The following is a 60948-nucleotide window of genomic DNA, read 5'->3' on the forward strand; positions in this document are numbered from 1 at the left end:
TCCCCTCCCTATATAACCACCTCTTTCCTAAATTACCCCTTTCCCCTCCTCCTCCCTTACATTCGATATCTTCATCTCGAGCTCTCCTCCCCTTCTCTTTCACTTCCAATGCTCTCTCTCATATGTTTCTCTCTCCCGGCCCATATCCCCCTTGCCCTTCAACCCCCCCCCCCCCACACACACACACCCACACACCCACACACACCCCAATCTTCTCCCCTCTATCTTCTACTTTTTGCAGTAAAAATTGCTTCAGTAAAAGTCATTAGGTTATTAGAGGTCATATAATGGCCTTCCATCGATTCTGGTACATGGGATTAAGGACATGAATCGATTTTGTTTATAGCACCTATACAATTACAGTAGTGGCCCTTTTGTAATGTCGAATGCAAATATTTCGATGGTCTATATATTTTCACAGTGAAATCAGCTTAGGCTATTTCGTAGTCTCAAGCCAATGCTTTCAAACTAAATCAATGCTTTCAAATGTAGACTGTTTTGTTCGACTTCTCTGCTCGTGAATATTGCACTGCGAAATTTAAACATTTCTTTTGTATACTTAGATCAGGTAACTCGAAAATCCTGTAATTTTATTCCTCACACCACTTATAAGAAACTGAAACCAAAACCGAAACTACCTGTCACAAATGTTTAGTTTTAAACAAAAGGTAGAAACAAAGAGATCGATATCTTGTGATTCAAGTGGTTAGGCAGGACAATAGGAAACCACGTGACCAAAACCAAAACCAAAACTAAAACTATATATTTGAAATGAGGCAGTGTCATCTAGTTATGTCAAAGCACCAATGGATCTTAAAATGTTCAAGGACATTGGCTTACGTGATTTTCGGAACACGCAGACTGTGACCAATCATGTAGTTGGTTCATTTTGGTGTTGTGCAAAAAAGCATAACTGAAATGGCACTATGATGTGAAATTCTTTACATACTTTTAAAAACACCTATTCACCCCGGTAGCCAAGTACCAATATGTCTGATAGTTGCAGATTGATAGTTATTATCATGCGAATAAACAAATAAAAACACACAGACAAAGATGGCGCCATACTGGAAGGTCAGAAGTGGTATCAAATATTTCCTCTACTTCAAACATACTGCAGTTACTGTCCGTTTTCCTATACACAATACACAGTGCTCTCACCATTGACGCGTGACCCCTACAAATGATGTACGTTGTAAGAATGGGCACTTGCCTGGTTAACATCACTGTGTGAAAAATAACCAGTCAATATCTAAGGTATTCTCCAAACTTCTAGCAAATATATTTTTCTAACATGACCTAAAATTACAGCTAGGTTAGATGTTCAGAAATAGTCGCACTTTTGTAAAATATGAGTGAGGGCAAGGCATAGCTAGCCAACTCCCCGTGTTAATTGAATGGAGATTTGACCGAAAATATTGGTATCGGACCGCTCACTTCTGAAGGATGCCACAAAAAACGGTACAAGCTACATTTTAGGTATTCTCTGGCAATCATCATGATGAGTTTCTTTATATAGTATGCCGAAATTGGGTACTGTAGGTGATTGACAAAGGGTCGCACTTTTCTGATAAATAAGTGACAGTGAACATGAAATATCAGCGCCCATAAACCCAAGTTAGTAGCTAGTTAGTGGAGGCCGTCACGGGACTGATTATTGATTATTGAAGTGCCTTATTAATAGATACGCACGATTTAGGGCAAGAAAAACAAACCGGGACACTTTTGGAGACATCATCATCATCATCATCATCATCATCATCATCATCATCATCATCATCATCATCATTGACATCATCATCATCATCACTTTCTACATTTTTTCTAAACAACATAGGGCCTACCGTTTTAATAAGATTTTTTTCTTGAAATGCATGTAACTATAATTATTGTTTAGAGCGTGATGAAATAAAACATCACGATTTTCATCACAAAACAAATATAATGCATAAGAAATCGTTTGTTTTAGAGCGTGATGATGAAATAAAACATCACGATTTTCATCCCGAAACAAAGTAATACATAAGAAATCAATTTTTCGAAATAAAACATCAACATTGTCATCACGAAACAAAGTAATACATGAGAAATCGTTTGTTTTAAAGCGTGATGAAATAAAACATCACGATTTTCATCACAAAACAAAGTAATAGGCCTACAAAAGAAATATATTTTTCAAGAGTGATTGAATAAAACATCACGATTTTCATCACGGAACAAAGTAATACATAAGACATCGTTTGTTTGATTGCAATCAACCGCGACAGTTCGTCTCACACACATAACAATGCCCTGCGATCAAATAGGTTGATGACAACATTTGATTGAATGGACTGCACTGCGCCATGATTACGTGCACCGGTTCAAATCCTTTGTTTGGAGCCAATCAATAATTTCACGTACAGCCTCTATGCAAATTAGAGTTTACACACGCTGCAGCTGGGGTAATCGACCGAAGCTTGTTGCCGTTAGTGATCGAATGCATGAGCTTATTTGCTTTACTGAATCGATTTACTGGATTAATTTCCTGTTAACTGGGTTTAATGCCACAAAGGTCGAATCGCCTTTGCCATGGACCATGACTGCATCATGACACTACTTGCATTTCATACATCTGTCACGAATTTCTTTCGTATTTTTGACAGCAAGTCCCAATTTCGACATTACTATAGCAAAAAGATATTCGCAAAGTAACTTAGTAGACTTTCTTTGAAAAACATATTACTGGTGCCAGATGGGAAATACCCGTCCGTCATTTCATAAACCGAATCGTTTGTGCCCTGATATATTGGGGGCGCGCTATACTCTCATTGAACAGACACAGTTCGCAAAACTACGCGTCGTTATTCGCCAACTTGATCATGGGGTCGAATATTGTATTCCAAACTTTAAATTGTGATTATTAACTCATTCATGTCATTTCAAAATTCAGATTAATGTCATTCTGTCGAGCAAAACATGCAGGTTATAAGATTTTAATAATAATAATTCAGTTTTCCAGACCATAGACCCTATGTCTTTGTCCAAACTTTGTCACGATTACAAATGTCTACATTTGTGCATCAATCACAGCTGTAACTATAATATTCTTGGTTTGGGTTGTACTACTAAATAGCAGTGACGTAGCCAGGTCAGAGAGGGGCGGGGCAACGGGGTAAGAGAGGTAATTGGAAATTGCAAGACAAATTTGTGACGTCTTTGGTACAAAAATGACGAAAATTGTCAATAAGGGGCTAAAAAGTACAACAAATGCTTACAAAAACATTTTAAAATCAATAATGCGACAGCATCCCTGGGGTAACCCATTTTAATCTAGCTGCACTAGCAACATTCGATGAACAGTGATAAATTAATAATTAATACTATCATTTCAAGTCAAAGTCGCCGGATTCCTTCATGTTGTTATAGTTTAATTGGAATTATTTTATCAGCACACTGTATATGATTCAAGTTTGTTGCAATCAAATTCATATAGTTTATGGAATTCAGCACAAGTCGCGTTCACACGGTCGGACATAAATCACGTATTACCGAACCTAAATGTCGTCGGCAATAGTATCGGATATAAGTGGCACTGGGAACAATTAGCGTCGGAAATAACTTTATCGGACATAACCTGCCTTATATCTGACGATTTATTGCCGAAGCCGTGCAGGGTTAAATCCGATCATAACGTTGTGTCCGTTAATAGTTGTTACTTGTAGACAGCACTCTTGGGCTATCGGAGATGTGACCTGTCACCTTGGTGCGTGAAGAACACTTCCGGGTTACATTAAATCATACGCGCAAAAAAAAGCAAGTGTAAATTTTCAGTTAAGCTTACTGCGTGATACTTCTCTTCGATCGTGATCGTTCATCATCATAATGGCTGTAAATGTAATTAAACGCAATATTTGGGTCACAGGTTACGACACGATTCTAGCTTGTCACGGACCACTTCCGGTTAGCTGTGCCGTTAATAAGCTTAACGGACATCAAGACGTCGGACATAGCGCTATTGCCGACTAATGTGGACGCGCTGAGGGATTTATAGCAGAAATTGTTTTAATTGCGTCGGCCATGAGCCTAAACAAAATATTACCGGTAATAACTGCATGTGTGGACATACCATGTTATGTCTCAGATATTGCAAATGACAACTCTAATCATGGTAAAAAATTCTGGTCCTTTGTTCGGCCTTCCAAAGCTAAACCTACTGCTACTTCTTTTAAGATTGATGATATTTGTGTTACAGATCCCAACACCAATGAGCCAGATACAATAGACTTAATGTGTGATGGCTATCAGGGAATTCCATTTTTGTCTCAGATGTTGATCAACTCCTCTGAGGTTTTTAAAATCATTAGGTCCTTGAAGAATGGTAAAGCCCCCGGGCCTGATGGCATCGCATCAACCATACTCAAGCAAACTGCTGCTAAATTGTCTTTTCCAATTGCAATTATTTTTAATATTTCTCTTACACAAAGTACGATCCCAGATGATTGGAAAAGGGCTACTGTGGTACCTATTCATAAATCTGGGGATATCACTAATTTGAATAATTACAGTCCCATTTCCTTGTGTTCAGTGGTAGGCAAAATGTTAGAGAGAGTGGTTACACGTAATGTTGTCAATTATATGAGAACGAAAGGTCTAATTGTTTCTCTCCAGCAACATGGTTTTATAGCTGGTCGCTCCTGTACCACTCTTCTCAGTAAAGTTTGCCACCACTGGCTACAAATTACTAATCAAAGATCTCCACCACATGTTGATGTCATTTTCCTGGACTGGAGCAAGGCTTGCGATAAAGTCATCCACTCTTTGCTCTTGGCCAAGCTTCATCGTTATGGTATTTGTGGTCCTCTCTGGCACTGGATTTCCTCATTTCTTTTAGGTCACTCACAGTGTGTTAAATTCCGAGGGGCATCTTCAAATTGGGTTTCTGTTGAGTCCGGGATCCTACAGGGTCCTTGGGCCTCTGTTGTTTAACCTCTTAGTTTTGGATTTACAAAATTTTGTTACTTCATCGCTCCCCAATATGCTGATGACATCAACACTGTCCAAAAAGATCTTGACAGTACATGTATAGGTAACTGGTGCAATATTAACAAAATGTCATTAAATCCAGAAAAGTGAAAGGTTATGAGATTGTCCAGAAGAGTCGGTGCTAATAGATCCACTCCACAATACACTTTACTTAACAAACCCTTGGGTGTAGTTCATAGTTACAAATATCTCGGTATTATGATTTCTTCTATCTGAAATGGGGGGGTGGGGGAACCATGTTAAATCTGTTACTTCAAGAACCTCGCGGCTTTTGGGATTTATTAGGCGGCTGGTCCGCTGTAATGATCCAGATATTTTGGTCAAATTATATACCACCCTCTGTCGTCCATTTCTTGAATATGGGATTCCTGCCTGGCTTCCACATCAGAGTGGACACTTAAATTCCTTGGAAAAAATACAGGGACGTCTGGCACATGCCTGTATTCCAGCACCCAGGGGAGAGCTTGAGTGTGGTGTACGCCTGGAACAACTAGGTCTGATGTCTGTGTGCAATAGATACAATTATCTTGCTATTTCCTTTATTGCCAAGTGTTTTTACTGCAAGCATCATATTGATCCTTTGGAGTATATTTCCATCAATACTCGTCATAGTGACTCTCTTAAGTTCTTCCATTCTTACGCTAGAACCGATAGTTTTAAAAAACACTGTCTTCAATCGTTTTCCAGTTTAATTTGATCGACTTCCTCCATCTCTCAAAGACCAATTATTCTAATTCCCTGGACAATCTCAAGAAACATAGAACAATAATTTAGCTGGAATTCAAAATAGTTTTTAGCCGGCCTTATTTTTTACCCAAAGGTAGTGCTTATTATCAAGCCTCTTCTTATGTTGGAGAAAATAGGCAGATCGCATCCTTTGCCCCGTTCCCCAGTGTTGCTTGTCTGTGTTCTTGTGGGAACCAATTAGGTTTAGCCACTTTGAAAGTGACTTTCACTTCTTTGTCACTATCTGGCTATCCCTGCCAGGGGTTCCCTTGTCCTTTTAGTTAGGTCAAAAACTTCAATTTGGTGACCACTCTCTGGCTAGTAAGGTTTGACGATTGATTCGACTTCTATGGACTATTTAGAAATTAAATTGCCCCCATGTCCCTCGCGAAAATCCCGGCATTTTTCGCTAGAGGCCAAAATCCAAAATGGCCGCCGCCACCATTTTGAAAATTTAAGTTTTGAACCAGAGCACCTATAATCATGCACAAAGACACTTTTTCGGATATGTCGAGTACAAGGATTCCGATTCTGACATTAGTTTGACATTACGGCATCATTTTCACCCAGAAATCCAAGATGGTGGCCGGCACCATCTTGAAAAATTTAGTTTTGAACCAGAGGACCTAAAATCGTGTACAAAGACACTTTTTTGGATAAGTCGACCATAAGGATTTCAAATTTGACATTTCTTTGACATTACGACCTCATTTTTACCCAGAAATCCAAGATGGCGGCCGCCGGCGCCATCTTGAAAAAATAAGTTTTGAACCAGAGTACCTAAAATCGTGTACAAAGACACTTTTTCCGGTAAGTCGAGCCCAAGAAATCCGAATCTGACATTAATTTGACGTTATAACATAATTTTTTGCCAAGAAATCCAAGATGGCCCCATTTGGTAGAGCGTAAATGTGATTTTTGAATGAGAGCAGAAGCATAAGTGTGTCATTTCCGCCTTATCTGGGGTTCATGTCCCTTATATGGGGTTTAAACTGCCTTATCTTGGATTTACATCCCTTATCTAGGGATAAGGTGCCTTATCTGTGGTTTAGACGGCCTTATCCTGGGTTTACGTTCCTTACCTGTGGCTAAGATGCCTTAACCTTAGCATATCGCAGTCTAAACCCAGATAAGACATCTAAACCCCAGATAATGCGCCGTAAATCCAGATAAGCGACGTAGACACCCGATAAAGCAGTCCAAACACCAAATAAGGCGCCTTAACCCTAAATAAGGAAGGTTGGGAAGGTTTTTTATTTCAAACTCTAATCGTGACCCGCAGGTCAAATTGCTAGAATTGTACATTAAACACACCTAAACAGACACAATGCAATTTGCAGGCAGCAGCTTAATCAGCGCCAATATTGCAACATAGAAACAAACAACTATACAAACATCCAATCCAACCCAACCACATCCCCCATTCCCCAAGTAGGCAATGAGGATAAAGTGCCTTGCCCAAGGACACAACACGTTGGCACGAGCGGGGCTCGAACTCACAACCTATGTATTATGAGTCGGGCGCCTTATCCACTCGGCCACACGTGCTCCCAAAAATAAGGAACATAAAGCCCAGATAAGGCATCTAAACCCCACATAAATGTAAGGTGCCTTAACTCTAGATAAGGGTCGTTAACCCCAGATAAGGGTCGTAAACCTCAGATAAGGCATCTAAACCCAAGATAAGGCGCCTTAACCCCAGAGAAGAGACTTAAACTCAATTATGGCAGTCTAAACCCCAGATAAGGCGCCGTTGGGGTTTGCTTCTCTTATCTTAAGTTTGTGTTCCTTATTTAGGGTTAAGGCGCCTTATTTGGGGATGGGACTGCTTTATCTGAAGTGTACGTCACTTCTCTGGGGTTACGGCGCCTTATCTGGGGTTTAGACTGCCATATCTGAGTTTACGTCTCTTATCTGGGGTTAAGGCGCCTTATCTTGGGTTTAGATGCCTTATCTGAGGTTTACGACCCTTATCTGGGGTTAACAACCCTTATCTAGAGTTAAGGCACCTTATGTGGGGTTTAGATGCCTTATCTTAGGTTTATGTTCCTCATTTTTTTATTTCTTGCTATATGACCATCAATTTTATATTGTTTGCATGTGTGATTTATATGTAAGTGTGAAATTTTGATATTGTGCAATGTTGTATATGTATGTGTTTTTTACTGGCAAATAAAAAAAACTATAGTGACTCGCCAATTGGGTTGATTAAAGCTGTTTAAAATCGCTGCTGAAAGGTATTGTGTTGTAAACTTATATCATTGTTTTGTCTTAACCGTGTAACACGGGTTATGGAATGCAGTTTAAAGTCTCCGTCAAGGCCGCATCATTTCACATTTCAGGTGGGATGGACCTGACGGGGACCCAGCTATGGCTGCCATTGATGTGTAGGAATGTGTGAGATTGGATTCGTCTATATAATTAAAGACAAGGATAAAAAGAATGTATCGCGTCTGATGTCACTGTCAATTACGATCCTTGATTGGTTCACACAGGTTAATCAGCGCGTAAAAGGAAGACCGATATATCTGGTGCTGATCGGAGAAAAGGAATAGCAGCAAATGGCGAAAAATTACGTACTTTTACAAGGCAAAAAGCAGCTTTTCTAGGCATTGTGGACATGGTGCCTTCGCCAAAGAAAGTTTTCTACTATAAAGACCTAACTTTTGAGATAGTTTGCATGTCGAAAGGTGCAAAATTAACAATAAGGCGCCCGGTTATAAATCCGCGTCCAGTAAGTCATCATCACGACATTTGTAAACAAAACCGTGCTCGAGTTTGATTGACAGGTGACGTCAGACGCGATAAATTCTCTTTATCTTTGTCTTTCATTATAGTCGTGTGCACACGATCGGACATAAGTCACTTATTACCGGTAATAAGTCGCGATATAATACAGACTTTATGGCAAATTATTAAAATTTGATATTTTTTGATATTTTGATATTTAACAGTAAACTTTGAAAATCTAATGGTATGTTTTTAAAGTATATGTAGCTAGTAGAAAAGCAATTGCAAATTTCAAACTTCCAAAAAAGACCTACATTTTTTTGGACGGCTTTCATTCGAGACTTATACAATTTACTTCGAGGACTGTTAAATTTCGAAAATATAAATTTTTAATCATTTGCCATAAAATGTGTATTATAAAGTAAATTTAAAAATATCAAAATTATTTGATATCAGAAAGACATTCCTCGTATTCAAAATGCAATTCGATAATGTGCTCTCAGGTCCCACAAAAAATACGTGAAAACGTCGCTATCCGAGACCTTAAAGCATATTGCATTCCCTTGAAAAGAGGAAGTCTGAACGCCAGAACACACTGTTCTGACCAGCGCACTGAATGGTTTATTGTTCTATTGTGTCCGATTTGAGCGCTAACATTTTGGAAAATGTTGCCAATCAATATTCATGAGTGTGTACATTCAACGTCCAGTTTTCAAAATTGGGTGACTTGTGTTTGGCAGGTGCGAAATACATCTGACTGGGCGTATCAATTACGTAACGCATAAAGGCATTGACATTATCGAATGGCTGCCTAGAGCTGTTATGTGTTTAGTCTATACACTCACTGCAAAAGCAGTGAAGTGACGGCATGAATGTGTTAGAAACGTTATGTTTAGAATATGGATGTCAGATGTTTAGAAATTGAACACCATCACTGACCAATGTTCAGAAATTTGACACATGATGTTAGCTTCTACACGTGTTTACAAAGTGAAGGCAAAAATTGTGTTTAGAAAAAAGTTTAATTTCTAAACACTGTTTTTGCAGTGTATAATAATTATTACATTTATTTATCATTCCTTTCTCTTCCTTTCTCTGTATATCCTTATTCTTTCCTAGTCCTACGCTTTATCACTCCCTCACTCTTCTTCTCTCTCTCTCTCTCTTCCCGTTTCCCTTTCTCTTCATTTCTTCCTCTTTTTCGCTTCCTCCAGAATCCTCTCATTCGCCATATCCCGTCCTCCCAATGCCTCCCTCATCCAATCCCAAGACTTCTTAAAGGGGAAGCTACCCTCCCCGGTATGCCACTGTTTCCATGCCAATCTCCTTCTTGAAATAAAATTAGATGGAAATTTGTGAAAAAACATTTATAGGCCTAATGCTTAAACATGTTACCATTATACAGTACTATACTATAGACACGTGGACCTGGCAGCCTTAATACATTCTGATGTGTAATCGATTAGCAAAAGCATTCAATTTATTTAAATGAAGCGCTTAAAGGTGATAACTAATTGTACATCGACGGCTAAAGTGTTCCTTTTGGGCTTTTGGCTACTCAATCACAACCTTGGGCTTTGTAAGAACAAATGGTACCTTTCGGTCAAGTAGGCGCTTTCACGCGACTAGGCGCTTTCACGCGACTTTTGTTTGATCAGTACCCAGCCTTGTAAAGCGTTAATACACTGTCAGGTCAGTTACCGATTTAATGGCGGAACTCTTTTGTCATAAACAAAAGGTACCTTTCGATGACTAGCTTGTCGGAAACTGAAATAGGCACAAAGGAACATTGCGATACATAATCTCATTGCTCCTCCAGGGTTTACTAGCTCCATGGTTCTGACAGTGACTACTTGACAGCTATTGATTGGATGGAATGCTGCAGCCAGGTTAAATTGCATCAATGGTTCAAGATATCACAGCTGCTAAAAAAAAGCTTGTGATCGCCTCTTCCATAGCCGACATGATAATGAAGATGAAGAATTTATATATTTATTCATATTTTCCTACTTCAGTCTGTCGTCATCTTATAAAGGTAATGCAGATGAAAAGCAAGAAAGCAATAATTATAGCTGGTTTTCTTTTCTTCAACCCTTTTTATTTATCCATTACCTGCCATATAGAGTATACTATGAAATTTAAATGTGAAGCTCATTATAGCTCTAGATATTCATTACAAGATTCTTATTGCGGCCGCCTGCATAGGTACACCATCGCCGAGGTACCTGACTGTACCTATAATATACATTTCATCTTGTCAAAACCAAAAGTTATTTACTGACCTGACAGTTTCGACCATCTTGGACGATGATCATCTTCAGAGTGATGTTTTCTCTCCACCTTCTGTTTACCAACAGAGGGCGCACCAGCGCCCAGAAGTGGGTCGTATACGTGGCTAAGATAATGGGCCCCCTCGTCTCTGTTCATTGTGTTCGGTGCTCTCTTCAGTATCCAGGTGGCCTCTCTTATACGGCGGGCTCCCGAATTACATTCCTTTTCAAGTACTTGAGCATCTTTCCAGTTAATCACATGGTTTTGTTGAACGGCATGGTCCGCGATAGCAGATTTGGACTGTTCGCTAGCCGACTGTTTTCTTGTTTGACGAGTAAAAGTTCCTTTACTATGAGCTACTTTCTCAGTTTCTTTTTTATGCTCTTTCAGTCTGGTTTCAAAACGCCGCCCAGTTTCACCAACATAAGTATTATCACAATTTGCACAAGGAATTTCATATATGCAGTCTGTGGTACTCATGGGGTCTCCTTTGTCCTTTGGATGCACCAACATTTTTCTTAAAGTGGTGTGTGGACGTACTGCTGTGGCTATGCCGTGTTTTCTGAAAATGCGAGTGGCTGTTTCTGTCATTTTTTCAACATAAGGTATGATCACAAGTCCTTTGCTTCTTTCCGTGGAATTTGTGTTCTTACTTTGCTTTTTAGCCTGTTTACATTCCATCTTGCGCTTGACATGGTTAAAAGTCCACTCGGGATAGCCACATTGCTTGAGTGCGTGCTTGATTTTTCCTTCTTCTTGTTCTTTGTCCTCCTTTTCTGATACAACACTGTTCATCCTGTCCAAAAGTGTGCGGACCACGCCCAGTTTATGATGAACGGGGTGATGAGAAGCAAAATTTAAATACTGGTCTGTATGTGTGGCTTTCCTGTAGACCAGTAGCTTAACAGAACCATCAGGTTTACGCACAATCAACGTGTCTAAAAACGGTATGGATCTTTCTTGCTCTTTCTCGAATGTGAATTTGATACTGTCCGTGGGGTCCGTTTGATTGAGGTGTGTGGTGAGATTTTCAACTTGATCTTCCTTTACAATTTCTAAAATATCATCCACATAACGTTTCCAGAGGCGCGGCTTACAGTCTAAAGGCGCTGTGGTTATCGCTTGCTGCTCCAGAAATTCCAAATACAAGTTCGCGACAACTGGTGAAATCGGGCTACCAATAGCCGCACCAAATCGCTGCTTGTATATTTTTCCACGAAACAGAAAATATGTGGTGGTAAGCACAAATTTCAGAAGAACAATAATGTCATCCACCGCGAGTAGAGTCCGTTTGTGCAGAGTCTTATCCTGTTGTAATCTAGCTTTGATGACATTAAGCGATTCGTCGATAGGCGTATTGGTAAAAGGGAGACGACGTCATGATACGGAAGAGAGCACCGAACACAATGAACAGAGACGAGGGGGCCCATTATCTTAGCCACGTATACGACCCACTTCTGGGCGCTGGTGCGCCCTCTGTTGGTAAACAGAAGGTGGAGAGAAAAACATCACTCTGAAGATGATCATCGTCCAAGATGGTCGAAACTGTCAGGTCAGTAAATAACTTTTGGTTTTGACAAGATGAAATGTATATTATGAGTTTCTACAAACCTAATGAACCTCTTCAAGAACTGACTGTACCTACTTGCACAGTACCAATGCTGCTACTGCCCTGAACCCACCAGCTGTGACACTGCACAGGTATTACACTGGTCTGTACAGTATACAAGGGAGGAACAGTGTAGTACCAGCCAAGTACCTTGGCAAAGGTTTACCTGTGCAGGCGACGCCAATAGGAATCTTGTCGTTTATATGACCCATTCCCACAAAACCTGTAGTATATTAACATTTTCTTTTCAGAGAGTGTCACATAACTGTAAAGAATAACAAACATGCTTTATATGACGCCCAAATCTGTTTTGTTACCATATCCATATCTTGAAGACAATTTTTCAATGGCTCATTTAATAGATATAGAGGTCATTTTCGTGTAATCATATGGGTGCCATTAGCATTCGATCCTTCACGCACTAAATGTAAAACACCACACCAAAGCATAATAACAGTTGCGTGATGCGCTGCCCTCTGAGAATAATAGCTGGGTTGATAGGATGAACAAAACATAATCTTTACCCACATAAACGTCGAAAAAACAAACAAACAGTGCATCTGGCCGGATACATTTTTATAAACGTTTATATGCGCTGGCTGCTCTGGGTAATGAATAAAATTTTTGTTCAGAGTTACCAGCTCTCTAACAATCCTGTTTTGATGCAAACCAAATGAAAATTTAATCTGTTTACCAAGGCAATGTATTACGTGCCTAAAACAATAAGAAACAGAAGAATTTGAGCACCTTTCTTGCCTATAATTCAAAATCAATATTAAGGACATGAGACGCATTTCCCTCGATCATGTCATATATGCGATCAAGCAAAATCAGTCGGAAATTGGAAATATTAAATTATCAGTTTCTTATAGGATAGTAAAAACCATTTACAAATCTGAATTTTGCAGAAAACTCCATTGAAATTGAACAACGAGTTCCACAGATATAAGCAATGAAAGAGTTTCCAAAATACGAGAAAACAAAAGGAAATATTTCCTTTGTTTAGCAATATCTCAAAATCAAATTTCCGAATTCCGACTGATTTTGTTTAATCGCATCACATAATGTGTACCGGTTCAAAAACACTAGAAATTCTTATGGTATGTATATTTTAAAAGCATTTTATCGGAAAAGCTGACATATTTGGGCTATTCCAGTTGAAATTCAAACCCCTATAGAAGACATGGCCTTAATCTCCCATAAGGGGTGTAGATTTCAAATGTTATTACCTATTCAGATTCAGGTAACCCCATTTGAAATTCACACTCCCTGTGTGGAAGATTAAGGTCATGTCTTTCATAGGGTGTATGGATTTCAACTGGAATAGTCCATTATATAGTGGGTTTTGTAGGAGCTTGTCACATTCACAATAAAGTAATTATTTACAATTTATAAGCTTTGGCTAATCCTCCAGCAACAAGAGAGTCTCAGAATTGAGTTGTTTTCCCATGCTTGTACATATAAAAATTCAAAAGATGCTGACATTCTTGCATAAGAAACCCCAAACATGACTAGACTGTGACATATTAACGAGTTGGTAGGAAACGGTCACGGTTCCTTGTCAAACATTATGCGTTAAGCAACATGTTTTGTCAAGAACACAACAAAAGAGAAATTACAGCAATAATCGTGGTCATAAATTATGCTGTTCCCTTATGCATGTCAATAGACTTGGTCCTGACCTGCGTTGATAAACACTGTGGACTGCTTCTTTTTAACAATTCCGGTAAAAAATATCTTACTCACATGTTTAGTGACGTTTTACCACTACATTAGTGGTTTCATCAGCATGGCAACTCATCACATTTTACAGATTCCTTTTATGGGCGAGGGGGCCTATTCACTAAATAATATCTTTGACCAACTCATCACGCCCTCAGCGGTGGTTCATGTCGCTTATAAAAGAAAACAGCCAGATGTGATGAGTTGCCAACTTGCCAGTCTGATGAAATCCCTAGTGTAGTGGTGAAACGTCACTAAAATGTGACTGAACAACAACAGTTATTACCGGAATTATTAAAAAGAACCATGTTAACAGTTGAATCTAACATTCCACATGAACTTGTTCAAAGAACTGCTGTTGCTGTTTGATAGTGTAATGTTTGGTGCCCTTTGTACACGGCACAGGAACCAAACCAAAGTATATACAAGAACGCCCTCAGCCCAGCAGTGAATCAGAAAATCAATTACGTGTTCTGAGAAATGCATCTCCGTTTAATTTGTTCTGTGTTATAATCTTAAACAACAATTGTGCACTTGAAGATTAGCCAGGCCATTTGGTGGCTATTGCATTTAAAATCACCCATACCCTGTGGAAAATCTACAAAAAAAGTTTTGCACAGAGGAAGTATGTTTTTCAAAAGAAATAGTCTAGGGTTAATTATTTTGAAATACATACCCTACATATGGCTTTACCTAAACCTTTCACAACTGGAGTGAGTATTTCAAATGTAAGTTATCCAATTGTCTATTCTATTTGAAACCCATACTGCCTCTGTGAAAGACGTTAGGTAAACCGTCCATTGGGAGTGTGTATTTCAAATGGAATAGCCCATTTAGTGCATAGCGAATTTACCCTTTCTAAATTATGCTACTTATTACTATGTCCTGTAATAGTTTTGTTAAATAAAATCATTCGACATATTTAGCGACCCTTCCCTAATAAGCACTGATTTCAATGACAACTGTCTAAGCATACCCTTTAAATGTACCTGTAAACTCTATCAAATCATTGGGTACACTATAATGGCGGATACTGACGGATGACATTACATAGTAACGGATGTTGATCGCATATTTATCAAAACAATTGGCATTGGGAAGACGCTGAGTAGGTAACTTGTATTGGGCATAATTAGAAACTTGCCATTAATGTTCAGCAATTCATGCTCCTATTAAAAGAAGACCCTTGAAAGTTATTTTCAAAATGTAGCAAAATCGTACGTTTCACATATGTAATAGATTGCCAAAGTTATCCGTCACTACGGATTGTGTCATTTTTTAAGAGCTCAACATCCGCCAGTATGGATTTTACCGTAAAGTGTAGATCCGTCACTATGTAATGCACCCGGCGAAGTGTCTACAATATACTCGTATTATGCAATCTTAGTTGGCGATGATGATGACTTTGCCTTCGGATGCAAATACAAATGTATCTTTTAATGTCTATTTGTAAGTGCCCAATTTTAACTTTCATTTCATTGTGTTGATAAGTGCCATTTATTTAAGTGCCCAGGGTGCTAATTAGGTCGAATAAATAGTCATTTTATTGAAATATTTCTGAGTACTTATATATCTAATTGAATCTGTACAAGAATGGCCTCCCAAAAAAAGTAGTATTTGCAAATTGCTGGAGGTCTTGACATGCAATACTAAAAATAATTTCCATAAAACCATCTACCTTTGCCCCTACTCCTGATTCTCATTATTCTAGAAAAATACATTACTAATTCTAATTGTTTGTGATTAATAAAATATTATCCTGAGTACAATTTTAATATTCTACCAATTTGGGGAAATAAGGGTCAAAAACATGTTTTTTAATAGGGTGTTTTTGTATGCGGTGACAATGAATCCTAAAGACTTTTAAAAATATCAGTCTATGCACTCTAGTTTTTAGCCAACTAGTTTTCTATTTTATAACCAATTATTAAACATTTAAGCTAAAATAGTAAGAGTAATACCAAGTGATCCAACAAAATCAGTCAGAAGTCAGAAATATTGCTTTTGAGATATAGCCAAACAAAGAAAATATTTCCTTTTGTTTCCTCCTGTTTTGGAAACCCTTTACTTGCTCATATCTTTTGAACTGGTTTTTCAATTTCAATGGGGTTTTCTGCAAAATGCAGCTTTGTAAATACTTGTTACTATCCTAAAAGAAACTGAAAATTGAATATGATCGACTTCAGACTGATTTTGCTTGATCTCACCACATAAGTACAGTAATTATTGCAGTTACAAAATACGATATTTGGATATGGAGCATGGATTAGAAAGAAAATCTGAAACTTGAGCTCGAAACGGACTCATATAGATGATGTGACATGACTGTGACGTCATAGTAACGAGTTGGTGGGCAGTGGTCATTGTTTCCTTGACCAACTTTATGCATAAGCTGAGCAGCAGGTTTTGTAAAAGAATACAATGTTTATAACTCACGCCAAAAGAGAAAGTATGGCAATATATAAGGCACAGTGATGTGGCCATAATGCTGTTACATTATGCATGTCAATTCGCTACTTGCACGGTTCAGCCATTATGCACTATGTGGGAGAGCCTCGAACTGGCAGCATACATGAATGGGAATTGAACTAGTCATAACGTTCTGTGTAAGGTTACATAATTCTTCCTTTCATGTATGCTGCCAGTTCGAGGCTCTCCCGCACATAGTGCATAATGGCGGAACCGTGCAAGTAGCGAATATACCAGTTCTTTACCAGTGTTTATAAACACTGCGGTCACCGTTTGATTGGGTAATATTTGACGCCCTTTGTACATGATACAGAAATCAAAGCAATGTACAATAGCTCCCCCACCCGGCAGTGAATCAGAAAATCAATTCATAGTTCAGTTTTGTCCACGGCAAATTCACCGTGACCTTTTCAGCCATAAACCCGCTTAGTGAAGATTAAACCGAAATATGCAGTACTAAACCATTATAGTAATCGATTGTCCAATGCACATTTCTTACCACGTGATAATATCAATCCAATGAGCGATCGAATTGTCCGCTACGGTCGACTAATCCAATCGATAATGACGGTATTGACCTATGTGAGTGCCCCTGTGTTGTGTGCATACATGTAGTTAACAATTAAACTGCATGATGTATGTGCTGTGAGGAATGCAAATTTGTTTTGTGTTATAATCTGAAACAACAATGCCACTTGAGTCCACTTGAAGATAAGCCAAAGCATTAACCTATTCCATTTTAAATCTCCCATACCCCTGTAAAAATTTACAGAAGTAGTTTTGCACAGAGGAAGTATTAGTTTGAAATCCGTACCCTACATATGGCTCTTTGACAACTTATATTTAAACTCCATATTGCTTCTGTATTTCAAAAAGAAGAGCCCATTTTGTATATACATGGCTAATTTACAATTGAATATATGAATACAAAAGCCACCTAAGTCCATACTTCGGCCAAATTGAGTTAAGCATGGGAAATTGTTGCTATACATAGGCCTGTCATATGTATGAAAGAACAACTCAAATTCATTCTCTGTGTCTATTAGTATTAAGCATGTGAAAAATAGCATGTATGAAAGAATCACCCAATTCCATGATTTGAGTCTTGTAACACATTGATTGAAATCCAGTATGTATAAAAGTCCACTTGTAACACATCCATTGCTAGAGAGTGACTTTTGAACAAAAAATTGGTTTAATAAAGGAAAGTGTGTGGTTTATATTACATGGCAGAATGCTTATCAACATTATACATACCTGTGTGCTTTATTTTGTATTATCTTACTAGTGGTAATCTCATTCTAACATTGTTGTCTTTGTATATGATTCAAAAAACCACCTAAGTCCAAAATTTAAAATGAACCCCACGAAGTCCCTGAAATGCTAATCGTCATACCTAATACAGGTTAATCCACTCATTTGCACGTAAAACTTACCATATTGACCAGGTAAATCTAACTGAAGGAATTAAAATGATACACAGGTTTTTCTCTCAAAATCACTTCCTATGGACTTAGGTGGCTTTTGTATTCATGTATTCAATTACCAAATTACGCTACTTATTACATTCTATTATGTTCTATCAATAGTGTTTACTAAAATAATTATTCGACCTATTTAGCGACCCTTCCTTAAGGTAAGGGGTATGAACGTTTGGATAGTATTTATTGTGGGATATTAGAGCACATCAGACATATCGAATTGCATTCTGAATACGAAGAATGTCCTGCTGATATCAAATAATTTTGATTTTTTGAAATTCGCAATGTAATACACATTTTATGGCAAATCATTAAAAATTGATATTTTTGATATTTAAAAGTACTTGAAGTAAACTTTATAAATCTGATGATTTATACTTAAAGTGTATGTAGGTGGGATGAAAAGCCGACAATCAATTGACAATTTTGACCTTTCGTATTGAAGATATGGATTTTTTCCCAAAACACCAAAAAATAGGTAGGTTTTGGGGAAAAATCCATATCTTCAATATAAAAGGTCAAAATTTTCAATTGATCGTCGGCTTTTCCTCCCAGCTACATACACATTAAGAATATATCATTAGATTTATAAAATTTATTTCGAGGACAGTTATATATCAAAATTTGAAAAATATCAAATTTTAATAATTTGTCATAAAATTTGTATTATATCGTGAATTTCAAAATTGAAAATTATTTGATATCAAGAAAGATATGCTTCGTATTCAGAATGCAATTCGATACCTCTGAGGTGCTCTCATGTCCCACAAAAAATACTGTCGAAACGCCATAAACGCTCATTCTAGATCCCTTAATAAGTGCCGATTTTTCATATGGCAACTGTCTAAGGCACACTTTGAATGCACCTGTAAAACCAAAGTCTATCAAATGTCTATATTAATACAATCTATAATATTCTAGCTGACGATGACGATGACCTTTGACTTCGGATGCAAATACAAAATGTATCTTTTAATGTTTATTGTACAGATTCCCAATTTGACTTTCATTTCATCGTTTTAATACGCGGCCATTATTTAAGTACCAAGGGTGCTAATTAGGTCAAATAATTATACAATTATACAATATTTCTGAGTACTTACATTTCATTGAATCTTTACAAGAATGATCTCCCAAAATGCATAGGCGTAGATCCCGGAGGAGGAGGGGGGGGGGTAATCCCCAAATTTTGATAGGGGATGGTACATACAGTCACCCCCCATGTTGACGCTTGTATGTGGGTTTCTGACCAAACTACCTCATATTTTGCCATTTTAGCCTAAAAAGCGCCATTTTTTTGTTTTTTATTTATTCCCTATTTCACCAGTTTAGCTCCAATATGCCAAACTTATTCTTGCGCTTCACGCGCATTTGGACCATAAACTTATTATGTCGCCAAACAGAGCTGCATTCACTATACTGCAAAAACTTTTTTCCAACCCATCCCCCTAATGTCAAAAGAAAATCTACGCCACTGCCAAAAAGTTCTGATTTGCAAGTTGCTTCAGAAAATGTAGGTCTGGATATGAACCACTAAAAATAATTTCTATAAATATTATATACCTTTGCCCCTACTCCCTATTCCAGACAAATATTGTACTATTTTCGGGGGATCATAACAATATGAAAAATATCCTGTTTTTCCAAATAAAACATAGCTAGCTGAATCCTAAGCATTTAGTTGAAACAAACTGGCAATAAAAGTTAAGTTTTAATATTCTACCCAAATTTTCAGAGATAAGGGAAAAAACATGTTTAAGGTGTTTTTGTATGCTCTGACAATCGTGCCTAAATACTTGTGCAAAGTCTATTAGCAGTCCATGAAATCAAATATTTAGCTAACACGTTTCCTATTCTATTTTATTTACCAATTATTAAAAAATAATTAAATATCTTTGCCCATTTTCCCTTTTTGGTTTTAAATTAATTTGACTTTTATTGCCAGTTAGTTAAAAACTAAAGGAAAGATTGGATTGTTTCATTTGGCAAAATATTATAATCACTGTACATTGTATTCTTTTAATCCCAAACAATAATTGCTCTTTCTGGAATTTTGAGTAGTGATATACATAAAATGAACATAAAAATCTCTATTAACCAAGATATAAATAATTTCTACTGTTATATAAGCTAATCTATCCTCGTCCCTATCTATATTATCTATATTATGTCCAGTAAAAGGTGGAACATGACCCTATCTATTAACCTCTGTTATCTCACACACCCTGTCAAAGTTCTGCTACATCGGTCTCTTTAAATGACCTCTTGACAACTTAAGTATTTTCTAGGGCTGTTGTCGAGTAGAAATTTCATTGCCGACAATCGTCAAATCTCAAGATCCGATGTCGGCTAGTTGTCGACAATGCAATACATCAATGCAATGAAGTCCAAATATTAAGTTCAGAGACCACGTTATGCATCGTTTATTTGCATCAAAATACCACTGTCAATTACACGTAATCATATCGGTAACATACCATTACAAAATGAAATATATTATCCACCCTATCATTGTTATCTTGTGCTCAATAATTTTTTTTTTATTTCATGGTAAATAATTGTGATCTTAAGGGATCTAGAATGAGCGTTTATGGCGTTTCGACAGTATTTTTTGTGGGACATGAGAGCACCTCAGACGTATCGAATTGCATTCTGAATACGAAACATGTCTTTCTGATATCAAATAATTTTAATTTTTTGAAATTCACGATATAATACAAATTTCATGTGAAATTATTAAAATTTGATATTTTTCAAATTTTTGATATATAACAGTCCTCGAAATTTTTTTTTTATAAATCTAATGATATATTCTTAAAGTGTATGTAGCTGGGAGGAAAAGCCGACGATCAATTGAAAATTTTGACCTTTTATATTGAAGATATGGATTTTTTTCCCCAAAAGACATTTTTTTTTGGTGTTTTCGGGAAAAAATCCATATCTTCAATACGAAAGGTTAAAATTTTCAATTGATCGTCGGCTTTTCATCCCACCTACATACACTTTAAGTATAAATCATCAGATTTATAAAGTTTACTTGAAGTACTGTTAAATATCAAAAATATCAATTTTAATGATTTGCCATAAAATGTGTATTACATTGCGAATTTCAAAAATCAAAATTATTTGATATCAGAAGGACATTCTTCGTATTCAGAATGCAATTCGATATGTCTGATGTGCTCTAATGTCCCACAATAAATACTGTCCAAATGTTCATACCCCTTCCCTTAAGCTTATCTCTAATATTTTAATGACTAGTCTTTGTCGACAATATTAGTCTATGTTTGTCGACAATCGGGAAAATTGATTTGTCGACAATATCGACAACAACCTTGTCGACAACAACCCTAGTATCATATATTGGCAACATGACCTTTGACCCATTTTTACACGAGCCAGGCATTTTGGTGTAGGGTCACCTTATACTGAACAGAATTATTACAGTTACATAGAAAAATGAAAATAAAAAATATCTTCCCATCCACGATTTGAACCAGGGATCTTTGGTTTATTGGTGTGATACACTATCCTGTGACTGAGCAAACAAATTGGCTAGCAAGGTAATAAGTCATGTTAATTTAAAAAAAAAAACTCATGATGACCTATTTTGGGATATCTAGTCATTGAACCAATAAACTGATAGGCCTAGTCGTGGGTTAAAATCATGTATGGAGAAGGAATTGAAAAAAAAATAGAAATCTATATAGATATATAAAAAATGTAAAATGACACTTATTTACAGAAGATTGTCAGATTCTGGATAATGTAAACTAATTATAACATGATTGTACCTGTATGCAAGATTTCAGTTGAAACTGTTAATATGTACAGTAATTACAGTAAATACAACTACAAAATACGATATTTGGATATGGAGCATGGAAGTAGTTCCATCATAGGATGTTCCACAACTACAGGCTGAGTCAAAAATAGGTAAACTCATGTTTGAGGGGCTGTAACTAGAGATCTGTAAGGAATCTGCTATAAATGAAAATATCATTGGAAAGAGCAAACGCTACAGTCTAAATAAGAAACGAATTGTTGCAATTGCTCACAGCAAACTAAAGTTATACTTATTTGAATACAACCACCCATTTTTGTAGTTGCACACGGCTGATTGATTTTCAACCATTTCAATTTCCACGAATCAGCAAGGTGCTAACAGGATTTATTGTTGAAATGACAACTTTTGTTTTTAATTAATATTCAACAAGCACGATAAAGTACATGACGGTATTGTAATTGTATACCTATTCAAGTTCTTACGAACGATCCGGCAGTAGCTTGATTGTGGAATGTTGGAAAGGATTGCGTCTTGAGCTGATCTTTGGGTCCTGTTGTAACGCATTTCTAACTCTAGCAATGTTCACTTGTGATCTAGAAGGTCTGCCTGAAGCTTCCGGCTGTCTGTTCCTTAGTGTTCCTTGCACATTGAGCTCAGGATTTAGCTTGTCCACATTCTTATACTGCTACCTCACATGGAATCTCCGATTAGCTGTGGGAAATTGGAGACGGAAAAGATGCTGAACTTCACTGCCACTGGGACTCGACAGAAACGTTAAACGTGGGTAAATTGTGGTACCATCTTGTCATTTGGCCCGTTTCATTATAATGTAGTGCAATGAGGTAAAATTCATATTGAAAAGAACCCTATAACATGTTTGACATGAGGGAATTTATGATTAAAACCACACCTGCGACGTAACTCTATTTGCGTTTGAATATCGCGCCTTACCAATCAATATAATAGGTACTTGGGAAGTGGAAACGTGTGCAGCTACAAAAATGGGTGGTTGTATTCATATGAGTATAACGTGAGTTTACTGTAAGCAATTGCAACAATTCGTATCTTATTTAGACAGGTAGAATTTGCTCTTTCCAATGATATTTTTATTTTTCGGAGATTCCTTACAGATCTCTAGTTACAGCCCCTCAAACATGAGTTTACTTCTTTTTGACTCAGCCTGTATACCATTTTCCTCTCTGCAAGCACGAAGAATGTGCATGAATGTACAAGAACATTATACAATTACAAAGAATGTCCTTACTTATTTCTGCTCTCATGCAACATGTACATTGTATTCTTTTAATCCCAAACAATAATGGCTCTTTCTGGAATTTTGAGTAGTGATATACATAAAATGAACATAAAAATCTCTATTAACCAAGATATAAATAATTTCCACTGTTATATAAGCTAATCTCATCCTCGTCCTATCTATATTATATCCAGTAAAAGGTGGAACATGACCCTATCTATTAACCTATGTTATCTCATACACCCTGTCAAAGTTCTGCTACATCGGTCTCTATAAATGACCTCTTGACAACTTAAGTATTTTCTAGGGCTGTTGTCGAGTAGAATTTTCATTGCCGACAATCGTCAAATCTCAAGATCCGATGTCGGCTAGTTGTCGACAATGCAATACATCAATGCAATGAAGTCCAAATATGTCAATTACACGTAATCATATCGGTAACATACCATTACAAAATGAAATTATTATATTATCCACCCTATCATTGTTATCTTGTGCTCAATTATTTTTTTTATTTCATGGTAAATAATTGTGATCTTAAGGGATCTAGAATGAGCGTTTATGGCGTTTCAACAGTATTTTTTGTGGGACATGAGAGCACCTCAGACGTATCGAATTGCATTCTGAATACGAAACATGTCTTTCTGATATAAAATAATTTTCATTTTTTGAAATTCACGATATAATACAAATTTCATGACAAATTATTAAAATTTGATATTTTTCAAATTTTGATATATAACAGTCCTCGAAATGTTTTTTATAAATCTAATGATATATTCTTAAAGTATGTAGCTGGGAGGAAAAGCCGACGATCAATTGAAAATTTTGACCTTTTATATTGAAGATATGGATTTTTCCCAGAAGACCTTTTTTTGGTGTTTTGGGAAAAAATCCATATCTTCAATACGAAAGGTCAAAATTTTCAATTGATCGACGGCTTTTCATCCCACCTACATACACTTTAAGTATAAATCATCAGATTTATAAAGTTTACTTCAAGTACTGTTAAATATCAAAAATATCAATTTTTAAGGATTTGCCATAAAATGTGTATTACATTGCGAACTTCAAAAATCAAAATTATTTGATATCAGAAGGACATTCTTCGTATTCAGAATGCAATTCGATATGTCTGATGTGCTCTAATGTCCCACAATAAATACTGTCCAAATGTTCATACCCCTTCCCTTAAGCTTATCTCTAATATTTGAATGACTAGTCTTTGTCGACAATTAGTCTATGTTTGTCGACAATCGGGGAAAATTGATTTGTCGACAATATCGACAACAACCTTGTCTACAACAACCCTAGTATCATATATTGGCAACATGACCTTTGACCCATTTTTATACGAGCCAGGCATTTTGGTGTAGGGTCACCTTATACTGAACATAATTATTACAGTTACATAGAAAAATGAAAATAAAAAATATCTTCCCATCCACGATTTGAACCAGGGATCTTTGGTTTATTGGTGTGATACACTATCATGTGACTGAGCAAACACATTGGTTAGCAAGGTAATAAGTCATGTTAATTTAAAAAAAAAACTCATGATGACTTATTTTGGGATATCTAGTCATTGAACCAATAAACTGATAGTCGTGGGTTAAAATCATGTATGGAGAAGGAATTGAAAAAAAAAATCTATATAGATATATAAAAAATGTAAAATGACACTTATTTACAGAAGATTGTCAGATTCTGGATAATGTAAACTAATTATAACATGATTGTACCTGTATGCAAGATTTCAGTTGAAACTGTTAATATGTACAGTAATTGCAGTAAATACAACTACAAAATACGATATTTGGATATGGAGCAAGGAAGTAGTTCCATCATAGGATGTTCCACAACTACAGGCTGAGTCAAAAATAGGTAAACTCATGTTTGAGGGGCTGTAACTAGAGATCTGTAAGAAATCTGCTATAAATGAAAATATCATTGGAAAGAGCAAACGCTACAGTCTAAATAAGAAACGAATTGTTGCAATTGCTCACAGCAAACTAAAGTTATACTTATTTGAATACAACCACCCATTTTTGTAGTTGCACACGGCTGATTGATTTTCAACCATTTCAATTTCGACGAATCAGCAAGGTGCTAACAGGATTTATTGTTGAAATGACAACTTTTGTTTTTAATTAATATTCAACAAGCAGGATAAAGTACATGACGGTATTGTAATTGTATACCTATTCAAGTTCTTACGAACGATCCGGCAGTAGCTTGATTGTGGAATGTTGGAAAGGATTGCGTCTTGAGCTGATCTTTGGGTCCTGTTGTAACGCATTTCTAACTCTAGCAATGTTCACTTGTGATCTAGAAGGTCTGCCTGAAGCTTCCGGCTGTCTGTTCCTTAGTGTTCCTTGCACATTGAGCTCAGGATTTAGCTTGTCCACATTCTTATACTGCTACCTTACATGGAATCTCCGATTAGCTGTGGGAAATTGGAGACGGAAAAGATGCTGAACTTCACTGCCACTGGGACTCGACAGAAACGTTAAACGTGGGTAAATTGTGGTACCATCTTGTCATTTGGCCCGTTTCATTATAATGTAGTGCAATGAGGTAAAATTCATATTGAAAAGAACCCTATAACATGTTTGACATGAGGGAATTTATGATTAAAACCACACCTGCGACGTAACTCTATTTGCATTTGAATATCGCGCCTTACCAATCAATGTAATAGGTACTTGGGAAGTGGAAACGTGTGCAGCTACAAAAATGGGTGGTTGTATTCATATGAGTATAACGTGAGTTTACTGTAAGCAATTGCAACAATTCGTATCTTATTTAGACAGGTAGAATTTGCTCTTTCCAATGATATTTTTATTTTTCGGAGATCCCTTACAGATCTCTAGTTACAGCCCCTCAAAAATGAGTTTACTTCTTTTTGACTCAGCCTGTATACCTGCTTGTGTCGGTAAATGATTTGCTCAAATACCATAATGATATAATATTGTGGAGGGCGCTAGCGTGAAATTTTCTATCATCACAGTCGCTACTATTCCTTGTAGACGGGTTTCTACGGTATTCTATGAAATTGGTATGAATATCATTTTGCCAAAAAAGAACTAAATGTTTTAAAGCCATCATTGTCATCAAGTAGATCATTTATCATTAGAGTTCCTTTTGAATTCCAATGTTTATAATAACTTGGCCTATTTTGCTGTGTTACCTAGGTAACGAAACATAGATTGTGCAATCCTATCTTTATTGGCATTCAATTCAATTCAAAGTAATTTATTTATTCACATTGTTATATCAAAACGAACATATTTACACTCTTTTTTTTCAAAATCGGAGCACTTCGATGTTTTTGACCCCCCCCCCATAGAGCCGAAAACGTGCCTTTGAACTTTTCGGCAATAACTAAAATACGGTGCGTCCTAGATAGTAGCTCAAACTATACATTTTCAGAATCCTTATGACTAGAGGAATACTTTGGTATGGTTTTTAACACAATTTGAGTAACGTGCAATTTACGGAAACAAAATGGAAAGATATTTGCAGTACAAATGTCAAATTTACAAATGATTTGAAATTAAGATGGTTTTCAACACAATTTGAGCAAGTGTATGTTGACCCCGTGTAAAGTTCGTTAACTTTTCCCGCCAAAAGCTACTCCGATTCATTTGCTATATTAGGGTTGACCATCAAAATTTCATGTTGCCCCTATTGCTACAAAAGATTGTTTTGATGGATAGAATTCATCAACAGAAGTATTTTGGTGGTTAAATGGTCAAAATCGATCAAAAACTTTTCGAATTATGAATTTTCAAAGTTTCCCATTCTGACCGGTCATTGGAACGAAATAAAATGACAAAGTCCAAAAACAGCAATTGGGGGCAAAATTGGCATAAGCATATTTATCTTTATATATTTCTTTATTTTAAAATATATGCAAACATGAAACAAGCATATTGTGAAATTATCAAAGGGGTATCTTATGAAATGGCACTTTACTAGTCAATGGCATAAATTATTTTTTCAAACCGAGGCATTGAAATCATGCATTTAGAGAACATTTGCCAAAAATCAAAGATCCATCCAAGATGGCCTATATGGCACAAAATCAAAATTGCACTTAGGCCAGGTGAACTTTTTCTTCACAACTTCACAATTTCAATGTTATTGGCTTTATTATGACCAATTAGTAGGTGTATGCAAACAAAATCTGAAGTGCCATTGAAACGTATTGACTCATTCACAACAATAGAGGTTATCCACTTCACTCATGTGTGACTTCTAAGAAAAGGCGTTGGTTCCCGTAGTATTCCTCATTCTCATCTTCTCTGTTCAAACCAATTCAATGCATGACCTCGTCATCCCTACTATAAGGCATTTTTGTGTAGCCAATGATGTCATCTACGAGTACCTATGCTCCCCTCCCCTCCCTCAAGTGGTACCTTCCACCCCGGGCGCAATATAATAGGTGGGACACACATGCTCCCTATTCAAGTCCGGCAAGGTCCGTAGAGCTGGCAAAGTAATTGCTCGCGGGCAACTCAACCCAAACCTCCACGTGGTGTCGGATGGATAACGCTAACTTGGGCTCTGGGGAACAGGCTTGGATGCGAGGAAGTCAAGCTAGCGTAGGATCATGCAAAGTAATTTGACCACGTTTTAGCCCTTCCTCGGCTGACTCAGCCTGGTGTGGCTCTGAAGAGACACCGTTTGGTTTTTACCACACAGACAGAGGAAAAATCTACATTTTTTGTACGAGCATATACAGCAGGAGAAATACAACGAGCGTGGCATAAAGAAGATAGAAATAACTTAGATGCAGTGAAGCAGAAAAATACGTATTGTGACTGAATGGAGTTATACAGGTGCAACTTGACAAAGGAGTGAGTACTGGCGCAAATAACCTCAGTAGTTGAAAGCGCCATACAAATCAACCAAAAAAACAACAAAAAACTCCCTATTCAAATGTGACCTACTGTAAAATAATCCGCACCCCGGGCTCACCGAAAAGGTGAATACTAAGAAAATGATTCAAATCAAACACTTCAAATATTATTTTATTATATTTCCTTCCTTCCTTCAATCCTTCCTTCCTTCCCTCTTTCTTTCTTTCTTTCTTTCTTTCTTTCTTTCTTTCTTTCTTTCTTTCTTTCTTTCTTTCTTTCTTTCTTTCTTTCTTTCTTTCTTTCTTTCTTTCTTTCTTTCTTTCTTTCTTTCTTTCTTTCTTTCTTCTTTCTTTCTTTCTTTCTTTCTTTCTTTCTTTCTTTCTTTCTTTCTTTCTTTCTTTCTTTCTTTCTTTCTTTCTTTCTTTCTTTCTTTCTTTCTTTCTTTCTTTCTTTCTTTCTTTCTTTCTTTCTTTCTTTCTTTCTTTTCTTCCTTCTTTCCAGGGCATGTTAATTATATCGAACGCGGTACCAATTATTCAAGTGCTATTGATATAGATAATGAAAATAAAAATCTACTCATCCATGATATGAACCAGGGATCTGTGGCTTATTGGTTTGATACATTACCCATGAGTAAACACGTTGGCTACCAAGAAGTACTAGATTATCTGCGAATCGGTAATTAATCATCATGTTGAAAATTCCCACGATAACTTATTAAACTCAGTTTTAAAACAAACGATTCCAGATAATCTATATAAATTTAACCCCACATTGACCTTTTAATTAAATATAAAATTAATAAAAATATTTCCTGTAAGTTTGATTTTTAAAACATAATTACATTTTGAAGAAAAAAATAAAATCCATTTTTTAAGCATTTCTTTTTATTATGCTAATCATATCAAACTGCACGATCACTCGTGAAAGAATATTGTAAATGGCATCTTTCACTTCAATCTAAATTTAGATTTTAAATTACTGTGCAGTTTGGAAATTGAAGGACAGTGGTGGCGCCAAGGGGCCGGTGATGGGGGTGGGGGTGGGGCATATCCCCCCCAAAAAACTTGTGCTTTTCTTCCTAGTTACCCACATCAAATAGGCCTAGGCTTAAATCATTAAAACTTTACACTATTTTGGGCAATATTTTCACATTGAAGGCAAAGTTGAATATTACCCCTTCAAACACATTTGGCCCAATACATTGTATGGTTCCAGCGGAAAAAATTCAGCATTTTGGGTGCTTTTGGTTTACAAAGATGCCAGTCCCAGGGGTGGATACAACTGGGATAAGACAATTGTACGCGCCTGACGTATCTTCCAGGTATAAATTATATAGTCAGAGGCTACCCATTAATTGAGTTACTTTTATGTCCTGTAATTAGTCATGCTCTAGTTCTGGTGGTGAGTTATGCACGAGTCCTGGTGATGAGTCTTGCTCAACTCCTGGCGGCAGGTGCTGCTCAAATCCTCGCGCCTTGTCTTCCTCAAGTCTTGGCGACGAGTCCTGTTCGAGTCCTGGTGACGTGTCTTCCTCAAATCCTGGCGCTGGGTCTTCCTCGAGTTCTGGTAGTGGGTCATTCTCTACTCCTGGCGGTGAGTCCTGCTTGAGTCCTGTTGATGAGTCTTGCTCAAATCCTGGCCCCGGGTGCTGCCCAAACACTGGCGCCAGGTCTTCCGCAAGTCCTGGAGATGAGTCATGCTCTAGTCCAGGCGGTGAGTCCTGATCGAGTCCCGGAGATGAGTCTTGCTCAAGTTCTGGCGATGAGTCTAGGTTGTTTTGGCCCGGTTGAAGGTACACATAGTCACTCTCCTTGAATTCGCTCATGTCAAGATAGCCCTGAAGGGAAAAGGAGCAACACATGCTAGGAGCTGTCTTGGTTTTAAGCTGTAGTTGTATGTGTTGAAATTGAATCAATGGCTTTGTAGTTATTGTTTTCATGCATTATGTTTGATCATTTTTATTAAAAGAGACATACGTTGCACGTTTTGTAATGTCAAGCTTTGACTCTAAACTAGGTCCATGGATGAGTCACAGGTGGCAAAAAATACAACCGAAAATAACAATATGGGTATTCATTTGTCGATAATTTCGCAGTCATGCAATTGACACCTTGTCCAGAGGTTAATGGGGTTAAGAATGAAAAGAAAGCCTCTAAAGTATACCTTTGCATCTTCCAGCATATGTTCCACTTTGCTTTGAATTTGCATAAATGTAAGTCTGTCATCCGGATTCAGTTCCCAACAATTGCTCATTATACCGTATCTGTTGTCAAGAAACGTAAAAATATGCGAGTAGCGAATGGTTAAAGAAAGAAATGAAAAGTAATAAATGCAGACAACAAAATAAAAAAGTAAGCAAAGTTTCCATACATTACGAACCAAAATCCAGAACAACAAGAAATAAGCGAAACAAAAAACAAAAAGAAGACCTACAATTTACAAAATAAATCATTATTATTAATAATAACTGATCCGGGGTTTTCAGACAGCAGTTAGGTACTCATACTCTAACCTCTGCCAAACACTGTTTTATACCCCATCTCTGATAAGCTAATCTCCTACATGTATAGCCAAAAAGACACTCAAGACCACTAAAAGTTCCAAAATGGAATTGTTTTGATTACCTGCGTCAGATTAGCTGCGTCAGTTATACCCGCATGCGAAGCATGAACGGGTATATTGCCATCCTATGGTTTCTTCTCCATCTTTTCTTCCTCCTCCTCATCCATCAAACACAACATTCTGTCATGGCTAGCGCTAAAACTACAAGGGCCACAGGGCCCATACGTGGAACACTTATGGGCCCTACCCCGTAGATTTATCCTTTGCCCATCTTGGCCCCATAGGTCAAAGGTCACGGGCCCCAGAACTCAAATGTTAAAATACAAAGTATGCCGTTTCTCATCAAATGAAGCAGCCTCAGGGCCCTGAGTTGGTACACTAATAGCCCCAGGGGTACTTTATATATACAAGTAAACATGAGCCCCATATGTCATATATTATGGGCCCCAGGGCCCCACATGTTAAAATAAGGGGCAACAGATTGACAGGGCTAGCGCTAAAACTACAAGGGCCCCAGGGTCCATATGTGGTACACTTATGAGCCCTACCCCGTAGATTTATACTTTGCACATCTCGGCCCCAGAGGTCAAAGGTCACGGGCCCCAGGGGCCCAAATGTAAAATTACAAAGCATGCTGTTTCTCATTAAATGAAGCAGCCTCAGGGCCCTGAGTTGGTACACTGATAGATCCAGGGGTACTCTATATATACAAGTATACATGAGCCCCATATGTCATATATTTTGGGCCCCAGGGCCCCAAATGTTAAAACAAGGGCAACAGATTGACAGGGCTAGCGCTGAAACTACAAGGGCCCCAGGGCCCATATGTGGTACACTTATGGACCCTATCCCGTAAATTTATCCTCTGCACATCTTGGCCCCAGAGGTCAAAGGTCACGGGCCCCAGGGGCCTAAATGTAAAAATACAAAGCATGCTGTTTCTCATTAAATGAAGCAGCCTCAGGGCCCTGAGTTGGTACACTGATAGATCCAGGGGTACTCTATATATACAAGTATACATGAGCCCCACATGTCATATATTATGGGCCCCAGGGCCCCAAATGTTAAAATAAGGGGCAACAGATTGACAAGGCTAGCTATAAAACTACACGGGCACTAGAGCTCATATATGGCACATATATGGGCCCTAAGTTGTAAATTGCCTTTTGCCTATTTTGACCCCAGATGTTTAATTGCATAGCTTCACTGTGAATTAAAGAGACTGACAACAGCAACCTAAGTCCTCAGCAAATAAGGACTGTAAGTTTGTGTACACCAATAACATGCGGGTATAGCCGTATTTGTGTACAAATATATAGCCTTCTAGTTTCTACTTACATTTCGTCGCTGCAATGTTCTGGTTTAGGTAGCCTGTATCCTTTTTTCAGCTCCGAAATTACTTGAGGGCCTGACAAGCCCGGGTAAGGATGCGAACCTGCAATCAAATAGATCACATAATGTTAATCTGATATTTTCAGCTGCGAGGCGTACGGAATGGGGAAGGAGGGTTAAGTACCCCCCCTCCCCCCCCACTTGCGCGCATTTGTTCCGATAAAGTTATTTTAGTTGCGGACAAACGGGATGATTTGAATACTTCCCCCCCCCCCCCCCTGGCTCGGCGGCCCCGGTACGCCCCTTATATTTTCATATTTGTGGTTTAGGATAAGAACAGGATAAGAAACACCAAGATATGTATGTTTTATTCAACATAATGTTTAAAAGACACTTAACTCTCACCGGTTAGCTTGAAGTGGTCAATTTATAAGGAAGGTTTAAAAAACCAATGGGAAAAGGTAAATGAGTAATCGCCTTCAAGAAATTGAATATAAAAATAAAAGATGACCTTAATAGTGCTGGAAGATGAATGTGTTGAATTACGAATTGTGTATAGTGACGAATTTAAACCTGGTCGTTGTTCATGTTAATTACATTCGCAAGAGGCAAGTATTTTCTGTATGCACTTGAGAATTTAACACTATTATAATACACATAGAATTCATACCTAAAGTAACCAATTCCCATAGCACTATTCCGTACGACCACACATCACTCTTTGATGAATAGAAGTTGTCTAACAGAGATTCTATCGCCATCCAGCGGATCGGTACACGACCCTTAAAATAAAAGTATTGTTTATAAAGACATATAACTATGTAATCGAAGTTAGCGAACGTTTGTTGCCAAATTAAATAACTATTGTTATAGATGTCTCTAAAATTACAAATTCGGAAGGCTAATGTTTCGATTGTAGCAAAGTAATTCCCAAGTTGAAGAGCAATGCTTAGTCCAATTCACAGCAAAAAAATACATATTTGTGACTGGCTGTGATTGGCTGTTTTAAAATACGTGGGCATATAATCACAAGCTAAGTATTTGATTACAGCTCAGTCAAAAGTAAAATAAGGAGTTAACCACCACAACAGAATCTATGTAATCGCCATTCTTTTCAGTAACACATCAAAAGTCTTCGAAAATCCAAGTAGTGAAACAGTGCCTAGGGTAAAAAACCCATCTAGGACATGTCAAACAATGCTTTGTTTACACTGTTTTTGCAAGTGGAACACTCTGAGACCATTGTGATCAAAATCAGAGAATTTTTCAACTTTTGTGAAATGGATACTGTGTACAATTAGTGGAGGGTCATTTCATATTCTGCCTGGGCTATTAGGCTGATAATTTTTACAGGCTGAAAAGAAACAATCAATATTACTGTTGCAATCCAGCCAGCAATACAAGTAGATACTCTTACCTTTGACTTCATTTCATACGTATTGTTTTCTACCACATCTCTAGCTAGTCCAAAATCGCTGACTTTGCACACAAGACCATTGCCTAGAAGAATATTGCGAGTTGCCAAGTCTCGATGGACACACTGTAACAGAAATAATTCATTATACCACGGTGATCTAGCAGTACGACGGCAACTTAGCTCACATCTGGTAATTTTTACCGGCGTGACCTCTGCTGTTACGTAACGAAATGTTGAAAAGAAGTCGCCAAATACGTTTTTTTTTTTTGAAAAAAACTAAAAAAATGGAATACACGGGTCATTTCTTGCTTAATTCTCGTATGGAGCCCACAGGTAAGATTTGAAACGTGATTATAAAGTAAACAGTACGGTGTAAAAGTTGAATTATTGCGGAAAAATGAATGTCTATTGTGCCCGACGTAGCCTAAAAAATTAGAAAACATGTCTGTCACGATCACTAAAATGGTTATATCTAGTCTACAACTCTGAGCAAACGCCGGTCGTATGCTTCTTTGTAATGATTGACATTAACTAACGTCAGCTTGTATTAAATTTTCAGCGAAAATGATTGGTGGACTACTTGAGTCGTAGATTGAAATGTTGCTTTCAAACAGGCCTCGTGTCCTGATCGTGCGTGATCATTGGTGACCAGTGTCACTAGGAAAATTAACAGTAGGTTTTGTCCATATATCGATTAATAATCGCCAGAATCGTCCACTGATGTTTGTTTATTCGTGTAAAATAATGTGTTGTTTTACAAAATATTGAAGTAAACATAAAAAGTAATATCACCTCATTTGACTGAAGTACAAACATGTTTAAAAAGTATTTTATAGCAAGTCGTATGGTCTAGTGGTTGAACGGTTTGCTTTTTGTGCCAGAGGATGAAGGTTCGTACCCCTGTCGTAACGTTTTGATTTTTTCTCTCTCTTGTTTTGTTATGAGCAGGGCCGTTTCTAGGGATTTTGCCGCCCTAGGCAAAGCCTCTCCCTGCCGCCCAACTAAAGCATACCAAGAAAGTATTAAGGGGCCAGGATACCCCCTTGAAAACATCAGTTTTGACCTATTTGTTTACTGCCCACGACTGTGTTCCTTCTTTTCTGTATTTTTATCCCAAAAGTTTGGGTGTATACAAAAAGGGGTCAAAAGTTTTCAGTCCATAAAGAGGGGGGTGTTTCTAAAAGTTTAACATACAGACAGGGGGGGTCAAATAAGTTTTGACATACCGAAATCAAAATTTTCCAGCCCCCCTACCAAAGTATTTATGAACGTTCCCTAAGAATAATACACATGATATCATGCATAGCATGTGTCTACGGTCTTTGTTTTGACTCCTGTAAGCAGTGCAGCGGCGCGGCGTGACTAGGGTTGGTAGCGCCCGGGGTAAGAAACAAAATTGGCGCCCTACCCCCACCTGAGAATATCTTAGACGCGGGCAGTGGTGTAGCTACAGGCTGTGGCGCCCAGGGCTAAGGATACATAATGCCCCCCCCCCCTTCTTGAAACAAGCGGGCTAATTAATTTTAGTTCTAGAAGTTGAATATCGGTCTTAAAATGTTCTTTCAATTGATTTTGTGCTGAAATGCGCGAAAAGTTTGACTTTCATCGCTTGGAGGGGCGCAGAATCGATGCTGAATTGGCCAATTTGGCGCCCCTAAGGGTGGTACCCGGGGCATGTTGCCCCTGATCCCCCAGTTACGCCACTGAAGCAGTAGATTTCTTTTTGATATTGGGGATGGGGTTGGAAAACAATTCTTGAATTATAGTGAATCTAGCACCCTTTGGCGACAGAATATGTCTATCGAACAAATCTAAACTGATTAAATATGGTACAAAAGTGGAATAAATGCGCGCTAAGCGGGCAAAAAGTTGCACTTTGGGGACTAAAAGGACCAAATATGAGGTTAATTTGGTCAGAAACCCACATACAGGCGTTAACATTGGGGGATGATTATGTTTATCCCCATCCCCCCTCCCGGATCTACGCCTATGCCTGTAAGTTTCCTTTTCCGCCCTGTTTTCAGTTTCTCTTTTCGCCCCCTTTTTATTTTTCCTCCCATTTTTTCTTTTTATCCGCCCTCATTTTTTTCTTCCCTTTTCTTTCTCCATTCCCATTTTTTCTTTTTTCGCCCTTTTTTTTGCGCCCCTCTGCGTTTGACGCCCTAGGCGACCGCCTTACCTGGCCTAATGGTCGGAACGGCCCTGGTGAGGGTGTGTAGGCTGGTCATTTCATTTATGCGGTCTTCCATGCAGTTTCTTTATGCGTACATAAAAATCATGAGATAGATTCATCCATGCACGAATTATTCTTGCTTAAAATGACCAGAAAACCTTCCTGACAGCTGTTTAGGCATACCATTCATAAATATTTGATTGGTTCCATTTTTATGCCCCATGTGGTTACCATGATGGGTCGAATGTCACCGGTAGGGCCAAACTCAGGCATGATTGGAGCACATGGTTGTCCAATGTAAGTCAGTGTTTGTGAATAAGGTTCTGTTTCTTATTTTAATTATGTGCGAGAACTTCACTGAAGTCAGAGGTGTGTCGACGGCGGGCAATTTGCCCCATCCGCTCAAAATACCGGGACCAAATTGACCACAAGTTGTAATGGGCATTTTCCTCGTTTGAGGCTACGACGAGAGTCATATTTTTTTTCTTATACGTCTGAGTTGGCCGGAACCTTTATAACGTGGTGCTTCTACGCGTAACTTACTTTTCGAATCGCGGAGCTAAATTGACCAATCGTGTTAGAGGTTTTCATTCATGAATAGTCAGTTCAGTTAATGAATAGTCAGCCCATAAAATAATCTGGTATTAAGCTTAATTTTGTTTTGACAGTGTTTTCATATTCCTAATTCATACACCTTCGTTATGATTGGAAACTATTACGGCTATTGACCTCTACTCGATCGGCGTTAGTTTTGTTTGATCTCCATCGCGTCCCCAGGCCATTGTTGATGTTAACATAAACTGTATCTAAGAAAGTCTCTTCACTGCTGTTTCGAAATCTAAATGTTTATATTCATATCTTTTTCAGTATTGATAAATAAAAAGTCACCACGGTCACTATAAAATAACACTTGCTTTAGATTCTTCATTCTTTTCTTCTTTACCAATGCAGTCATTCATAAGAAATAAATACACCTGTTTGGAAAACAATCCATACGAACCAAATATGCAAAAAGGGAAAGATAATAATAATAATAATAATAATAATAATAATAATAATAATAATGTGAATTTATAATGCGCACATCTCCACCAAATCAATGGCGCTCAAGGCGCGATACATAGATTAACTTAAGGTTGGTCTGAACCCTGGAATTATGGAAACTTTCGGGCCTCATAACTTCTAAATTGTTTGTCTAAAGTATATAAAAGTATACATATTTAGAATGGCAAAGACTGGATAAGTTCATCTGTGAGGTCAAATTTGGGCCAAAATGGCACTTTTGGCCCAAAATCCCAAAAATAACGGTTTTTGGCCCACTTCTTTTTGTGCACCGTAACAAAAAAATTCTTGGGCCAAAATTTAATTTTATTAATTTTTAAAAACTAGATCAAAATATCTAGGACCCGTTTTTCATTTTTTGAATTTTGACCGATTTCACCAAAAATATTTGAAATTTGTGCCAAAATCGGGCTTTTTTATGATTTTTTTGAAAAATCAACATTTTTTGACCATTTTTGGCGCAAATTTCTCAAAGTTAGTCGAAATTCAAAAAAATGAAAAAACGGGTCCTAGATATTTTGATCTAGTTTTTAAAAATTAATAAAAAAATTTTGGCCCAAGAATGTTTTTGTTATGGTGCACAAAAGAAGTGGGCCAAAACCGTTATTTTGGATTTTGGGGCCAAAAGTGCCATTTTGGCCCAAATTTGACCTCACAGCTGAACTTATCAAGTCTTTGCCATTCTAAATATGTATACTTTTATATACTTTAGACCAACAATTTAGAAGTTATGAGGCCCGAAAGTTTCCATAATTCCAGGGTTCAGACCAACCTTAAGCTACAAAATAAAAATTAATTTACATTACAACTTAATCTACACATGAACTACAATCAATAGGTGAACAAAATATGGTGATGCGCATCAGTAAAATGCTTCTTTCATTAAGTGAGTTTTTAAAGAACTTTTAAACTGTGTTAAAGATGTACTTAGTTTAATGTGGGTTGGCAGAGTATTCCAGAGACGTGGTGAAGCAATTGAAAAAGCCCTATCCCCCCATGAATGTTTTGAACGGGGTTCGCAGAGAAGCGATTTGTCACTAAAACGGAGCATGCGAGGAGGGTTATATGGTTGGAGGAGACATTTGATATATTCTGGTGCAAGATCATTTAGTGATTTAAAAACAATGAGCAACAGTTTGTAAACAATTCTGTAACCAACCGGCAGCCAATGTAACTCTCTTAAAACTGGAGTGATGTGAGATCTCTTTCTAGTTAAAGTGACCAAACGCGCAGCAGTGTTCTGAATACGCTGTAGACGTGCAATCGGATCTTGAGGAAGGCCAAACAAGAGGGAGTTGCCCATATCAAGCCGGGAGGTTACAAAACTGTGAACAATTTGTTCAGTAGCATGAGGACTTAAGTACTTTCTTATTCTACCAATGTTTCTGATATGGAATGACGCTGAACGTACAATACTTGATACATGAGTATTAAGAGACATTGACGAGTCCAAAATAACACCTAGATTACGTGCACTCAATGAAGGAGTGATGTCAGAATCTCCTATTGTAATATGTGGGACATTAACTTTTGACAGCTGTTGTCGAGAACCAATTAAAACAAATTCAGTCTTTTCATCGCTCAATTTTAGACAATTCTCCTGCATCCACTTACGGATCTCACAAATGCATGATTCAATACACTCAATCGTTATTTCAGCACATTCTTGGGTTGGTTTGAAAGACATGTACAACTGAGTATCGTCAGCATATACGACGTACATGATACTGTAATTTGTATTTGAGGATTATCTTATGAACTAGATAGGTATAAATGGTGAACCATTGGGGTCCAATGACTGACCCTTGCGGGACTGCATAATCATGAACAACTGGAGTGGAGGAGGAGTTCCCAACGCGAACATACTCTGGTCTGTTACTCAGATATGATTGACACCATGCAAGCGCACTACCTCTCAAGCCAATAAAATCACGAAGTCTGCTTAGCAAAATGTTGTGGTCCACGGTATCGAATGCCGCGCTTAAATCTAAAAAGGATGAGAGCGGTTACGTTTCCCTCATCCATAGCAGCCAAAATATCATTTTCAACGCGCAATAGAGCGGTCTCAATGCTGTGTTTTGGCCTGTAAGCACTCTGAAACCCATCGGAAAGATTATTTTCATTTATAACCAAACTCAGTCTAGCCGATACAACACGCTCGATTGTCTTTCCTAAGAACTCCAGATTAGCTACAGGCCTATAATTTTTAGGACTTCCTTGTCCAAACCAGTTTTCTTTAACAGGGGTCTAATGTATGCAGTCTTGAGAGTGGTTGGAAAAATACCTTCAGCAAAAGATTTATTTACGATGTTGGTAATGTGAGGAACAAAGTCATCAATACACTCTTTGACCAGTGATGTTGGGACAGGGTCCAACTCACAGGTTTTACATGGTGACTTACAAATAATATCCCGCACTTCAACTTCACTGGCAGGTTTAAAGCTAGTAAGATAAACAGTGGTGTTTGATTCATTCTCACATAAAAATGGATCAGTACATTTGCTAGGAAAAGTATTACGTATATTCACTATCTTTTTACTGAAGAACTCAGAGAATTGCTCGGCAAGAGCATCATCAGACTCACACTGTGGAAGCACAGGTTTTGTGCTTTTTTGCAACAAATCATTTACAACCTTAAAGAACTGTTTTTGATCACATGCTTTCTCATTGATTTGACCTGAGTAGTACTCTATTTTAGCCTGTTCAATTAACTTATTTACAGTGTTCTTTTGTTCACAGTACATTTGTAAATCAACTTCAAGCTTTGTACTTCTCTACTTGCGCTCAAGCCGTCTCCTTTTTTGTTTCGCTATCCGGATGCCCTCATGAAACCATGGACTATTTGGTCTCAACCTAACAGTTCGCGTTCGCGATGGGGCATGTTTGTCCAGGAGGCCACTAAGGGCAGGACTATAATTTTCAACACAAGATTCAATATCCATAGTTGCAAATTCAATCTCAGCTAAGGACGAACTTAAGTCAGTGCGAAAGGCATTGATGTCAATTGCTTTGAGACGACGTGTAGTGATAGACACAGTAGGAGCTTGAGGTCTTTGAAGATTTAATGTACACATAATTGCATAATGCCATGACAAACCAGAATGAAGATAAATATCGGATACTAATTGTGCATTTTCACGAGTAATAAGCAAATCAAGACAATGGCCTTGTCTATGTGTGGGCTCTGTGATGTGCTGAAAAAGACCATTCGAGGACAACAGAGACTTAAACCGATTTGCTTCACTGTCAGTCAAATCATCAACACACACAGTCATCATCCCTATATCTTCGTGTTAAAAATTGCCGTGATAGTACGATGAATCCTCACGTTTTTCAACAACTACGCATGGTGAATTTGTTCGAGATAGCCCGTGCGACTCAGGCTAAGCATACAATTTGAGATTTTGAGAGCCGGCCACACTGTTTCTATTCTATGTTTTACGATTTTCGCATGATCAATATATGGCTGGCCGTAACCGCCACAACGTGGAGCTGCTACGCGTAGCTTACTTTTCGCTTCGCGGAGCTAAATTGACCAATCATGTTAGATCTTTTCATTACGCGGAGCCAGTGGATGCATCCTCGTTCCAGAGAGAGAAAACTCTTGCCAAAATTAATGTTTACTATGGGGATTTTAAATGAATCGATTGTAAATAAACCACGGCCAGTTGTACAGGATCAATACCATTGTTTGATTAGTGTATAGTCAATGTTACCTTGCATGCATGTGTCATGTGTGTGGCGTGTTTGTTTGTTTGTTTGTTTGTCTACTGTGTCAGGCCAGGATCACTGACACCCACGGTACTGATACTCTCATACTATCATGGTGATCATATTGTTGAATGTTGTTGACTTTAAAATAATGATGCAGTCATGTCTACAGTAGAACTCACCACGACCTTTGAAGGACTTAAACCCTATTAAAAGCTATTAAACCAAGATAACACTCAATGAAAACAGCTCAACTATGTTACATCAGATCTTCTCTGGTTAAATACACACTGCACTTGTGTCTGTTTTACATGTGCAATGAGCAATGAGCTGGTATTATAGTTTCAGTTGGGTGAACGATTATAAAGCGAACGCAAGGTAACAATACTGTGGGCTTTTGTTTACGAAATGAGACAATAGTCTGCTTATTGTTAACCAGCGTTCTTGAAAATGAGAAGCTTAATGACTTAACACGGTTTAGAAATAATTTCTTCATATTTTTTGGTGTTATCTGTCGTTTACATATCCTTCCTAAAACACTAAAGTACCAATATTTCCAAACACCTAAATTAGCTAAAAATTTAGGACATGTTACAAAACTATATTTTCTAGAATTTCAGAGAATACTTTAAATATTGGCCGGTTATTTTTTACACAGTGACGTCAACTAGGCAATGGCCTATACTTCTAACATACACTATTTGTAGAGGTCACGCGTCAATGGTGAGCGCACTGAGTATTGTGTATAGGAAAACGGACAGTAACTACAGTATGTATGGCCTACTACTAGTATATAAAGTAAATCCGAACTGGTTTGCAGTTTGCTGAAGGTCGAATTCGCAGGGACACCGCGCAAGTTATACAAATTAGCTCCCGGCGATACACTGCAGATCGCAGAACTGTGTGCATAGTTTACCACCACTCTGCCTAGCTATATAGTTATGTACAATACTGTATGAGTTTCTTATGAGTGCATGTCCATCTTAATAATAAGTCAGTTCGTACTTTTCATAAACTACTTTTTGAATCATAACTTTCGTGACCGAGGATATCTTGCAACTACGTGACGCTCGTCTGGCAAATTCTTAATGAATAAATTCGCTTCACGTAATGAGTAAGTCGTACTTAATTGGTCAGTTTTACCTCCGAGTAATGAAAAACTCTAACATGATCATGATTGGTCAATTTGGCTCCACGGAGCAAAAAGTCAGCTACGCGTAGCAGCTCCACGTTGTGGCGGTTGCGGCCTACCATATCAGTATCCCATATGATATTTCTATTGCAAGAAAATTTTATTTGTTGTCAGGTTTTATCTTAAATACACTAACTGGAAATTAAATACACTAATTAGTGAGGACCGGTATTTTGCTGTGGATATGTTTAACTGCAATTTGCGGGTAAAAATTTGAAATCCTGAGTAAAAATTTTGATCATATTCAACTCTTTGAGAAAAAATTTATATAAAAGAATGCATGTAAAATCCAGCTGCAATACAATGTACATTATTGACACACTATCACTCTCTTTATCTACGGCAATAATAGAATATCGATTTCAATCGAATTGAATACGATGCTCAGTTTTGAGTTTGTAGTTGACTACTAAGCGACCTAAGCGATCGATTGCTAGCCAATCAGATAGAACTCCTTTTCTTGCGTTCGGTGAAATACCAGTCGCCCGTCGCTCACCAACGGAGTATTAAATTTATATTTATCGTATAGGAAGTCGACACTGTGCAACATGTATGTTAAAGTCACCAGTAAATATTAACTCTGATGGTTGCAACAGGTAATCATCAATCAGGCTCTCAAACTCACTGAGGAATAGCCCAAAATTCCACCTACGTCCTGTACTATCATTTTCAGGGCGATATATGATTACAATGTGCACGGATGTTGAGTTGCTACTTATTTCTGCATGACATGATTCAAATGTTGAGTAAGAATTGACATCACTTTTGATTTTTACAGTTAAGTTGGATTTGTACAAAATTCCAACACCACCACCACGCCTATTTAATCTTGGGATGTGTTGAAATGTATAACCAGTCGGGGTGAGTTCAGAAATTGCTATCTCATCACCAGATGGTTATTGCAACAATATCAAGATTGTTCTCCAGTACAAGGTCACTAAATTCTGATGTTTTGTTTCTGAGAGATTGTACATTCAGACAACAAAAATTAAGTTTTGATTTATTATGAGGAGGTATTGCACGTAAATTGTCAAAAGTCCGTCCTGTATGGGCACTGTGATTACCAACTGTTACTTCTGTATGTCCCTGATTAGGGGGGAGGTATTTCACATAAGTTATCAAGATTCTGCCCTGTATGGGAACTAGGATTACCAACAGTTACCTCTGTGTGTCTCTGATTTACTATGACTGAAATAGGCCTTTGCTTGTCCCTTCCAGCTCTACATCCTCTTCTAGTTGGACATACAGAACAAATATTCAAGCCCACCAAGGTATTATTCACATCACTGGGTAGTCGTATTCTACCAGGATTCATGTTCAACAGCTCTCCTCTTGAATAGGAGATACCAGTCATTGCAGCCATGACCATATAGATCAATAGGAGCACAACAAAAGGATATAATAGTAGTTTAGCCAGGGCTACGACACTCAGCTCATTTGCATGGCAAAATTATGCGTCTCCTCCTCCGCAGCCAATATGGTTTCGCTCCATCGAAATCAAGCTGGCCACGGAGGAGACTACCCTCCTTTGTGTTTGTTCATTTGTGTATGGAGAGCCATTATTGTAGTCTATAATGACTTAGGCTACGCTCTCAGCTAGAGTCCGACGCTGCATTGTACTAGAAATACCTTTTCTGTGAAATCGCTATAGAGCCAACCGGGAACACGTATTCGTTTTGAAAATATAGCATTAAAATTAGTATCACCCTTGTGGCCCCGTGCAGTGGAAAACCTTAATTCTTTCATTAAAAAGAAATGAAAATTAAAAACAACACGGATCTACTTGTGCACCTATAAAATGGGCACAGCAATTTGTCTCAAATATGAGTGAATTTTAAGAAACATACGGGATATGATGAACATTGACCTGGCGCCATGATAGCAGGATCTATTAGTCGTTTTATATACCGTATTGTCATAATACCAATATTTGTCATAATATATAATGAGTAATATTTAGCAACGTAAACGTGCAGTTCATATGCACAAACGAATACTGATCTTTATGATATTCAGGTTTTGTACATCACATATAACATGTCACATAGGAGGTCATACGTGTTGACCTTCATCTATTGTATTTGTTCATCTGTGTATGGAGAGGATTAACGCCATTAAAACTCCATCAGTATTAGGGCGTAGTTCAGTGAACTCACCGGATTGCTATTCCAAGTACTTTGATAATACAGATAATTATGTATTAATGGGTCGAGGCGATTGCATTGAAAAACCTAATAAATTATTCATAACAGTTACGTAATCAATCGATAGTGCGGACACTTTTCATTTGCAAACCACCAAAATTCGTGATCTTTTAGCGTTGGAAAAGAAACCACGTGAATAGAGTGCCCTCTCAAGAATAGGTTCTCTGTGGTTTAGCCATATGTGTGTGGGAGTCCAGTCAAGTAGAAAACAATCAATATCCACTCCAACTGTGTGTTATCAGTATAGGCCAAAATGTAGCATCATACACAAAAATATATTCACAAAATTCACCAAAAATGCAGAATCATCCGACATCAGAGTTGATAAGGTTGATCTAGGAGCTTAGCTCTGCACATTGATATAACTTTGGTGACCAAAAATTACCATTAAGACATATAAATCATCCAAACTTAAGATAAGGATAATGAACTGAGTGCAAAGCATTAGTCAAGATAATCGCACGCGCCGTGGAGTTATTGCATTTAGCTCGAGAGCTGATAGGCTCGAGAGCTTAATGCAATAACTCCATGGCAAGTGCGATTATCTTGACGAATGTATTTGTACGAGTACATTATCCGTCATATACTTTGAGTGTATTAAAACAATAGGCAATATTAATTGCTGCATTCATTATATTAGTTTGAATATTAGGTAAAATATCTTAAATTTTAAAAACACCGTCAGGTCATCGACCAGGTATCATTTACTAGTAACTGGTCAAGAAAATCAATCACTGTATAAGTTAGCTATCAATGGTATCGATTGCGCCATACGTCATACTTTAGTAACTTATTCACGCATGGTTTGTAACCAATTGACTTTATGTTGTGATCATTTAATATCGTGGTTCCGAACACAGAGAGCACTGAAGCAGCTGACCTGGAAACAATCGATTTTGACGTCCCACTACATACGGTGAATGGAGATGAGAGAATAAACTTATATATCAATATCAACTGGACTTTATAGTTCTACAATTTGAACTTTAAAATCTACTAATATTGTTATAACACACGACAGTGGAATTTTTCAATTTGTTCAGTATTATAAAGCATGATCATGATGTTATACGCTAGTGTGTGTTTCCCGGGCGTGTTTATGTTATCTTAGATATAGGCCTACATGTAATTCATTTGTAAAATGATGAATATTTTCTAATGGTGTCATCTTGTATAATTATGGTCCACCTGTTTTTAGCCCTTTTTAATTAATAGAAGCTCGATTATTCTCATTTGATGTTTGATTTATTTGAGTTCATTAATCATAATTTATGGCAATGATAGTTGCAAAATAGAACAGTTTGTAACCTATGATTTACAAAGTGCGCATGAAAAACTACTATACCCTATAACTATTTTAACACCACAGAATGTATATTATATATAGTAAGTTATATAGTAATGTGAAAGTAGTATTTCTAGTATTTGAGCGTGCACGTATTATCTAAAATCTATTGTTTAGCGTGCGGGTTTTAGATAATGTATTGTTTAGCGTGCAGGTTTATATAAACCTGCACGCGAAGTAGTTCGCGAAAATAATGCACGGGAGAAGAATACATAACGATGAATAGAAACGGGCACTAGAAGTATATGAGGACATAACCAGTGCAGCCACACAGGGCGCACAATCAATATAATATTGATTCAAACCAGGTATATCAACTTTATGTGGGGAACAAGACAAAGTCAGATAATATGTAAACCTTGAAGGTGTGCACTAACACTGCACTAGTAAATATCCTCATAAGCCACAGGGATAGTAAAATAAGTCAAAATAAACAAAAATATACGGTGCTCCTTGGAAGGAGGGATTTAAGTTACAACAACAACAATGGCATTTTGCGTGTTTGTAGTATGTTTTTTTTTCATTAGTTTCGTATTTCAAATGCAAATTCCTGCTATATATAGAACTATATTGCTTGCAGTCAGTGCGTATTAGTAAACCAAGTCAATTGCATTATTTAAACAAGACACTGAATGCAAAGCAAAACTAGCAAAACCAACAAATTGTTTCAAAATCTAATTCCAAGCTAAATAAGGGGCCCTCTCTTAAGAGGGCGTGAGGGCGTCCCAAAAACGACTGATAAAATCCTGTCATCATGACGTCGGGTAAAAGGTTCGTTATATCCTGGATGACTGAGAATATACACAAATATATATCCCGTATGTTTATCTAAACTCATACCCTATTGCTATTTTTAATTTTCATTTATTTTCATGTCACAAATTCAGGTTTTCTAGTATACGGGACCGCCGGACGGCGATACAAATTTAATGCTATTAACATTGAAAAAATGCGGAATTAAGAATAGGCGTAAATAGATGCATTTGTAGGATTGTAGATAAATAATTCAAACTTTTTAGCTTGACAAATCCATTAAATGAGTACTCACGACTTTAGCTTTCGCCATCAGGGCTGATGGCTTGATCACAAGTGAATAGGTCCACTGCTTTTCCCGCGAAAGAGCTTGTTGACATTTCCCGGAAGTGAATTATCCTGCCTTCAGCAGGAGAATTAGGGAAGCAATCTACATTCGCAAAAAGGGGGCCAAAGCAATCAACCGCGACGAAGGTCTCGTATCTCTTGATCACGTGTACGATCCACTGCTCAAAACAAAAACATCTTCACTTCCGGGAAATGTCAACAAGCTGTTTCGCGGAAAAAGCAGTGGACCTATTCACATTGTGATCAAGACATCAGCCCTGATGGCGAAAGCTAAAGTCGTGATTACTCATTTAATGGATTTGTCAAGCTAAAAAGTTTGAATTAAGACTAGACTTAGCTGTGGTCTAACCCACGAACACAGCCGTGTTGTGACCCCTAATGACCTTTGACCCCAAAATATATGAAAACGCCCATAGACATTGGCTAATGTCAATGCATGGGTGCACGTGGCACCACTTTGCTATGTTACTTGTGGCAGAAGGGGCATTTTGAAGGTTTTTCGTCTCAGACCGGAAGTGACCCCTTAATGACATTTGACCCCAAATAAAAAATACCACATATGAATTGGGTAACCACAATTCATATGTGAACATACCGTTACTGTCCTATGTTTTTCTTATCAAATAAAAAATTTTGAAGGTTTTTCGTTTTATACCGGAAGTGACCCCTTAATGACCTTTGACCTCAAACAAAAAATACCACATATACATAAGGTAAACATAATTCATGTGTGCACATACCGTCACTCTCCTATGTTTTTTCTTAGCTTATAACATTTTATACCGGAAGTGACCCCTTAATGACCTTTGACCTCAAATCTGTATGATTCATAGACACTGGGTAATAGCAATGCCTGTGTGCAAATTGCGTCAACGTCCTATGTAATTTGTGGGAGAAGTAGCATTTTGAAGGTATTTCGTTTTATACCGGAAGTGACCCTTTAATGACCTTTGACCCCACGAGTTTCATGTGACATATAGGGGCATGGTCAGTGATGGTTGTGACCAAGTTAGGTCAAAATCGGTGTAAGCATGTCGGTGCTAGAGCAAATGTAATGGTCGACAGAAGAAGAAGAACTAGACTTAGCTGTGGTCTAAGACCACGAACACAGCCGTGTTGTGAGTCCTTAATGACCTTTGACCCCAAAATCTACGAAAACCCCACAGGCATTGCCTTATGTCAATGCATGTGTGCACATAGTATCACTCTGCCATGTTATTTGTGACAGAAGGGACATTTTGAATGTTTTTGTCTTGGACCGGAAGTGATCGCTTAATGACCTTTGACCCCAAATAAAAAATATCACATATACATTAGGTAAACATACTTCATGTGTGCACATACCGCCACTCTCCTATGTTTTTCTTAGCTAATAAAAAATTTTGAAGGAATTTGGTTTTATACCGGAAGAGACCCCTTAATGACCTTTGACCTCAAATCTGTGTATGATTCATAGACACTGGGTAATAGCAATGCATGTGTGCAAGTTGTGTCACCGTCCTATGTAATTTGTGGGAGAAGTAGCATTTTGAAGGTATTTCGTTTTATACCGGAAGTGACCCCTTAATGACCTTTGACCCCAAATAAAAAATACCACAAATAGATTAGGTAAACATAATTCACGTGTGCACATATTGTCCCTCTCCTATGTTTTTTGTAGCTAATAAAAATTTTTGAAGGAATTTGGTTTTATACCGGAAATGACCCCTTAACCCTAACCGCCTAGGGCCTTTTTGGCGACAGGAAGGGAAAGAAGGAAAGAATAAAGAGAGAAAAGAAGGAAAGAAGTTGTTTGCTCTGGGTGGGATTCGAACCCGAGACCCCTCGCATGCCAAGCACTCGGTCGGCGACACTTTGCCACGGGTCTTGGGCTTCGCTGGCCAGCGAAACCGTGCCTATATATCACTTAGGGCGATTGCGTCATCACACCACGTGGGATACATGCACGAACAGCGCATATATCAAGTAGTATTTTGTAGTATTCAGGAGCGTAAGGGTTAAGGAAGCCTATACTGAGTTTCGATAGTGGTAACCTAACCCTAACCGCCTAGGGCCTTTTTGGCGAGTGATAGGGTAAGAAGGAAAGAATAAAGAGAGAAAAGAAGGAAAGAAGTTGTTTGCTCTGGGTGGGATTCGAACCCGAGACCCCTCGCATGCCAAGCACTCGGTCGGCGACACTTTGCCACGGGTCTTGGGCTTCGCTGGCCAGCGAAACCGTGCCTATATATCACTTAGGGCGATTGCGTCATCACACCACGTGGGATGCATGCACGAACAGCGCATATATCAAGTAGTATTTTGTAGTATTCAGGAGCGTAAGGGTTAATGACCTTTTACCTCAAATCTGTGTATGATTTATAAACACTGGGTAATAACAGTGCATGTGTGCAAGTGGCGTTACTGTCCTATGTAATTTGTGGGAGAAGTAGCATTTTGAGTTGAAATCACGTTTTTGACCCCTGTGACCCCTACGTGACCTTTGACCCCACGAATTTCACGTGACATGTAGGGGCATGGTCAGTGATGATAGTGACCAAGTTAGGTCAAAATCGGTGTAAGTATGTCAGTGCTAGAGCAAATGTAATGGTCGGCAGAAAGAAAGAAAGAAAGAACCTGTAAGAAAAAAGACACAGCCGTGACTAACGTCAACGGCTGTGTAAATAGGCGTTTCTAGTACATGCGGCTTAGGACTCTACCTGAGGGCTTAGCTCCGGCTGGGTGCCACGGTCTCCAGAAATCGCCCTCCATACACAAATGCACAACTAGACTTAGCTGTGGTCTAACCCACGAACACAGCCGTGTTGTGACCCCTAATGACCTTTGACCCCAAAATATATGAAAACGCCCATAGACATTGGCTAATGTCAATGCATGGGTGCACGTGGCACCACTTGGCTATGTTACTCGTGGCAGAAGGGGCATTTTGATTTTTTTCGTCTCAGACCGGAAGTGACCCCTTAATGACATTTGACCCCAAATAAAAAATACCACATATGAATTGGGTAACCACAATTCATGTGTGAACATACCGTTACTGTCCTATGTTTTTCTTATCAAATAAAAATGTTTGAATGTTTTTCGTTTTATACCGGAAGTGACCCCTTAATGACCTTTGACCTCAAACAAAAAATACCACATATACATAAGGTAAACATAATTCATGTGTGCACATACCGTCACTCTTCTATGTTTTTCTTAGCTTATAAAATTTTTTGAAGGAATTTGGTTTTATACCGGAAGTGACCCCTTAATGACCTTTGACCTCAAATCTGTGTATGATTCATAGACACTGGGTAAAAGCAATACATGTGTGCAAGTTGCGTCACGTTCCTATGGAATTTGTGGGAGAAGTAGCATTTTGTAGCATTTTTTCGTTTTATACCGAAAGTGAACGCTTAATGACCTTTGACCTCAAACAAAAAATACCACATATACATTATGTTAGCATAATTCATATGTACACATACCGTCATTCTCCTATGTTTTTCTTAGCTAATAAACATTTTTGAAGGAATTTGTTTTTTTACCAGAAGTGACTCCTTAATGACCTTTGACCTCAAATCCGTGTATGATTTATAGACACTGGGTAATAACAATGCATGTGTGCAAGTGGCGTTACTATCCTATGAAATTTGTGGGAGAAGTAGCATTTTGAGTTGAAATCACGTTTTTGACCCCTGTGACCCCTACGTGACCTTTGACCCCACGAAATTCATGTGACATGTAGGGGCCTGGTCAGTGATGATAGTGACCAAGTTAGGTCAAAATCGATGAATGCATGTAAATGCTAGAGCAAATGTAATGGTCGGCAGAAGAAAGAAAGAAGATCCTGTAAGAAAAAAGACACAGCCGTGACTTGTGACTAACGTCACGGCTGTGTAAATACAATGGAGCATGTGTTGTATCACACACTGAGTGAAAAATGGAATATGAAATGCTGCAACACATTTTTGTAAATAAATATGATCTTTGTGTTATCATGTTATCATCATGTTTACCTTTTTTGAAGCTATATATGCCATACCACGGGCTATCTGCACAGCAAAAGTCACAATCTCGGTGGGCGCCAGAAACTGATGATTACTGTAAGATGACTGTTGCTTCCCATACGTCGAATTGGAGTCTTTTCGAATATTGTGAAGATAAGATTGAAGATCCCCTTCACTTGCGAACTCCATGATGATGTAATATGGTTCTGTAAAATATGTTAGTATTATTTAGAACTAGCCCCGTTCCATAAACCGCGACGCCTCTCGAATAGCGAGCGGAGCGAGCACCGAGCGCCTATCCTACAGTTGGAAAATCATCATACAGGTATCAGAGTACAGCACATAAGCCAATGCTAAGTATTATTATCAATTATGTAGAGAATAAAATATAGGATTTTCTCTTTTCCCAATCCAATATGGTGGCATAATGGATGGGCTGGCCAATATTTTGAGTACTAGTAGTGGATGCCGGTGCGTTTCCTATTGCTGCTGAGCTGCCGGTGAGTGAATCGTCCGGTCATATCGTCCGGTTTTTAGCGTGTTCATTTATTTTCTTCAAATTGGCCGCACAAACCACTTTGGGCGCCGCCTTGGAATAACATACTGTAGAAGGTTTGTGTGCTAGCGACCAAATTTGGGGCAATTCCGCGCTTCGGCTGTGTAATATGTGTTGATTTAATGATGACGATTTATTTGTAATTTATTTCATTAATAGAACTATTATATTATTACCTCATGCCTAATCCAACACATAATAAGAAAATACTGTAAATGCCCACCATACTTAACTCACTCGATAAACATGACAATAGTTCAATACATTGCGCATGCCGCACACCGACATCGCCCGGTTAATAATTACACTATACAGCAAGAGACACTGACATGAATACACGGGATCGATACACGTGGATGTGCTATGCACGATTGATATTCAGACGATAAATCTTTGGATACCGGGTTTGAAAATGATGAATATCTCCCGTAAATGATTTCGTATAAAGAAACCAGATGTGGTTCCTTGCACTTGAATATATATTTTAACAGATATGATAGTCGTTAGCTTGCGCTATGAGATACTAGCTTGCGTCTGGAGTAAAAAACTGACAATAATTTTGATTTATATGTGCCGAATTATATAGCGCAGTATAGGTCAATCTAGCTCGAGATACTCTAGCTAAAATACAGGTTTACATTTACTATCTTACATTATCTTGCTGTATTTCAGCTAGAGCTCCAAACGACAAGCTTCCGGGTTTTTTGGAGAACAATACTGTTACGTAAGATGAAGAAGAAACCCGCCTCGGAGCCCGCCCTACTCATTATTTCATTGTACTTATTGCAATTTGCCTCCACACATTACGTAATCAATACAAAGCTTTGGTGAGGATTAGTGAGTGGATAAGAAATTGACAGTGGAGGATACGAAGGACAGGCCGATTGTTAGTTGTCAATCATGAATTGCCGCAACGTATTAATATTTTACTGCAAGCTGAATGCGATCTGTACTTTTGTAAGATTCCGATCGCTTTTGATCACCTATTATCGGCGAATTTGCTTGAAAACACGTGAGTTCATGTTGTGTAAACATAATTAGCATAGACACAAATGAAATTACGATGCAATACAATGCAATTTGAATGCGCAGCAGATCTATAGAAATAACGTTGCCCGGTTTTATGCAGAATTAGACCCTGTCTGGGTCAATCGTGAAGGTAGTCTAAAACCATATGACCTATGGTGTACCATGCTCGACTAACACGCAGCGAGGCCAGTAACCGGGCTAATTGGGGCTATTGTCAGCAGCCTTAGTCAGATGTCCTTCGGCCCATGATGCGACACAAAACTATTAAACAGGTCGATATAAAATGGCTATGCGTGGTGGTGGATTCAACCTATACCATGGCGATTTCTGCCATGAAGATATCGTGGCGATGACACTGTGTGCCGTAACCATCGTGCAATTCATGTTAAATTTGTCATATTTGGCAGAGATATAGTACTTATAGACAACGCACTGAAGGGTCTATTGTTCTATTGTGTCCGATTTGAGCGCTGATATATTGGAAAATGTTGCCAATTAATATTCATGAGTTAAGAGTTTGAGTTTATTGAACAGGCCTATAACCATGATAACAACATAGGCCTACTGCGAATGAGTTAATTATAGAAAGTGACACAGATACATAGCAGCTATGGCACGTTGTTACGGGTAATCGATCAGCAACTCTATTGAATTGATATAAATGAGGCGCCTAACACTAGTACAGCCATTATCCTGAAAATACCATTTTTATTCATGTTTTTACCTGAACGGTCATGGATCATGGTAATCCATTGTAGGGATCTTTCATGTCCTTTTAGGTAGATCCATGTAGATTCAGGAATTAAAATGGTATTTTCAGGATATTGGCTGTACTAGTGTAAATAAAGTTGGGTGGTAAATAAATGTACTCCGATGGTGAAGTGTGATTTTGTGTGCTGGCGAACACTCAGTCACACCCTTGGGTTGAATAAGGACAATAGGTACCTCTCACTGAAGTGGGCGCTTTCACATGCCATTCTTTTGATCACTTATTGACAGTAGCCTGCCTGGTAAAGCGTTAATACGCTGTCAGGTTAGTTACCGATTTAATGGCGGAACTCTTTTGTCCTGAACAAAAGGTACCTCTCGATGAATAGTTTGGCGGAACTTCTAATCGGCACAAAGTTACAATGTGTTACATAATCTATTGCGCCTCCACGAATATGATAGCTCCGTGCTTATAGAGCTAATCATTATAGGCTATGGATCCATTGAACAGCACCCATATTTTGTGGAAAAGGTCATTGAACTTTTACACGGTGGACAAGTACAAAATTCTCAAACTTGGTTAATGTGTTCATCTAGTCATAAGGACTCAGAAAAAGTATAGTTTGACCAATTATGGAGTTATGGGCAAATAGGTAACATTGTGACGCCATAGGTTGGATGTTGGCTCCACAGGGGGCGAAAATTAAAATTGCTCCGATTTTGTTGAAAATGGTCTCAAACTATTTCTTTTGCCATGAGAAATCAAAAAAAGAATAATTTCCCCTATGTATTCTAAGGGATCAAGGACGCTAGTGATTTCTCTTCATATTGGAGTAGCCTATCTCAATGGCTCAATATCATCATAGGTCAAAGAGCGGAAGAGGAATATTTACTTCCCAACGGTCAATAAGCTGGTGTTGAACATGTCATCATTGGTCATCTTTACAATACTGGCCAACATGTTCCAGATCAGAGGCGAACTACTGCATATTGGTAGATCTCGGCTGCTGTGTGTCCAGAAATAAGCTGAAACAGGGCTGATCACCCGTAAAGCTGCTGGGACTGGACTAAAATAATTCCCTGCAACTCAATGATTACGAAAACTACAAGCAAAGCTTCAAAAATACCGAGGGTAGATGAGCGGCAGTCTACTGTTGACTCCATGACGGACCAGCGGGAACTCGGCACACCATCACGAACTGTTGGCCCTGATAATTGTCGCCTGTCTACCTTCAAACCTCTTGTAATATCTACTTATAATGTCCGTACTATTAACCAACAAGGGAAAATCCATCAGCTATTCATGGGCTGTGCTGATGCAGGTATTGACATTGCCGGAACTCAAGAACATCGTCTCATTACACCAAGCCCAACTGATGAACTTTGGTCTGACGATAGGAACTGGGTTTTAATATTCAGTTCTGCTACCAAGCAAAGGCACGGAGGTGTGGGTCTGGTCTTGTCCAAGCATGTTCACAGATGTCTTAAGAGTGTTGAAGTTGTTTCCGAGAGGATACTATTTGTAACATTCCATGGTAACCCTCAGCTTAGCATCACTGTTGTATATGCTCCCACTGAGTGCTCAACATCTTCTGACCAGGAGGAATTCTATTCATCTCTATCTGACCACTTGGATGGTATGAAAAGGCACAACATCCATCTCATCCTCGGCGATTTTAATGCCAGAATAGGAACAGATAGTCATCTTTCCCAGCCTTGGGTGATTGGTCCATACTGCTACCATGATTCTACCAATGACAATGGTGAGCGTCTGGTCAACATTTGCCAGGAGTACAACCTCAGACCGGCCCAAATGAGATTCCCCCAACCCAGGAACCGTCTCTGGACCTGGACTCATCCAGCTGGATCAACCCATGCACAGTTAGATCACATTCTAATAAACAGCAAGTGGGTCAACTCTCTTCGCAACTGTCGAGCATACAATTCAGTAGACTCCGATCATCGTATTGTGAGCATCCGTCTTGCTGCCAGTCTGCGAACAAGCAAAGGAAAACCTTGTAAGAGACCAAAATTCAATTGGAAAAGGTTACAAGATCCTGATACAAAGGAGGAATTTCAGCTGGAGCTATCGAACAGATTCCAGGTCTTGAGCATGGATGATGCCACACCCATCTCTGATAGGTATGAGACCTTTGAGACAGCAGTTCGTGAAGTTACTGAGGAAGTTATTGGAAAGCAAAAGCCATGCGGACTGCCAAGTTGGGTATCAGATGCAACCATCAGACTTAAACTTGAAAGGGATGAGGCCAAAAAGCAGTACTCCATTTCAAAGTCTCGTCAATCCAGAGAAAGATGGAGGAACTTGAACACCAGCATTAACAACTTCTATAAATCTGATGAGCTTGCTACCCTCAATAAGCAGATGGAAGACCTAAAGCTGGCTGATGAAATGGGGAATTACACCACCACCTGGAAAATCATACACTCGCTTTCTGGAAAGAACTCAAGGAAAGGGGTAAAGGTCAAAACGAGAGATGGATCAGCCCCAACCAGTGACCATGAACTGCTTGAGGAATGGAAGGAATATTTTAGTTCACTCCTTAACAACGACAGTGGCACAGCAGCTTCAGAACTTCCTGCACCAGCTGTTGAAGATCTTCCTATTATCACTGAGCCCCCAACCCGTGAATAAGTAGTTGAAGCAATAGCAGCCACTGAAGACCAACAAGGCAGCAGGATTGGACTGTGCTATAACTGCTGAAGCACTTCAACGCTGACACCGCCACGTCAGTGGGTCACAAATGTCATCATCCCTTTACCAAAGAAAGGCGACCTCTTTCTCATGACAAACTATCGTGGTATTTCGCTTATGTCCATTGCCGCAAAAGTGTACAACAAGATCCTTCTGAACAGGATTCGACCTCACATTGATCCTTTACTGAGAACCAACCAGGCTGGATTTAGATCAGGTCGAAGCTGTGCTCAGCAAATACACATTTTGAGGAGGATCATGGAAGGCTTCAAGGAGTACCAACTTCTCTTGATAGTCACTTTTGTTGACTTCAAAAAGGCCTTCGACTCCATCAACAGGTCTGTCATGTTCTCAGTGCTGTGGCATTATGGAATACCAAAGGTTGTGGTCAACGCCATCCAGGTGATCTACAAGGACTCAAATAGTGCCGTTATGGTAGATAGTATCTCAGAGCCTTTCCAAGTAACAACTGGAGTGCTTCAGGGTGATGTGTTGGCACCATTCCTGTTCATTATCCTGGTAGACTACCTCCTGAAAAAGTCTACTTCAGGAATTGATGCTGGAATTGTTACCTACCCACGTCGGTCAAGCAGGTATCCTGCTAGGATGCTGAATGACCTGGATTTTGCTGATGATATTGCCCTGTTGGAATCTACTATAGCCCGGGCCCAGTCACAGCTTACTAGGACTGCATCAGCAGCAGCAGATCTAGGTCTTGTCATCAGCGCACATAAGACAGAATATATGACTGCAAACTGTAACGCATAGCCAGCACTTGAAGTCTATGGTAGCACCATCAACCATATCACAGACTTCAAGTACTCGGGTTCCAAGATGGGCTCTAGTGTTGGAGACCTGAAAAGAAGAAAAGCAATAGCCTGGGCCGCTTTCTGGAAACTGGAACGCCTTTGGAGAAGCCCATCCCTGCCAATCGAAACAAAAATCAAGCTGTTTGAGACAACTTGTGTTACTGTCCTTCTGTACGGGTGCGAGTCATAGGTAATCACCAAAGACATGGACAAAATGATCAATGCCTTTGCAACATATTGCTACAAAATCATGTTAAACATCAAGCGTGTGGATCGGATTCCAAATGATACCATCTACAATCTGACCAACACCACTCCACTGGTTGCCAGAGTCAAGATTCATCAACTCAAATTTCTCGGCCATATACTGCGTCTTGAAGACAACGAGCCTGTGAAAGAATATGTGCTTTATATTCCACCACATGGGAAGAGGAAACCGGGACGGCCACGCACACTGTACTTACAGTATGTCCAGCACCTCCTGGGAGATACTGAAGGGATGCTGCAGCCAAACAAAATTGTTTTGCTTGCCCAAGATCGCAATAGTTGGAGAAAGCTCCGCAGCCGACTGATGATGATGATCCCCTATGTAGAACGTTTCGTTACATTGGTAATAAAGCAAAATAGGACAATATCCATTTATCAATATTGAATTCTATATTGAGTCAATTTGACCTTGACGTTGTGTTACTTGGATAAGAGAGTTATAACTATTGTTTTCCTCATTTTCTTGCAACAAGATTAATAATTTGAGACCATGTTCAACAAAATCAGACAATTTTCATTTTCGCCCCCTGCGGAGCCAAAGTTTGAAATATGACATCACAATGTTATTTTTTGCCTATTATATTACTATAATAGGTCAAAGTATACTTTTTCTGTATCCTTATGACCAGTGGTTGACGATGGTGTAAATTTTGAGCAAGTTTGAATAACTTTGAACTTGACCTCCTGTGCAAAGTTCAATAACCCTTTTCCACTAAATGAGGGGTGTTGTTGAAATAGCTCCATAGCCTAGATTAGTCACCTCTATAAGTACTATTATTCTACCAAATATGGCAACTTTAACACGATTTGCACGATTGTAGTGCCTTATGAACATTTCTGAAATCTCTTGAACTATAAAGTTCACATGGAAGCGAAATCATCATTGTATATTTACTTCAAAAATACCCACTTTCATCCAGCTCGGTAAATTTTGGACCATTTCACACGCATGCTGTGCTGTTTGTCTCAACGCCTCCTTGGACCATACGAGTATTAAATTAAGGATCTGAGGGTCGGCCTAGGGTGTCAAATATTTATTCAATAAAATTGAATCGCATGCATATCAATTAAATGCTACTCGCGGCGACGGACTCCAGTTGAGAATCTAGCCTGAGTCCCACGGCCCGCAAGAATCGCTCACTATACGCAAATGAACAAACACAATGAAGGAGTCAGTCTGCTATGCAAATGAGCGAGAGTCACCCCGTAGTTAGAGTCTTACACAGCGTCAACACCGGGTATATAATTATTTTGTACAGGAGGAAACTAACCAATAGTGGCTCTGCTATTTACTCCGCCAAGCGCTATATTTAAAAAATAAGCTAAATTGATACTCCGTCGCTGAGAGACGAGCGATTGGTATTTGACCAATATGGTAGCTCGCTTTTACCAACGCAACAAAAGGAGTCCTATCTTATTGGGCTAAAACCAATCGCTATCGCACAGCGATGTAGTGAACATTTAGCTATAGAGTTGTCTTTCCAATTCCATTTAACAGAGTCAAAATCCTATTGTTGAAAGGGATAATATGCTTGTAGTGTCTCACTGTGTCTAAAGAATTGACAATAAGAGCACATTCCTAAACTATTAGACCACATTATAGTTGCAATGAGACGATTTGAAATGACCACCACTTGAGATCATTCTGGTGTAGCGACCTACAAGTGACCATTTTGGTAAGTTGGAGTATCTAGTGGGTCTGAATGGGGCTAGCCGATTATGCATGGCGTATGGTTGCACGATCTGATATTGATATTCATACGCTAGATCTTTTTAAATGCCTCCATCTCGACCCGGGATCTCGACCTGGGTAGAAAACTTTGAATACATTCCGTTATTTTCTATTGTTTCTATAAAAACCTATTGTAAGGCTTGCACTCGAATATGTGTGTCGAGCGAATATGGTAAGCTTCTGTCGGGGCCTTGAAATCCCAGACGGTTCCTTGAATTGACACAATAAAAACACCGATTTTTTCTATAGTTGCTACCGTGAAAGATGCGTAATTATATGCGCAGAAACTATTAAACATGGCGGAACAAAATTCCCCATACCCAATCACCCTCCGTTATTATTTTGCTGTGATCCAATGCATTCCCTTTTTGTCATTAAAAGATATTTGAAAAAATTAAAAGTTCCGCTTTTTTAGGTTTTGTAAACTATTCGCAATTGTAAACTGTGATAGACCATTTTTTCTCCAAGTCTTATTGACTCTGTAGGGTCTTATTACCCAATCATGATTGTGTCACCGACAAAAGGATTTCCCCAGGGGATATCCACACATTCCCAACCCTTTCTAAAGTTGAATGCTTAAGATAATTCAGAGTTTAGTATAGAGTCAAAATAGTTTACTGCAAGAGGTTTAAGGTTATTGCCCTTACCTTTTTCAATACATGTTCCTAGCATACCAATAATATTTGGATGATGCATTAAGCTCTTGTACATCTCAACTTCCTTCAGAAAATTCCTTTTATCGTCTTCAGTAGACGTTTCCTTAAGCACCTTTACCGCTACCATTGTTTCAAATTCATTCTGTACGATGCCTTTTGCTTTTGCAAGATATACCACAGCAAATGCGCCACTTCCAAGCTGCTCACGAAAGGTCAAATTGTTTCGGTTGAAAGCCCCGTTCACTCCTGCTCGGGTAACTTCATATTTGTTACGTGAATTAGGCTCGTACACGAACTGTTACACGTGTTAAGAGTAAAACATATTAACATATTAATTATATAGCTATATAATCATAAACCATACTAAGGGCTCGGATAGCAACGTTTGCCGATAGTATTTGTGTGTGACCTGAGAGCATATCAGACACACCAAAATGCATCATGAATACGAGGAATTTCTTTCTGATATCAAATAATTTAGATTTTTTGAAATTGGCGATATAATACATATTTTATGGCAAATTATTAAAATTTATATTTTTAACCTTTCGTATTGAAGATATACATTAAATTTCATGTAAGAAAATTTATGTATATCTTCAATACGAAAGGTCAAAATTTTCCATTGATGGTCGGCTTTTCATCCCATCTACATACGCTTTTAAAAGTATATAAAAGTTCAATTTTTAATAATATGTCATAAAATATGTATTATATCGCGAATTATTAAAAATCTTAATTATTTGATATCTTAAGGACGTTCCTCGTATTCAGAATGCAATTTGGTGTCTGATGTGCTCTTAGGTCACACAAAAATACTGTGCAAAGGTGGGTGACCGACCCTTAAGTACATATAAACATGATAAAGCATTTTATTTAATTCGGATCTTTTCGTATCAGTTTTCTTTCTCTATTACTCTCTATTATGTGTATTATGTGATTACTTTTAACGCCTTTAGTATACGATCCAACATTCTATTTTAGGAAAACCCACCATTTTGAGTACTTCAAGCTCGTCTTGTTTTTTCCTTCTTTTTTGTCGTCTTTTCTTGCGACGACAGACACATATAACAATAGTGACAACAAGTAGCAAAGTAGCAGCTGCTATTGCAGATATAATTATGGTTGTTGTCACGTCACCAACTACTGTAGAAGAGATGTAGATGGAGGCAAGTTATCTTATTAACTATTCCAAACAAAGAAGTTTGACCTTTGGATGGTCACGTGATGGGTGGGTTTGGTGGTGGTGGGAGAGGTTTCGTTGAATCTTGGTTGGGTTACCATGCTCCCATTTGAGGGGCACAGAAGTGAATAGGATCCCTATAATAGTATAATGCAGTACCTATAAACATGATAAAAAAGGAAAAGAAGAAGACGACAACGACGACGATGAAGGAGAAGTAGAAAGAAGAGGAAGGAGTAGAGGAAGAAGAAGAACTAGACAGTGTTCATAGAACACGACCTAGCCGCGCGTGCCGGAGCCGGAATTGACCCCAAAACTGTGACCTTTAGGGTCATAAATATTTTTAACATATCCTAAGGATCATTCCTGTTAAATTTGAGCTCGATTGGACTCATTTTAAAATTTGACCTTTGACCCCTAAATTTTGACACTTGGGGTCATAAATGATTTTAACATGTTTAGAATGTCGTAAGGATAATTCCTGTTGAATTTGATCTCGATTGGACTAATTGGACTCAGCATGAAGGTGCAGTGGACCTGTTGCCAGAAAAAAGAAAGAACTAAATCTAGCTATAGATCTGAACATAGCCGACAAGGGTCAATATCGGCCTCAGCATGAAGGAGCAGTGGTGGTGTTGCAAGAAAGAAAGAAAGAAAGAAAGAAAGAAAGAAAGAAAGAAAGAAAGAAAGAAAGAAACAGTTAGATTTCAAAACCTAGCCGTAGTAACGGCTGGGTAACTAAACATGTACATGACTGTGGTCTAAGAACACGAAAGCGGAAGTGACCCCTTAGAGACCTTTGACCCCAACTCACACATGTGTACATCCCATATATACTGGGTAATAACAATGCATGTGTGCAAGTGGCGTCACTGTCGTATGTGGAAGAAGAAGCATTTTAAAGGTATTTAGTTTTATACCGTAAGTGACCCCTTAAGGACCTTTGACCCCAAATCTGTGTACACCCCATGGACACTGGGTTCAAGTGGAGTCACTGTCCTACATAATTTGTGAGAGAAGATCCATTTTGAGTGACAGCGTGACATTTGACCCCACTAGTTTCTTGTGACATGTAGGGACATGGTCAATGATGCATTTGTGCAAGTGGCGTCACTGTCCTACGTAATTTGTGGAAGCATTTTAAAGGTATTTCGTTTTATACCGGAAGTGAACCCTTAACGACCTTTGACCCCACATCCGAATACACCGCATAGACACTGGGTTACAAAAATGCATGTGTGCAAGTAATTTAACTGGAACAGCC

At 38.3% G+C, this 60948-nt stretch overlaps 1 protein-coding gene across 1 annotated transcript; it reads right to left on the reverse strand.

Annotated features, from left to right (window-relative positions):
• Positions 1-28721: 28721 nt before the first annotated feature.
• On the reverse strand, positions 28722-60502 carry LOC140141660 (tyrosine kinase receptor Cad96Ca-like). The gene is made up of 9 exons (XM_072163572.1): positions 60499-60502; positions 59496-59647; positions 58493-58796; positions 50041-50237; positions 33255-33377; positions 32508-32619; positions 31844-31940; positions 30107-30206; positions 28722-29780 (listed from the first exon to the last, which is right to left on the reverse strand). Exons 1-9 carry the CDS (start codon positions 60500-60502, stop codon positions 29322-29324), a joined length of 1548 nt encoding a protein of 515 aa, XP_072019673.1. The 3' UTR covers positions 28722-29321.
• Positions 60503-60948: the final 446 nt, after the last annotated feature.

Source organism: Amphiura filiformis, chromosome 19 (genome assembly GCF_039555335.1).
Source record: "Amphiura filiformis chromosome 19, Afil_fr2py, whole genome shotgun sequence".
Taxonomy (NCBI): domain Eukaryota; kingdom Metazoa; phylum Echinodermata; class Ophiuroidea; order Amphilepidida; family Amphiuridae; genus Amphiura; species Amphiura filiformis.

What these genes read in the sequence shown, in the direction of transcription:
- LOC140141660 (XM_072163572.1), bottom strand. An exon ending in CATATATAGCTTCAAAAAAG is followed by an intron (nt 33,378 to 50,040) that starts GTAAACATGATG and finishes TTTCTGTTACAG; the next exon opens with TGTGTCCATCGAGACTTGGC. An exon ending in GAACATTGCAGCGACGAAAT is followed by an intron (nt 30,207 to 31,843) that starts GTAAGTAGAAAC and finishes TCTTGACAACAG; the next exon opens with ATACGGTATAATGAGCAATT.